This window comes from Leguminivora glycinivorella, chromosome Z, assembly GCF_023078275.1.
Source record: "Leguminivora glycinivorella isolate SPB_JAAS2020 chromosome Z, LegGlyc_1.1, whole genome shotgun sequence".
NCBI lineage: Eukaryota > Metazoa > Arthropoda > Insecta > Lepidoptera > Tortricidae > Leguminivora > Leguminivora glycinivorella.
In genome coordinates, this window is record NC_062998.1 from 7465082 (window position 1) to 7537170 (window position 72089).

The following is a 72089-nucleotide window of genomic DNA, read 5'->3' on the forward strand; positions in this document are numbered from 1 at the left end:
CTTATAATATTGTGAAGCAATAAGGTCTCAGTCTCAGCATGTGCTGGGCAGAGAGCTCAGCGCTGGTTTTCAGACAGGGCCTTTAAATGTGTGTCGGTCCCAAACAAACAAGTTTACAACATTTTTGATGGTGCTTATCTATACATATAGGTGCTATATACATATGCTAGGTATCACAAATATAACGATAGGTAGTAAAGATAAGGTAAAGTAAAAAACAAAAATAAACTAACTAATAGTCTTTTGTACTATAAGTTTTTCTTTCTTTGTGTACAATAAAGATTAAATAAATAAATAAACTATTGCGGGAAAAAACTCCATGTCTGAAGAAACAGTTCTAGTTCCATTTTACCCCGTAAATAAAATCAATTGAAGGGAATACTCACATCATGATTTTCCGATATGACCATTCAAGTGTTAGACAAACATTTGCTTTCAAATTTGCCGTCTCGTCGCACACAAGAGAGGACTTGTGCCTGTTTCATGATTAAATAATGAAGCTTATACAGTAATAGTACATTACATCAGAGGCCGGGAAAATGAGGATTTCGGCCAAGTGAGTATATACGGCCGAGCGAGCGTGCGAGCGAGGCCGGATAGGGATACGAGGTTGGGAATCCGTTTTCACGCCGAGGCATGTATAGTGCTTTTCTCAAACATACAATGAAATAAAAAAAAATGCTCTAAAGGACAATATTTTATAAAAAAAAGTTACTTTGCAGGCCTAGGCCTAAAAAATAATATGATATCCCTAAAAAATAATATGATTGCATGTTTGAGAAATACCTAGTAGTTTTCTCAAACATGGTATGAAATGTTGTCATTACGTGTCAGAACCTTTTCTATGTGAGAGATAGGTATATAATTTTTGGTGCTAGTGAGGTACCGTTTGGGGATGTTGTTTGACATTTTCCATAAAATGAATGACATTTTCCGTGATGTTTACGATATCGAGTAACGTACTCTGAATGACATGACAATAATGGTAGCGGTTCAGGTGCCGTAGCCGAATGGCATTTCTGCGACGCGAAACGAAAACGAAACGCTGCGAAAGGTAGTCTGGCTCTGTCGCGCCAATACGCAAGACCGATAGAGATAGATGTCTACGAGCGTTTCGTTTCGTGAGCGTTTGTGGCATTCGGCTATGTTGAAATGAAATTATTATAGGCATAACGTGATATAGAAAATCATTTCATGGGTTACGTGGGCCTTACATTTTTGAGCTGTTTCCTTTTCTGGCTTCTAAAGAAATGTAAAGAGCCTACCCTGACGTAAAACGATATCAGAAGGGTCCTTAACTGAATGACGCTACTTATTTCTCGTACTTATCCTTCACATTAATACATATGAGTATACGGACAAGTGGGGGCTGACTCACATATGAGAGAACAGACGGTAGATGGCAAAGAATACGTATAAGTAATGAGGAGGCACACTCAAGGGTTATGACAGATGGCGCCACCCTATTAGTACAGATAAAGAATTTCATACGTGAGAGCGAGAAGATGATATGTTTTCTCTCTCTCACATATGAATGACAGTGACATACGCACTTGCACAGGCGCCGCCTGGAGGGATAAAATGTCAGTGTGCCTCCTCATTACACTAACGCCGTGGGTTACGTGGGCGACGGTCGCGCGATGGTCGCGCGACGGCGATGCGACGCATACGAAATCAAACCTTATCGATATGGAAGTATGAGACGCGACGGCGACGGTCGCGCGACCGTCGCCCACGCAAGACACGGCGTAAAATGAAATAGGTTCCTAGTGTTCCTACACCCAAAAAGTATGAATGATGAAAGAGAGCCTGATATATGGGCATTTTCAAAATTTGAGACCCCCAAATTAGCGTAAGTTGTTATCACAAATTAAGTCGATGTCAGTTTTGTGTCATTCCTTTCAAATCAATATGTGTGAGAGAACGGGACGACACTACGATGTTGCTGCTTAATTTCTACTCTTTTTAACCCCCGACTAGACATGTGTAGTACTCGTAATGGCAGAAATATCACAAATGATATCACTTGAACACGTAATATGGCATTACGCATCACAGTAATCAACCATCACCTCATCACGCGAGCGCAAAGGTCGCGACACTCGCGAAAGACTAAAACGGTGCTCGTAATTTTCACTGCCAGTTAGGATAGATGTAATGGTAAAATAACTAAGATTTTTTTTGTTGACATTTTGTTTTAATTTCTTGTGTTTTGAATATGTTTATGATTAGTATTTATTATAATAATGTCTTCCGTTCCTTTCCTTATTAGATTAGATTAGATATATTTATTTCACAACATGATTACAGTACAAATTACATTTATGTCAATTTATAAGAATCTATATTGTGATCGTCAAAAAAGTAAAAGAAAATGGTATCAATATAATTAAAATAAGTTAAATTTGCAGAATATGAAATGATCACCAAAAAAGGATCGTCAAGTAATATGAATAAAAATAAACACAACAATGTCAGAATAACAATAGGATAGTGAGAATAATAAATTATACAGTTATGTCAAAAAAATCACTTATTGAATACAGTGGGTTATCCAGTAAAAAGTTTCTTAATCGACGTTTGAATGTTTCATCCGATGTCTCTAACCTTATTTCTGCCGGTAATCGCTCATAATAAGTCGGGCCGATGACACGCGGATTCTTTGTTGCAAGTGCCATGCGACGTGGAACTGTTCTTAGTCGACCTGTAGTTCTAATGTTTATACCGGATACCTCAACGCGTTTAAACGAGGATAAGTTATTCCTAACATACATTATAACTTCATATAAATATCTTCTTCTTCTTCTTCGTCGAAACCTCATGACTGAGGGTCGTGACCACCATAAGTCGCTGTACGTTGCAGTGCTCTCCACTCAGGCCGATCTTTTGCCTTCCTAAAGGATCCCTGGAGCCCAACGCGCGTGACCTTCTTTATTGTGTATATAAATATATTGAATGAGTCATTATTTTGTGCGTCACAAACAGGCCCCTGCACGAGTGTCTAGGCTTCACACCCGCTAGTGTTCGTATGGCCTGTTTTTGCATAATGAATACTCGATTGGCATCCGTTGAGTTTCCCCAAATGAGTATTCCATACGTCATTAGCGAGTGGAAGTGAGCATAGTAAACCGATTTTAATGAAACATGCGATATAAGGGGTTTCAACTTCCTCAACGCAAAGACTGCACTATTATTGTATTATTATTTTTTGTATTTTTACACGTGTTGTTTTTGACATTAAAGTTTTTGAAATAATGGAATTGAATTGAACCGTAAGTGATATCTGTGATAAGTGTCATGGCGCGCTCCCGAGTGATGTGATATGATGATGTGATATAGCATTAATTTTTGAAGCACTGTTTCGCGCATGTTCACCCCCGACGCAAAAACGACGAGGTGTTATAAGTTTGACGTGTCTGTCTGTCTGTCTGTGTGTGTGTCTGTGGAATCGTAGCTCCTGAATGGATGAACCGATTTAGATTTAGTTTTTATTGTTTTAAAGCTGAGTTAGTCGGGAGTGTTCTTAGCCATGTTTCATGAAAATCGGTCTACCAAGTCGGGGATTTTTCAAAATTTTAATTTTGTGCTTAGGTTATTGGTCAGAATGTACAACGGCCCATCGTCACAACGACCAGCCGGCGTATCATGCTTCCAATTTTATCACTTATCCACGTGGATAATACATCTGTCACTCTCACACTGACATGCTTGTCAAAGCGTGACGGATGCTTTATCCACGTGGATAAGTGATAAAATTGGAAGCATAATACGCCAGCTGGCAGGCAATTATGGTCGCGCGATAAATGATAAAATATCTGGCCGTCCCTATCGCACTTACTAATAGTGCGATAGGGACGGCCTGATATTTTATCGTCTATCGCGCGACCATGCTACCCGTGCAGCCGGCGTATCATGCTTCTAATTTTATCACTTATCCACGTGGATAAGACTTCTGTCACGCTTTGGCAAGTATGTCAGTGTGAGAGTGACAGATGTCTTATCCACGTGGATAAGTGATAAAATTGGAAGCATGGTACGCCGGCAGGCCACGACTCGCACTTGACCGGGCGGGGTTTTTACCTTGCCCGCGAGTACCTTTTAATCTCAAGTGACCACGCTAGCAAATACAAAAGTTTGAAGTCCTCATTTTACAGAATTTCAACCGTAACGATATTACAGATGGTTCAAACTGTAGAAAATCTTTCCTTTGATTGTTGTAGTCTCAAGTGTCTTATCACTTGCACTTTTAATTATCGATCTAGTATATAATGGATTGTTTTGTACTAGCATCATAAAAACGGGTGAAATAAGCCACAATTATGTCTAAGTTGTTTTTTTTTGTTACCGTTCTTGGGCTTATTGCTGAGGGTGAGTACATTTTGATTTAAGTAATATTATTGACGCCATTTTTTTTATTTTATCACTTTTGTGCCAAGGAAACTGTTTTAAATATATTATTTCTCGTAAATCAAGTACCTTCAATGATACTTGATGACACCTATATGTTATGATTTATGAACTGCGAATGTTTGTATTTAATTTATCGCAAACCTGTGTAATAATTACGACATACTAGGTATCCATACTAATATTATAAATGGGAAAGTGTGTGTGTCTGTTTGTTTGTTCGTCTTTCACGACGAAACGCAGCGACGAATTGACGTGATTTTTTAAGCGGAGATAGTTGAACGGATGGAGAGTGACATATGCTACTTTTTGTCTCTTTCTAAGGCGAGCGAAGCCGCTGGCAAACGCTAGATTACTGAATAAACTGATAATTTAGTCATCTATGAAAAGCGACTGCTAAATGAAAATAGTTTATTTAATTTTATTTATTTGATTAAATACAATATAATATAAGACGCGAATAAACGCGTCTCGACCCATAATCCTACAGCTAAACTCATTGATACGAGCCGAGATTTGAACTTCATGAATCCGGTATCCGATTTAAAGTCACACAACGGGACAAAAAGTTTTTTTTTGGATGATCCAGAGTATTTAAAAGTTCCACGGCCGGGTATAACACGATAATAGGACTGTGCATATAGCGTCCAGTGCATTTTGCACTGCGTATTACTTTTTTCGTTGGTCGCTGTAAGCAAAACATGGCCAAATGGGGATTGCTCCGCAGCCCCTCGACCCAATGCACCTGCGACACAGCGCCGCAAACCATGGCGCACCAACTGGCGTGCCCCGCGTGCCCGCATCACTGCTCGGTTCTCGCTCTGAGAGATGCGACAGCCAGGGCTGTTAATGCTGCTGCCTATTGGGCATCTACTGTATAAGAAAGGAACCTCGACACGATAAGAAGAAGACTGCGTATTACTTTGTTTATTCTTGTAACCTCACATTAACCGCGTTGAGTGTACGTTGCAAAGTACAAGTGAGACTTTCGTATACAAACTGTAGTTTAATTGCAGTTTGTCTGGCAAAGGAAACCGCTGAAATTAGCGCAACAGCTTGTTGCGGCATGTTATTAACGACGCTATACTTTTTATAACATATCTAACATGTATTTATCATTTTATTTTCAACTCTAGAACTGTAAAAATGCGTAGATTTCAGTTAAAACTACGACGCAGTTGAGACCTTTAGTTATGCAAGCATTATAATTATGTGCTTGTTAGTCGAGAAGCATGCCGTGTAAAAAGAATACGTTTATAATATAAATCACTGCTCGGGATAAAGTAAGAAATATTTGCTTTTATGAAACATTAAATATTATTTTGTTCGTGCAATATCTTAATTTACATTTATAGCGCGAATATGAGGTAACTTTTCGCCCTGTGCTGGTAAATTGAAAAATGTTCACCGTACATTATTACCTGAACTACAAAAGTACTTATTAACAACTTGGGTAGATATGTAATTATGTATGTACCATACATAAGCACATCGATAAACTGTTTTATTATAAGTAGTAAGTAGTATAAATGTAAATAGGTACTTAATAGTAGATAAATAGGTAAATATTTAAATTGAAATAATTGTTGCAGCATTCAGTACAAAACAATAACATCAACTTGAAAACTTAGAAATCTCTTATTTTTTTTCACCACACCAACGGTAAAGATCAATTTTGCTATTCGAAAATGGATAGCAAAATTGCATTTTATCCACAAGAGTGCAAAGTAATTTCATACAAACTTTAACTTGATGACTTGAGCTGGCTGGTAGAATTTACCTATAAATAATTATTACGCATCATAAATATTGAATAGATTGCTGGATTTGATTTAGTTTGATGTTTTATAGTCAGTCTTTTGTTCGTGTTGGTGTGGTGAAAATATTTGTGTTTCGGCGGCAAAGTTTGTTTAACCTATACGTGCCTTGAAACCCTCGCAACGCTCAAGATTCCACTTTTTGAACCACTCTCTACGCTCGCGGTTCAATATTGGAATCTTTCGCTTGCTCGGGTGTCAATATTGGCACGTGCGGTTAAACAACAACTTTGCCCCCTTGTAAAACAAATACCTATTAACCGCCGTCTCAAATCTCAAGGAAGGTGGTTCTCAATTCGTCTGTATGTTTTTTTTTAATGTTTGTTACACGATATCTCCGTCGTTACTGGACCGATTTTGAATTTTTTTTATTGATCAAATATATATGCCCACAGATTGGTCCCATTTTTATCAGAACCTAGTTCTGATGATGGGTTCCTGGAAAAATCGAGGGAACTCTTCAAAACTGAAAGGCATAAATATGGTCATTTTTGTGTTTTTATAAGAATAGCATGCATTTAAGTTCAGAACAGTGACATTTACTTGTTAGATTTTTTCTCTTTGTTATGCTTACATATTGAATTTTCAAGTCAATATTTGTCAAGCTCGATTTCTTATAATCGGATATCGTATTCATGAGGAATTGAGGAAACTCCTCAAACCTTAACGGTATACGTATATTCATTAGTATTTCCATCAAATAATCAAAGATTTACATTAAACGTTTTAAAAAATACCTACACATTTATACATAATCCAACATTCGCAAGTACCTTTCACCAGAACCACAAAAGCTGCGGTTATTTTCTTAAAAAATATTTAAGTAACAGTAACGTGATAAAAATACAATTTAAATTATACTTTACTGAGTTCACCCTAACTTTAAAAACGCTGACGTTTTAGTCATTTCCCTAAGCCATCACTTCACTTCCCTTGAAATATGACGAGTCCTTAACCGGTCTCTCCTAATTTTAATTCGACGGATAAAAATAATCAAAACCAGAGAATATTTATTTGTTTGAAGATCTATTTAAATTTGAATACAAGGGTACTTGAAAATGCCTTTGATAAAGAAACAAAATGCCGCGTATTTTAGAGCTTTATTCAAGTATGAGTGCCTGATAAACTTCTTTTACCAAATGACCTGACTTTCAATCATGAATTTAACATTTCAATATTTTATTCTTAGTGCATTTGTCTTAGTTTACAGAGTACAAAACTGTCTCCCATACACTTAATATTTATTTTTCTCCTCACTAGCTCGGAAACACGTGTATTGGCTTTTAATGCCAGCGGGTAAAAAGTTAAAAACGTATTTTATCCACTAGTGGAAAAAGTAATTTGACCTTGAATATAGTAAAATTTTCTGCTTCAAAATTTATATAAGTGGGCGAATCTAATGATGAAGATGATTTACCACCTGTGGAACTACTGGAAGCAGTAATAATCGCATTATTTGCGTTGTATTTTCCTCGCTATAGTGAGGGGAAAAGTTTTGTGTTACACTCGGGTGCAAATGTAATTCACTTGTCGTGTGCTGAAAAACTCGTTAAGTTCAGGATTCTATTCTCGAACTAATCGCTTCGCTCGTGGTGCAACTATAATCATTTCACTTCCTCGTTTTTCAATTCTACTTTGCACCCTTGTATAACAAATAACTATTAGGTACTAGTTAACATTAGGCAATCAACCAATTTTTAGTTGGTAACAAGTTTTAACTATAAAACTCCCGTGAGACTCACACATATTTAAAAATATTTTAAGCGGGTTACTCACGTATTAAGTCGATATAGTGTTCGACATGTTTCGATCCAATTTTCGAGGATCTTTCTCAAGAGTAGCGACCCCGCCTTTACATGTCGAGAGCGCGACGCATACTGCGGGCGCTTGCTCGGTAACAAGTTAAAAATATGACATAAGAGGATAGAGTAGGCAGGTATTTGGCAGGTATACTGTGTCAAACAAGTTTGTCAGTAAATAAGAACAAAGAAAACTATTATGCATCCTTTTCTTTAGGGTGCTAGAGAAAAGGATACCTATAGTTTTCTTTGTTCTTATTTACTGACAAACTTGTTTGACAGAGTATACAGAGTGGGGCCTGTAACAAAGGCGAAGAATTGAACTCTAGGCTATTCTCCTTATACTTCAACATTTGTTCGGCGACTTTTAAAAATAACTTGTATTTTGATTTTGATCACCCTTGAAAGTTTTTTCTGAGAGGTAATGTATTGCGAATTCTGTTAAGTCTAAAGTGTGACAGACAACGTCAATGACAACAATAATGGCGTACATTGAAGCTAATATTTATTTTGTATGAAAAATTAAAAATTGAAAGACTTCATAATTTTTAAAAGTCACTGAACAAATGTTGATCAGTATAACATACTGATATAGGAGAATAGCCATACAGTTCAATTCTTCGCCTTTGTTACAGGTCCCACTCTGTATATACCTAGATAATTACTTTCACAGTATAATGCGTAGTCAGTCACAGTATAAAAAACATCTTTCGACACAGACCATATTTTTAACCTGACATGTGTTAAAATTATCAAACGTTAAATATTAGCTCTATCGTCTAGATGGCGCTGCTGATTTTGCTTGATGGTTCCCCGTTCTCAGCAAATTAAACATTATATTCTCTATTTAATATGTTTTATGTCCGCCAGGTTATTCGGTACCCAACCCTAACGCGCGCATAGTAGGGGGTCAAGATGCCCCCGAGGGCCGTGTGCCCTACCAAGTGTCCCTACGAGTATTCGGCTCGCATTTCTGCGGAGGCAGCATTCTCAACAAGCGATGGGTTCTTACTGCTGCGCATTGTACAGAAAGGTATGTTTAAATATTCATGAGCATCTATGTACCCCTAAACAGCAAGAAGGCGTTTCCTAATGCGTTGGACGGATCGGATCAAACCACGTAAAGCGATTGAGATAGATGTCTACTAGCGTTTCGTTTCGTGAGCGTTTCGTGAGCGTTTGTGCCCTTCGGCTACGCACCCTGGCGTAAAATTGTTCGTCATTCAACGTGTCTATGACTGCTCTGCCAAGAGTTATTCGACGGAGAAGAAGAATGTACCCCTAAAGGAAGCCGTTATTTTGTGCCATGGTAGGTGTATTAATATAGTAGGGGGTCTAGATGCCTCCGAGGAGCGTGTGGTACCAAGTGTCCTTACGGGTATTCGGCTCGCATTTCTGTGGAGGCAGCATTCTTAACAAGCGATGGGTGTTGACTGCTGCACTTTGTACAGAAAGGTAAGTTTATAGGCCTCTATGTGCCCTGGGCTTAGTAGGGTACAGATGGAGAGGTTTGTTTATAGGTTAACCCGAGGGTTAATCCTCCATTTTATATGGAATTTGACAGATGACATCCCACTAACTATGAGTTAAGTGGTTGGTGCAAGTGGGTCTAAGTATGTTAGTTAGGTTCCTAAGATAGATATAACCCTGATAGATGCAGACAAATGTAAAATTGCTAAAAAAATTAAAGGACAACAAATTGCAAGAGTAGAATCTTGATTAACTAAAAATGTGTCTGTTTTCAGCATGTCTCACAGACTGATCTCGGTTGTGGTGGGCACAACGAGTCTAACAAAGGGAGGGGTCCGCTATTCGGTGGACCTGGTAGCCGTGCACGAAAACTATGACAGCCAGGTTGGTGTTCTAATCTTATACCATTTATTTATATATATAAATAAATAATAAATATTGGGGACACCTTACACAAATCAACTTAGCCACAAACTAAGCAAAGCTTGTACTATGGGTTCTAAGCGACGATATACATAATAGTTTAGAATAGTTTATTTTCTAAAAGTTTTACAATCTTCTTTAGTTACGACGACTATTACACCTGTATCGATATATATATAATACATATTATATTATATATATAATACATACTTAAATATATAAATACATACTTATATACATAGAATCAGGAACAAATATCTGTGCTCATCACACAAATAAATGCCTTTACCGGGATTCGAACTCAGGACCGCGGCTTAGCTTGGCAGGGTCACTACCGACTGAGCCAGATCGGTCGTCATATATATATATCGACGATCTCGGTATCCAGTCTAACGTTTCGCTAGAATTTGTTATGTGGGGGTTTTTGGGGGGTGAGAAATTGATCTAGCTTAGCCTTGGGTCCTGGAAAACGCGAATTTTCGTTCATGCGTTCTTCTTTCGCGTTAGTAAACGCAAAATATGGTCGCTAATTTCGTCGTCCGCGCATCGGCGTCGCGTAGCTCAGTCGTAAGAGGGTCGGTCTAATATTCGTATGCACATCGCTGGTGTCAGGGTTTCGAAAGAAATAAAGTTTTTTTTGTCTTTATAAGACTTTTCTTTATCTAAAGACGTGTGATTTAATAAAATAGAACTGAGCGAAGCTCGGTCGCTCAGATATTAGTACATTATGATACAAGTGCGCTAGGTCGGCCATTCCACAGGCACAGTATAATCACATCTCGGACACTGGCGATCAAATATATGAAAGTACTATCGTACGCGTACCATGTATGAGTGAGATATGAGAGGTCGACCTGCTCCCTGCTGAAAGTGCTGTCGCCCCACCCGCTCTCGGTTACGTCACTGTTAAGCCCCGTATTCATGATAAACATTTGCTGAGCAACGTTGTTGAATCAACCTGTTGCTGAGTTTCTGGCAACATGTTTCAGGCGACGCAGAGTTGCTGACTGCGATTTGCTGTGTTTCCACTTAGTGATCAAAAACATCGCGGATAGTTCTGCAACTTTTGTACAAAAATGGGTGACGAATGTTTCTGTCGCTTATTTTGCTACTGACGAACCAATTGATGAGGGTTTTCTGAAATTGAAAATCGTTTTTATGCCAGGCGGCGATACTGAGACATCATTCTGACAGAAAACTTCAACCACCAATCCAAAAAATTAATATAATTGGTGGATTTAGAAGATTTGTTTGTTTGTTGTTTTTTTTTGGGCTTTACGTTACACGATAGATATTACAATCAATGGTATACAGTGTAAATATACAGAGCTCCACAAAACTACGGTATGTTTTACTGTGGAGTCAAGAAAGTATATATACATCAGGAGACATATTTGAAGGTTAATTTTGTCAAGTTCGCACAAGAGTTGGGTTTTGTGCAACTGATGTTTAATTAGTGTTGGAATCATGTTTCTAGCTAGTTAGACAAATAACTAGTCTTATGAATATGACGTTTTGTTTAATGAACGTACAGGAATAGTTATAGGAGTCCAAGTAAAGGTCGTGGCATATGAGCTGTGTGTGTTTAGACATAGATTAAATATAAGAAAATCATACCATCCCATACATTAAAATGCGATCGCCTAAGAACGCGCATACACTACACCACACATAGATGGCGCCACAACAAAATGTCTAGTAGCTTTCGATTATACTTGTAGATGGCGTTGAGTGTCACGTTTGTGACACTATACAGGGTGATTCATGAGTCGTGAGCAGGAGTGAACAGGGTACTGGGGAGGGTCACACTGAGCAACTTTCATAATGGGGCAACACTAAAGTGATATTTTTTTTTCTTAATTATGACTTAATTGACAGTTAATCATCAATTAAGTCATAATTAGAACGTAATTGATAATTAGCTCAATTAAGTACTTATCAATTAAGTCATAGTTAAGAAAAATAATCACAATTCAGTGTTGCCCCATTATGAAAGTTGCTCAGCGTGACCCTCCCCAGTACCCTGTTCACTCCTGCTCACGACTCATGAATCACCCTGTATAGTGTAAATAGTTATCTGCAGTCAAGTGTTCTATGGGTGTAAAAATGTTGCTCAAAATATGTATACATGTATATCTCGTATCTCTTTTCACTGCATATGTATGGCCTCAAAACCATGTACTATACTAATGTACTGGGGGAAGGTTGCTATCATTGGACCACTTAACTTCGCTGCTCCATAATTTATAGATTTTATGTCAAAAAATAAAACTAGTTTGAAAAGTTTTAATTCTTGACTTCTATTTATGAATTACCTTATTCACAATGAAAAAAGTATAATAAATTTAGAGAGCATAAGCTGTTGCCTTCTTTGGACCAGAGTCGCCTTCATTGGACCACAAAGTCACCATCAATGGACTTAGGAAATTCAGACCAATGGTCCAATCAAGGAAACTTATGGAAATCGACAAAAATATTTTTTTTATATAAATATATAGGTATATTCCTTTCATATGTAAACAGTTTTTTCTAGCATATTGTCTATTTGCGCACGGGTGAAATATTAATAATTCTAAAAAAAAAAAGTTGCCATGATTGGACCGGTCCGATGATAGAACGCACAGGTGGTCGCATCATATCAGTATCACAAATAAAAATAATAAAAAATCTAGAAAATAAATGTCTGGAAACTGTTGTTTTAAATTTGCTCATTAATAAATGTTTAAATGAATAAAATAGAATAGAATATTTGTTATTTAACATCAGTTTGGACAAATATAACAGAGATAAATACAACACAATCTAGATGTTAAATTGGAAGCATGATACGTCAACACACAAATTCAATTGCAAATGTATTTATACTTTCGTGATTTTATTCCTTCGCGTAATTTAAATTCAACAGTGCTCGAAACACACTTGGACGCGTAACTCTTTTTCGGGAAGCGAGGCGCGACTGAGGTTACGGGGTGGCCCAAGGTGAGGCCTAAGGTCACCTCGTACCTTATGGGATTCCGTCTAGCACGATTAGATTTTGAAATATTTAAGTGGCAATTTATCAAGGCGCTGGTTCAATGATCGCAACCTTCCCCTATACGTATAGTGATGTAAATTACCTAATTGGTGCCTATCTCTCTAAAGGTGATAACACAAGACATCAGCCTCATTCGTGTGTCGAGAAACATCGTGTTCAACTCCCTAGTACAACCAATTGCGTTGCCGGACTCTAACACTGAAGCCGGGGCGCCCCTGTTCTTGAGCGGCTGGGGCCGGATCTCTGTAAGTCACGTTGTTATTGTTGTGTTGTTGTTGTTGTTGTTGTTGTTGTTTATACTCTGATACTGAAGCTGGAGCGCCCCTGTTTTTGAGCGGCTGGGGCCGGATCTCTGTAAGTCGCGTTGTTGTTGTTGTGTTGTTGTTGTGTTGTTGTTGTTGTTGTTGTTAATACTCTGATATTGAAGCCGGAGCGCCCCTGTTCTTGAGCGGCTGGTGCCGGATCTCTGTAAGTCACGTTGTTGTTGTTGTTGTTTAGACTCTGATACTGAAGCCGGAGCGCCCCTGTTCTTGAGTGGCTGGGGCCGGATCTCTGTAAGTCACGTTGTTGTTGTTTATACTCTAATACTGAAGCCGGAGCGCTCCTGTTCTTGAGCGGCTGGGGCCGGATCTCTGTAAGTCACGTTGTTGTGGTTGTTGTTGTTGTTATTTATACTCTAATACTGAAGCCGGAGCGCCTCTATTCTTGAGCGGCTGGTGCCGGATCTCTGTAAGTCACGTTGTTGTTATGTTGTTGTTGTTGTTGTGTTGTTGTTGTTAAGACTGCCGGAGCGCACTGAGCGGCTGGGCCCGGATCGGTATAAGATGTATTGTTGGTTGTTGTTCGAAATACAGCGTTATAGTGGTGTCATGGTGGCGTTATGGTAGACTCAGTTCATAATCTTTTGTAAAACTACGAGTGGGTACCTACTTTGATCGTTTTAGATCAGTTAATAAAGTTATACCTACACTACACAATCTACACATAGTATTATTTTCATTCAAAACAATGACTAAAATCTTTTATATTCAGAACATAAGATAAGAAAGTAAAATAACTAAAGACTAAAAAGGTTTTAAGAGCGCTTTCAAAAAATCTGCTTGCTCGCATTTCGACGCCGGCGGCGCTGGCGTGCGCCTGTGTGCAGACGCACACTATAACCAGAAGCATAACGATTGTAGCCTGCGGTACAGACATAGCGTGCGATCCTCTTCGAACCAACCTTACGTGCGGCTAGAGCGAAAGGGATAGCATTCATGGTCGGTACCGCCACGCCGTCAGTGGCGTTGCGGACTAACCATTATTGATACTTGCGTAAAAACACCACCATATATATTACATATTTGCATACATGATTTCGTGCATAAATACTTGACCTTTTAGTTTAATTATTAAACTTATCACAGTTTTTTTTATAAAAACGTGTGTAGCCTTGGAAGAAATAAATTAAAAAACTTTTATAATATAATAAATTGTGTATATAATATTGTCTTCTGTCACCGCGATAGTTACTCATGAAATAAATTTATGGAATCAGATTATATCGCGTACAATGAATATAATCCGTTTTCTTAGTTTTATTTTATTTTGTATATGATATGTTTTCTAGGTTCTTTTCGGTGAAGGAAAACATCGTGAGGAAACCGGACTTATTCCAATAAGGTCTAGTTTACCCTTTGGGTTGAAAGGTCAGATGGCAGTCGCTTTCGTAAAAACTAGTGCCTACGCCAAATCTTGGGATTAGTTGTCAAAGTGGACCGCAGGCTCCCATGAGCCGTGGCAAATGCCGGGATAACGCAAGGAAGATGATGATGTTTTCTAGGTACATATAGAGAGTGGGGCCTGTAACAAAGGCGAAGAATTGAACTCTAGGCTATTCTCCTTAAGCCGTTTTCACACTATCCGATCCGATATCGGATGTCGGAAGCATTTCAATAGAAAAAATCCAAGATGGCGCCTTTAATGTATGGGATATCGGTCCGACATCCGATATCGGATCGGATAATGTGAAAACGCACTTATACTGATCAACATTTGTTCGGCGACTTTTAAAAATAACTTGTATTTTGATTTTTATCACCCTTGAAAGTTTTTGCCTGTGTGGTGACGGTACCTGTGTGGTGACGGGTTAAGAATTTCACCACCCCCTTTCTTCCCGTGGGTGTCGTAGAAGGCGACTATGGTTAAATTGATAAATTGTGGCGTAGGCGAGAGGCTGGCAACCTGTCACTGCAATGTCACAGTTTCGTTTTCTTTCAACCCCTTATTTGCCAAGAGTGGCACTGAAGCTTTAGTAGTTTCATGTGTTCTGCCTACCCCTTTATGGGATACAGGCGTGATTGTATGTATGTATGTGTTGAAAGTTTTTTCTAAGAGGTAATGTATTGCGAATTCTGTTAAGTCTAAAGTGTGACAGACAACGTCAATGACAACAATAATGGCGTACATTGAAGCTAATATTTATTTTGTATGAAAAATTAAAAATTTAAAGACTTCATAATTTTTAAAAGTCACTGAATAAATGTTGATCAGTATAAGGAGAATAGCCTACAGTTCAATTCTTCGCCTTTGTTACAGGCCCCACTCTGTATATAATGGAACTAAGATCGGTTTTCTTTAATTTTAAGTAGTTTTTTTTTTATATTTAAAATGTAAGAGTTTTGAATGATTCACGGTTATTTTCATTAGACTTATATTCACGGTCTATATCCCGGTCAATATAAGTTTAATATTTAAAATGTGTTTTTAGGGTTTCGTAGTCAACTAGGAACCCTTATAGTTTCGCCATGTCTGTCTGTCTGTCCCTCCGTCCGTCCGTCCGTCCGCGGATAATCTCAGTGACCGTTAGAACTAGAGAGCTGAAATTTGGTACCAATATGTATATCAGTCACGCCGACAAAGTGCAAAAATAAAAAGCGGAAAAAATGTTTTACTAGGGTACCCCCCTACACGTAAAGTAGGGAGTGATTTTTTTTTTTCATTTCAACCCTAACGTATGATTTATTGTTGGATAGGTATTTAAAAATTAATTACTGAAATCGTTTTTTGATAATATTAATATTTTCGCGAATAATCGCTCCTAAAGAAAAAAAAAGTGTCCCCCCCCTCTAACTTTTTAACCATATATTTAAAAATCACAAAAGTAGAACTTTATAAACTTTCTAGGAAAACTGTTTTGAACTTGATAGGTTCTGTAGTTTTTGAAAAATATGGAAAACTACGGAAGAGCCGAGCGGCTATTTACCAATGCGGCTTTAAAAACCGGTCGAGAGCGTGTCGGGCCACGCTCAGTGTAGGCACTGAGCGTGACCCGACACGCTCTCGGCCGGTTTTTAAATATTATGTTGTTTTAATTGCATGGAGCACAGGAAGGTCCACATCTATGTATTGGTTTTTTGTAAGGAAATACAACTCTACGCTACGCCTACCTGCTTTAGTTGACTGTTGACACACTGAGACAGTGGATGCGCCAGAGTATAAAAGAGTGATTACCATCTCTTGTCAAAGATCTTGTTGAGACGAATCAAACGAACCCAAACACGAAGTGGTTTCAAGACCTGGTCGTGGAATACTCTTGAATACCTTCCAGCTTCATCATCAGATCCTGGGTACCATCTCTTGTCAAAGATCTTGTTGAGACGAATCAAACGAGCCCAAACACAGAAGAGTTTCAAGACCTGGTTGTTGAATACTCTTGACTACCTTCCGGCTTCACCATCAGATCCTGGGTACCATCTCTTGTCAAAGATCTTGTTGAGACGAACCAAACGAGCCCAAACACGGAGTGGTTTCAAGACCTGGTTGATGAATTTTCTTGACTACCTTCCAGCTTCATCATCAGATCCTGGGTACCATCTCTTGTCAAAGATCTTGTTGAGACGAACCAAACGAGCCCAAACACGAAATGGTTTCAAGACCTGGTTGATGAGAACTCATGACTACCTTCCGGCTTCATCATCAGATCCTGGGTACCATCACCTCTTGTCAAAGATCTTGTTGAGGCAAATCAAACGAGCCCAAACACGAAATGGTTTCAAGACCTGGTTGATGAGAACTCATGACTACCTTCCGGCTTCATCATCAGATCCTGGGTACCATCACCTCTTGTCAAAGATCTTGTTGAGGCGAATCAAACGAGTCCAAACACGAAATGGTTTCAAGACCTGGTTGATGAGAACTCATGACTACCATCTGACTTCATCATCAGATCCTGAGTACCATCTATTGTCAAAGATTTTGTTGAGACGAGTCAGTAACCTCAAATGATATTCAATAATAAATAATACTTACTAAAAATTTTAGTCAAGTTAATTAGTTAGTTACCAAAGTCGTCAACCCAAGGATCAAAGTTTTCGGTCGCAGTATACATGCAACAGTACAGCCAAACACGCACACAAGTGCGGTTTTGGACACGGCGGGTGCCGCACACAATGACAAAATAACTTCGCGATCGTCGAGCCGCGTGCGGAGGGGACTAACATACGTCCTGCCTCTACAAGCTCTGCCGCGGTACTGACATCGCAAGCGCGCGTAACCGGTAATAAGGAGGCATTTTTAAAAAATCGTCAAAAATATTAAATTGCAATTAATAGAAAACTTTTGCATAAAATCTGTTTAAGTAAGCGTTGCAGATTATTTTTATATTAAAATTACTTCAAAAACACGTAAGTTTTCGAAGAAATTGACACTTATTCTGAGGTGATTTCTGAAACAAATTGGATTCATCATATCCTCATTTACTCTATTCTAAAGCCTTATAACAAAGAAGTAGTCTCAGATGATTGTAGTACAGGATATACATAATACAAATTTACCACTTGAAGCATTCAAAACTATCCAAATTTTACAAATTAGACGGACTAAGTCAGCACTTTTCGCGGGTTTTCCTAAACATGCACCAGAAAAAAAATCATAATTTATTAAGTGAGTTAGTTTTTAAAAATCCAGTCTCACAACATGTAAGTTAAGAAGATGTCCTAATCGAATCCTGAACTTAATAAGTCTTTTAGATGACGGAAAGTGTTTAAAAATGCATGCAATCTAATTTTAACGGTTAACGTTTCAAGCAGAGAGTAGCAAATATGTTCTGTACTTATCACATTTTTTATATTTTATTTTATCTCAGTTTATAATGAAATGCAGCTGTGTGCAACTGCAGCAAGATTAAAATCAAGTAAAATTTTAGAATAGAATATTTTTTATTCGTAAACACAGACAGCGAAGAAGAGAATTCGAAGACAAAATACAACATTATTGTAACAGAAAGATAGAAGTAATGAAGTGACAAGAAATCATGTCATCACAGCATGTAGGGTAAACTGTTATAGTGGCAGCTCTGAATCAGCTATGTGACGTCACTTCCCCTTTAAACTATTTTTATGATTTTTTACTAAAAATACGGAAAAAAAAAAAAAAAAAAAATATTTATGTGATCTACAGGCGTATAGTATTTCGAAATGGTTTTAGATTTAGGGACATTGAAAATTTTGAAACGTGGTCAATTCGGTGACACTAAGCTTTGAAGCACTATTCCGAAAGACGCTTTTTGGTTGTTTCACCGAATTAGGCGTGTCACCGAATGAGGCGAGTTTACCCTAGATACGTATTTTTGTTCTTTAACTTTACACGTCTGATATAAACGAATCTTTGGTAATTATTTAAGTGTTGCCTGTAGGCATAGATTAAATATAAGAAGATCATACCATCCAATACATTAAAATGCGACCGCCTAAGAACGCGAATACACTACACCACACATAGATGGCGCCACAAAAAATGCCTTGTTGCCATCGATTATAAATTTGTAGATTGGCGTTAAGTGTCACTTTCGAGCCATAAATCTATGTCAAAAGTGACACTTAACGTCATCTACAACTACAAAAGTATAATCGGAAGCTAGAAAACATTTTTTTGTGGCGCCATCTATGTGTGGTGTAGTGTATGCGCGTTCTTAGGCGGTCGCATTTTAATGTATGGGATGGAATGATCTTCTTATATTTAATCTATTACGCTGTAGGCTATAATGGAGTGCCTGGCAGGGGGCCTAATATGTAGGACAGTCGGCTGTCTCTGCTCGAAAATATCTTTAAAATACAATTTATTGTGCTCTAATTCTTCTATGTTCTTACATCGTCATTTTGTTTCCGTTAATTGGACAGTACTTAATCATATAAGACAGACTTTAAAAAAGGGTCAAGTAGCCTATAGCTACCATATAAGGCAAAAACATATCGTAAGCGAAATTTTCGTAGAATGCCCCGACATCCTAATTTTTTGGCTTGTTCCTCAATTTGCTGTTTTGTGATAAAAATACTTATAATCCGTTATTTATGCGTTTTTTTCCAGTACCCAGGCAACCTTCCTGACCGCCTGCAGATGATCAACCTGACCGCCCTGAGTTTGCAAGACTGTCAAGAGCGCTTGTCCAATATCAACCCAGTGTTCGAGTCCCAGATATGTTCATTAACTCAAGCTGGCGAAGGAGCTTGTCATGTAAGTAATATTAGAATCCATCTGCTTATTTTTTTTGGAACTTTCGTAAGCGTGTCTTTTCGTTACATATCAATTGATCAAATGTCTGATTCCCTTTGTACTCATAAGTGCAGTCACCTGCATAAATAAGTGACGATTCTTGTACTTTGTTGTTTTTCCATATGATAGAGTCTCGCTCTAAATTCCAGTTCAAAAAAAAAACTGTCGTTTTTAATCGTTTGACAATTTCGTATGACTTTTCAAACACGACGATATAGTGACAAGGTACAAAAATCATCACTTATTTATGCCGATGACTGCACTACCTGAATATATCTGACCACGTAAAGTGTCAAAACTGCCAAGACTGTCCTTCACCGATCCTATGTTTGACAAATAAGTATCAAATTTGAAATCACGGAGTATGTTAACAAAGCTTCGTCAGTATCGGTTGAGAAGTGCGACCCTTTAAGGGAGCATCCGGACATACGTAAGCTTTTTGTCCAAGTTAAAATGGAGAACTTCGCTAACATTCAGCTCAACTAGCTAACAGCCAGTTTATACTCGGTAGCACTACAAAGTCCAAACCATCTTCATTCTAATTTAATCCCTTACCGCTATAAGTCTCCTGATGAATTCATATGGCGCTTCATAGGGGATGTTAAAGCGACAAAGTTCCAGACAGTATTTACCCGCGGGCTTCAGCAAGACCTGAATGCATCGCACTAAGCGGATTTGAACTGACTTAGTCTAACTTTGCTAATAGTTACGTTAGGGTGGCATTCGGAAGTTAAAAAGCAATCTCATAAGGATGTTTTCCTTTAAGTTAACGGGCTATAAGTAATAGCTAGGATTTTTTTATATTTTCTTTATTGGAGAAACAAACAGGAATAAATGTACATAAAACATAACATTCGAGTGGGTATAGGTAAACATACATCTACCCCCTTAAAATTTTCTAAAAAAAATAGTTTTTATGTGTTTGTTGTAATTCTTTGTTCCGCTGATCCCTCATTGGGTAAAAGCCTACTCGAGTCCCTTCCATTGTTCTCTATCCAGAGATATTTTCATTCAATTTTTCCTGAAGTTTTCACTATATCATCTGGTCACCGAGGGGAGTTCGAACACCGCCCTCATCCCTCATCAAAAGCCCAGGTACCTATAGTAAAATAAATAAATCCTGTCAATTCTCGTCTCAACTACTCAGAAAATTCAACGTGAGATCAAATTGTTCAAGTTAAAATGAAGCTAAAGTCATAACATGGCACTCGTAAAATGTAGTTCGTAGACTCGAATAAAGAGGATAAAAGTTTTATAGACCGTCAACCAAATCTTGTCACTAGAAAAATGCGGCAAATTTGAAAAATCGCGGGCTAGCAACACTAGTTTTGAAAATCGGTGGAAATTCGCGTGTCATTTGTATCTTATCTGTGGAAATCTCCACCCTACCAAAAAGAGAAATAACTAGCACATATCCGTCCCTTTTTAATACATTATCTAATTCGTAAGGAAGGAGCGAGCCCCTTGAAAAAAATATATCTGTGGCTGTTCGACGTACATTGCTGGTTTTTGTTCCTTTCATAGGGATACCATACTTTAGTTTGATGTACATTGCTACTGCCAAAATTTGGTTGACAGGCTATAGCTAGTAGTTGATGATTTAGCTTCTAGTGCGTTTAGAAGTTTCTCTGTTTAGGAAAGGTTGATTTGGGTGCTCGAGTATTAGGACTATTTCGGAAATATATTTGTTTTTATTTTAATTTCAGAGATTTGTATGTTTCTTCATTTTATTATTCTATTAAAACTTAATCATAATGGCTGAAGGTGGCCCTAGGAACTCCGTAATTAAACGAACGCAACCCCATCGAGTTTGGGTTCACTTGATTTGTCTTGATGAGTATCTTGGTTGGCGTGAATATCCAACATAGGAAAATAATACTGGATTGTACGATTTAAAATATAAATAAATAAATATTGGGGACACCTTACACAGACCAACTTAGCCCCAAACCAAGCAACGCTTGTACTATGGGTGCTAAGCGACGATATACATACTTAAATAGATAAATACATACTTATATACATAGAAAATATCCATAAGTACCAACAAATATCTGTGCTCATCACAAAATTAAATGCCCTTCCGGGATTCGAACCCACACTGAGAGAAATTTGCATTGTGAATTTAACAAGTTCGACTTGTTGCGGTTTATCCGTTTGAATCAGCCAAACGTATGTTTAAAACAATATGTGTCAGGTTGTTTTTATAAAATCGACTTGTTGATTCAAATATATTGCCGATTCAAATGACAAGTAGCTTGTTGTTTGAACCAAAGAGCACGTAGGCGCTATTTTAACCAAAAAAACTTGTTGAACGAACATGAAAACTGGTTGTATTTTCTCTCAGTGCAGGACCACGGCTCAGCAGGCAGGGTCACTACCGACTGAGCCAGACCGGTCGTCACATTTCGACCAAGTTGAGGAATTTTAATTTCTGGTCGTGTTTTAATCTATCGCCACTTATACCTTCAAACCCTTCCTCTTTTCCGAGCTACTAGTGGTATCGTAATGTACTATTCTTCTTCCAGGGTGACAGTGGCGGTCCTCTCGTCGAGGGGGGGAGGGTGGTGGGGGTGGTATCTTGGGGCATGCCGTGCGCGCGCGGCTACCCCGACGTGTATACACGTGTGTTCTCCTACACGGCGTGGATACTCGAGCGGATCTCTGCTGATGAAGTTTAGGTTGGTTTGACGCGCGCGCAATGAACGTGGTTATAGAAATTATTACTGGCTAGCACTGTTTGAAAGAGGACACTTTTCTTTAGCCCCCTTTGTTAAGAAAGTTAAAAGAGTGTTTTGTCCATGTCATATAGATCAAGCAAACGTATTTACTTAGTGTTTCAAATGAACTCAGTAATATCCACTGAGTTGTCCGTCTTTAATCGCAGCTTGCGGCTTTCGGGCGTAATTTTTTGTAAGTTGAAGTTAACAAAAATATTAAAAATGCCTCGTTACGTGATATTTGATTGCAACAACACAAGAATTACGAACACTCAAGGGCCTGAGACATATTTAAAATCACAGGCAAGTAACAACTTAAAAAATCTGACACGCTCGGTCCCTAAGATACAAATAGATCAACTTGTTTCTTCTATCTAAAGCTAGTTCTGTGGTTTTGTCTCTTTCTGTTGACTTATGTGAAAAAGGGGACAAAACACATTTTTAACTAATCTGATTAGTAACTTATAATTTACGAATGAGAGGGTTAGTCTATAACAATTTAACCACGTTCTCTGTAATACCTTCCTATTACTTTTATTTGTTTACATATAGCAAGAGGGACCCGTTTCTCGAATATTAGAGTAGATGTAGATGGTTTGGTTTTAATAAATAAAAGTGTTTTAAATGTTTACATAATGTTTCATTTAGTAGTACAACTATATGGCGAGCGGTCATCCGGATTGCCTGTTTAGGCACTGGTCCCACCGCGAGCTAGTTAGCTATGAGATATCGGCTATAAAAACGAACAAAAGATAATCACTCCCGTGTAAATAAATACATTTATAGTTTAAAAAAACTAGAAAAACACGCTTTTATAAATGCACGTAAAAGCCAAAAATAAATTATGGATCGTTCAAGTTGTCTATTTCTGGGATGAAGAGTAAACTATGTGCTTTTAATCATAATATTTGATTGTAAAAGCGTGGGGCGCTGTAACAGGAAAAACTTTTTGTATAACTTGCTGAGAAATCAAGTTAAGCTATGTTACGAGAAGCAGTTTACACAGATTGGCGCGTTAACTGGACTTGCAGCACGACTGAAGCGCCCCACGCTTTTACAATCAAATATTATAATTAAAAGCACATAGTTTACTCTTCATCCCAGAAATAGAGACAACTTGAACGATCCATAATTTATTTTTGGCTTTTACGTGCATTTATAAAAGCGTGTTTTTCTAGTTTTTTAAACTATAAATTTATTTTATAGGTTTTAGTCGTTAATAATGAAATATCTTTAAAATTTAAACATAAATTTATTTCAAGTAGGCGAATTTCGCAAGCCATTTGTGGCTTAACACGTATTGCTACTTAATAATAATTAATACCACCTGATGTCTATAGGTACCAAGTTTATCGCAATAAAGTCAGTCATTGATTCATTAAATTTTTATTTATATTTCAATTTATATTTTATTGAGCCCACATTCTCTCCATCTCCGCCAGTGTGTCTGTATTGCATGGTGTTTTACCTGTCAGCTTAGAACAATCTAGCTCTTCTATCTGGAGAGCACTAAGTGATTTTACTCTACTCGGGCCACATGCGCTTGTCCAACCGCAAAAGTACGGGACCCTAAGTACACCACTGCGTAGTGCCTTGAATCTTGAGCACGGTAGATGCCCAACTTGAAATCACTAGGAGCCAGTGCCGGCCTGTGCAATCGATAAGGATTGTGTGGGTTGGTTGAGAGAATTTGAGTATTGACAGGTTTGGGAAGAAATTTTAGCATGTAGGGAAAAAATGGCGAGCGTAGCGAGCGCAAAATTTTTTTCATAGTGGTGCGCTAATTTGAAGATTAATGAAATACATAACTTAAGGATTTCATCTTACAGAGTAAGAAAAAGACAAAGGGTTGAATTATCTCAGTCACACTTTAGTATATTTACGTGGGTTGAACCTGGATATGGAATGTGGACGAGACATTTTGCTAAGCAACTAAAATACTGATAGTGGCTCTGGGATCTGTAGACATTCGCGACATACTTAGCAGTGGCCCACACCCACCTTTTTATATACTACGTTGATCTTTCTTTTTTGGAGGGGGGGGTTCGCCCCCGAGCCCCCTTTATTTGCTCTTATGGGTCACAAGAAAACCCTAGCCCAACTTATTTTAAATACTACGTTGATCTTTCTTTTATGCGGGGGGCTTCGCCCCCCGAGCCCCCCTTATTCTTGCTCTTCAGGGTCACAAGAAAACCCTAACCCAACTTATTTTAAATACTACTTGATCCTTTTTTTTGCGGGGGACTTCGTCCCCCGAGCCCCCCTTTATTTGTTCTAAAGGGTCACAAGAAAACCCTAATCCAACTTAATTTAAATACTACGTTGATCTATCTTTTTTGCGGGGGGCTTCGCCCCCCGAGCCCCCCTTTATTTCCTCTTAAGGGTCTCAAGAAAACCCTACCCCAACTTATTTTAAATACTACGTTGATCTTTTTTTTTTAACCCTAACCCAACTTATTTTATACCTATACTACGTTGATTTTTCTTTTTTGCGGGGGGCTCTGCCCCCCGAGCCCCCCTTTATTTCCTTTTAAGGGTCTCAAGAAAACCCTATCCCAACTTATTTTAAATACTACGTTGATCTTTCTTTTTTGCGGGGGGCTTCGCCCCCCGAGCCCTCCCTTTATTTCCTCTGGAGGGTCACAAGAAAACCCTAACCCAACTTATTTTAAATACTACGTTGATGTTTATTTTATGCGGGGGCTTCGCCCCCCGAGCCCCCCTTTATTTCCTCTTAAGGGTCACAAGAAAACCCTAACCCAACTTATTTTAAATACTACAGTGATCTTTCTTTTTTGCGGGGGGCTAAGCCCCCCGAGCCCCCTTTATTTCCTCTTAAGGGTCTCAAGAAAACCCTATCCCAACTTATTTTAAATACTACGTTGATCTTTTTTTTTTGCGGGGGGCTTTGCCCCCCGAGCCCCCCTTTATTTGATCTGAAGGGTCACAAGAAAACCCTAACCCAACTTAATTTAAGTGCTACGTTGATCTTTCTTTTTTGAGGGGGCTTCGCCCCCGAGCCCCCCCCCCCCTTTATTTCCTCTGGAGGATCACAAGAAAACCCTAACCCAACTTATTTTAAATACTACGTTGATGTTTATTTTATGCGGGGGGCTTCGCCCCCCGAGCCCCCCTTTATTTCCTCTTAAGGGTCTCAAAAAAACCCTATCCTAACTTATTTTAAATACCACGTTGATCTTTTTTTTTGCGGGGGACTTAGCCCCCCGAGCCCCCCTTTACTTGCTCTTAAGGGTCACAAGAAAACCCTATCCCAACTTATTTTAAATACTACGTTGATCTTTTTAGTAGTTCCAGTTCATATCTTCCGGCTCCATCATCAGACCTTGACAAGACTTTTCTAAGAAACGCAAAAACAGCTATGATACGATGTTCCACCATGGTTCCAGTTCATATATTCCGGCTTCATCATCAGACCTTGAAACCTAATCGTAGTCAAAGTTCATTACAAGACTTTTCTAAGAAACCCAAAAACTGCTATGATACGATGTTCCATCATGTAGTTCCAGTTCATATCTTCCGGCTCCATCATCAGACCTTGAAACCTAATCGTAGTCAAAGTTCATTACAAGACTTTTCTAAGAAACCCAAAAACAGCTATGATACGATGTTCCATCATGTAGTTCCAGTTCATATCTTCCGGCTCCATCATTAGATCAGTTTAACAATACCATATTATTGTATTGTCATCAGAACTACATACAGCTGCCAATTTTCATTACGCTACGATCCTTGGAAGATGGTTAAATTAGCCTCCTTAGATTCCATTACATAGTTATAGTTACATACACGACGACCTAATAAAAGCGTGTTAAAAAGACACGGCGATGTTTATTGTTACTCGCCCAGCGGTAAGCTATCAAAATCGCCGTGTCTCTTTTATTTGCACGGGGTGCTTATCTTTTGTTCGTTTTTATAGCCGATAGCTCATAGCTTACTAGCTCTCGGTGGGACCAGTGCCTTAATAAATAAAAGAGACGCGATGATAGCGCGGGCGAGTTATAGTTCATAGCCGAACTATGAGCTACAAATCGTTCGCTCTTTCTTTTATTTACACGGGAGCGACTATTTTTTACATACATACATACATACAACATACATACAATCACGCCTGTATCCCATATAGGGGTAGGCAGAACACATGAAACTACTAAAGTTTCAGTGCCACTCTTGGCAAATAAGGGGTTGAAAGAAAACGAAACTGTGACATTGCAGTGACAGGTTGCCAGCCTCTCGCCTACGCCACAATTTAACCCATATCCCATAGTCGCCTTCTACGACACCCACGGGAAAAAAGGGGGTGGTGAAATTCTTAAACCGTCACCACACAGGGACTATTTTTTGTTCGTTTTAATAGCCGATACTTAGCTCATTTTGCTCGCTTTTGATGGGACGAGTGCCTTATGAGAACGTTATTAAGCCAGGTTTAGACGAGCAAGTTTTGAGACAAGTATATGCAAGAAAGAGATGCAGATATTTGCTACTCACTCTTACTTATAGTTGCGTCTCAAAACTTGCAGCAATAACTTGCACGTCTAAACTCAGCTTTATAGACGAAGGAATATGGCAGGTACCTAGTTGATCTATATTTACAATGTGTTTCTTGCTCATAACTCTGACTGCTCATAACTGATTACTCTAAGTAGGTATTAAAATGATCAGCATAAAAGTTCCTTCTGTCTGTTCCTGTTAACCAATTGGAGCCCTAGGCCACTAGAACTATGTCATAGTAACATATAAACCAGATTGTAAGAAATCTCCTACAGCTTGTCATTTTGACATGGTTATAGGGTGGCCTAGGGTTCCAATTAGTTGACTGTACCTACCTAAGGTATTACATAAATCTGTGTCTGATTGACACGTTCACTGTCGCCCCATCAACTGTGAACCTTACAGCTTTGTAATAAGACGTTAGTGTGACTTTTCTGAGGCACTGGACAGTAGACAGTGAACGTGGTACTGCAATAAAACATCCACATTTGTAGGTAAATCAATTTTATAGACAAAGTAATACAATAAACGACACGAAACTACACAAACAAATATAAAACACCAAAACAAACAACTCTAGACGTCAGCGGCGCCTCGGGCAGCGGCATGAGCGGCGGCGGCGTCGGCGGCGCCGGCAGCGGCGGCGGCGGCGGCGGCGGCGGCAGCGGTCTGAAGGCTGCGACTGTGCCTCGTCCTTCTGTTCGTTCCGCCCGCTCATGTCGTCCGCGGCCGCCCGAGAGTTCCGACTCACGCAGTACCGCGAACCTTTCCGCTCCAAAAACCCGTAGTTAGTCCCGGCCTCCAAGCACGTTGTCATGTTCTGCATCAGCGGGTCCGTACCAGAGTTACGGAACTCCCTCTTCAGATGCGTCAGTATGTCCGTCAGCTTTGCTCCATTTCTTTTCCGCTGCAGGAACTGCGTCAACGCTTTACCGGTCGGCGTGAAGGTGTTCTCCAGGTCTTTCACTGCCTCCTCGACTGCGGGCGCCTCTTCCGTCTGAGTGTTCATTTTGCTGATTCACATTAGGATTTTAATTTAATTCCAAAATATAATGTACGAAATTTTGCAATGTCATTGTACCTTTCGACTTGGCATGACAGACTGAAATGATAACGCTGTTCTTTTTATGAAATGTCAATTTTGAAGATGAAAATAATACTTGTATTTTTAGCCAGTATTTCCTAGACTATTTCATGTTAAAATAGTCTAGGAAAAATAACAAAATTGAAACTTTACACAAAAATCTACTATTTTTTATTGGTTTCTTATTAAAATTGTTATTTGAGTGAATTATAAATAAATTTACATTTAAAGCCTGACAAGTTGAATCTCGCCACGTTGCGCATTTTCAAGTGAACAAATTTTCCTTTACTGGCAAGGTAATTACTATTTGACACCCGTCGTCGAAAGTCATCGAATGTCAGTGATGTAAACAAGAAGTAACTATCTAAATATTCCATTTTCTAACGGTTACATCGCAAATATGCCGAAAATAATATTCAAAAAGTGAAAATACAGAATGTGATTAAGAGTGGGTTACTTACAACAAAAAAGGATGAAGTATTTCACAGCATTTTGATAACAATGTTCCAAAATTGGTTGTTGACATGTCCGGTCCTGACAGTTTGTAGTGCTGTTCTCGTTCTCTGTATCGATTAGTTGGTTTCGATTTAGCTTTATATTTTTTTTGTCTTATTTAAAGTGTCTGTAGCTCACCACAAACGATTGGTAATTGACTGTATTATTGTTGGTTTTAATAAATGCCCGGGTGGTGGTAACACACTGTATAGCGCTGATGGTTTTCCATGTAAGTAATAAAATATAGTCTGACAAACGATTTCCGTCACTAGAAAAAAAAACTTAAAGTAGGCGCGAATGTGAGCAGTTCTCAAAAAGCTTGTACTGTACATAGCCACGTCAGCAAAAATTGATCCTATTTTGTTACCAACATTTAGTATTATAAGTCGACTTTCGTGAGATATATACAGGATAATTGTTGTAATTAAGAAAATATAGATACTACTTAGAGAGCCTTAATGACGAAATATCTAATTTAAATATGAATAAAACTTAAACCATATTTCAAAATATGGAAAGGCCGTAAACCCTAAACCCTGAACATAGGCGACCTTGCTCCGACCTTGGCCCGTTTAAATCGCTCACACCTCGAGCCCCGAGGGGGATCCGCGGAATTTGGCCTCTTCAACGACCCACAGTACCCACACCTTCACCCTTAAGCGTCGTAAAATTTTATAACGCTGCACGTTACCCTATAACTTTGCCTATCGCTGTACATTTTATTAAGACGATACAGGATGGGTCAATTCTCCATACAAACGCTATCGGCTATTTTCTCCCTGGTTTTTGAAGATAGAGCACTGATTTTTTCAACTCAGATTATTATTATTTTTATCTGTGTCAGACCGTTTTGATTCTTTTCCCAAATCCAGCCCATCAAAAATTTCCAAAAACGGCCTTATTGATTATGGCGCAAAAAAGGTGTGGTATTCAAAATTGGTAACAATTAACAAAAAAAAAAACTAAACGGTCCGACACAGATAATTTCATTGTTATTCAGATTCTCACGTTTCGTTACGATTCATTAAGTTTTGAAGGAGGAAACAGCGAGAGCGAGAGCGTAACCTCGATTTTAAAGATTTTTTCGCAATATCTTTTAACTGAGTAGTTCTGAATGGACAATTTTTTTTCGATAAATCTAGTTAATAACACTAGTATAATTATTTAAATAAAATTCCAAAATTGAAAGGGCTCCTTTCTATTTTAGCATTTTCACTCCTGTAGAAATAACTAGAAAATACGAGTATGTACATGTTCACACGATTAAAGTGAAAATGTACATACTTATTTGTATCTTTTTAGGTATTTCGATTTTAAACCCCCGACGCAAAAACGACGAGGTGTTATAAGTTTGACCTGTCTGTCTGTTTGTCTGCCTGTGTCAGACACACGTCTGTCTGTGGCATCGTAGATCCTGAACGGATGAACTGATTTAGATTTAGATTTTTTGTTTGAAAGCTTAGTCGGGAGTGTTCTTAGCCATGTTTCATGAAAATCGGTCCACAATGTCGGGGGATTTTCAAAATTGAAATTTTGTGGTTAGGCTATACTCCACTGTGACGCGATAGGACGAGCCATGTTACAGTCTGACCAAAAAGAGCAGAAATTACAAAGTGGCAACATCGTCCCGTTTCCTCACACATAGATTTGAAAGGGATGACGCTACAATGTTGCCACTTTTTAATTTCTAACTCTTTTTGGTCAGACTGTAAAGTTGTAAATGGGTGAATCACTTTTTCTTGCCTGTTATTGCCATCGTTACGGTCTCCTGAGTCACACTGGTTTTATGCAAAATTATGCTACTGAAATTATGCAAGCATGCATGTAGTCCATGTTTGTAGGTGGAAAATTAAGGAAAGGGCTTGTTAACACCAGAAAAATGCATGTTTGCATACTTAGTTTAAGTAGCATAATTTTGGACAAAACCAGCGTGGTTCAGGGGACCATAACCATGGAAATAACAGGCAAGAAAAAGTTGATTCACCCAAATCTTTTGCGTAACCAATTAATAGCACAATCTGGTAACAAAAATTTTAAATTAAAACGTGGCAAAACTTTGGTGTCGTACCTGTCTAAACATTTTATGTAAGGAAACGGGACGACACTACCACAGTACAATAAAGAATACTATCGTACGGTATGGCCACGCCCGCTCCCCGCTTAAAAGTGCGGCCCACCCGTTCTCGGTTACCTCACAGTTGCCGCCCGTCAAAAACACGAACAGTCGACCTGTCATATCTCACTCATGCAAGCATAGTACGCGTTCACCTGCGCGAGCTTAGACTATCACTGTGTGCTAGGAACGCGCCTCTTTCATATATTTGATTGCCTTTGTCCGAGGTGTGACACTACAGTGTTGTCACTATTTAATTTCTACTCATAGTGGTCATTCTTAAACAAATTGATTAAGCTTCACTGTAACAAGCTCTATTGATAACATGTGTTGTGGCACAGCAGGCTCCCCGCTGAAAGCGCCGCCCACCCCCTCTCGGTTACCTCACAGTTACCGCCTGTCAAAAACGCTCTCACTCATACAAGCATGGTACGCGTTCACCAACACGAACTTAGAATGTGTGCTAGGAACGCGCCTCTTTAATATATTTGATCGCCAGTGTCCGAGATGTGATTATGGTTACTTAGACAACTATTGACTTTAGATATAGTTTCTACTGAGTTTTATTTAGTTTAAAGCGGCCCTATTTCGGCCTCCAGTAACCTTTTAAACAATAATTAAACCCCATTTCGCACCAAACGGGCTAATATTAACTTTCTCTAACCACTTCAAAACAATCTTAAGCATTTCTAACATTAAACGACGATTACGATTCACATTATATAAGCCCTTGCTTTGAGGCTTATGTTATGAAACATGAGCTGTTCGATTTATGTTTTATCTCTGAGAGCCCTTGGAATCGAACGGGCGATCCGGCTTAATCGTCGGGAACATAACGCCGGATATACACTGGCCCGAAAATACCAAACAAACGGTATATATGACGTTTAAAGTCCGTCCGAATAGGCTAGTTTCCTATACTTAAAATAAAATATTTTTCTCAAACATGGTATGAAATATTGATGTTATGTGCCTTATAATTGGCAGCGAAGTATGACGTTGCAGGTGCGGCTAGGACGATTGAAGCTAGGAACATACTACGCGGACGTCCGTCGTAAAACGACCGCGACCGCGACCGATCAGTGTGCACAGAACAAAACATCCGGCGAGCCAGATTTCGATCGGACGTCCACGCGCTCAAGGCCACGTCCACGTCCGTCGACCGATAGTTTGCACGGCTACGTGTATTTCCATTGTCCAGATTCCCGTCCGCGGTCGATTTACGACGGACGTCCGCGTAGTGTGTTCCTAGCTTGATAGATAATGGAATTTCATACAAACCTTGCAGGCCAAGGCAGGCAAAGTCTTCTTTTTTAATTTCCAAACACAGATAATTGTGACATAACATCCAGGTATTTAGCCAATTAAAAAAAAAAACTATAAGGGGCTTTATAGACGTGCCAACTGCAACTGGTACGGGCCCTAGACAATATTTGATTTTGGGTGCGTTTTCATACAAAAAAAAATTTTTTCGTTTTTTTTGAATTTTTTTTTAACTTTTTGTTTTTTTATAAGCGTATACGGGGTATCAAAGGGGAACGAAAATTCGATTATTTTTGCGCTACGACGCACCGTTTAGGAGATACAGCCATCCAAAGTTACTATTTTCAGTAGACTTTATTTATTTCATACCATGTTTGAGAAAAGCACTATACATACCTCGGCGGGAAATGGGGTTGCCCCTTTGTCCCGGCCTCTGTAGTAATGTACTATTATTCAGTGCACGAAATAAAGCACCACATAATTAGAAGAAAAATATGGACAGTAGTTACGTTTAAACATAATTTATATTTAATGTCAAAGAGAAAGATATATAAAGTAAATGAATTGACCGTGACGTCACTCCTCAGTATTTCATAGTAATTCCATATTAGCAAATCGCTTTGACAGTTCTTAAAAAGAAGCTGACGCCATGTTTCGGAATTTCATTAGAACTACTTACTTACTTCATACTAAACTGAACTGTCACCCGATACATCAGAATATCAGCGCCCTCCTGACAATAATCATATATTTCTGGTCGTGCATATATCTTTATAACCCTACATAAAAGTCTATTTCCCAAAGCCAGCCCCCGTCGGCTTCCCGCGCACGCGCGCAGTAACGAAAAAAATGAAAACTTATTGTTTGGCTCTGTAACCATGGCAACGCATTGTTATAAAGTTACTTCGCGCGTGTGCGGGAAGCCGGCGGGGGATGGCTTTGGGCAGCTACAACGTCGCATAGGGATCGAGGTTATAAAGTTTTCTGATGAAGGAGATACGAGAATATCAGATAATTTTGACTTAAATTGTTTGTGTGTTGAAAAAGGAGCCGGTACTTTTCAGGGATATAAGAAAAGACAATTTTTTTTAAATAAAATTATCTCCTTCATTAAGCGTAATAAGCGACTTTCAAAACTTTTACCAGACGCGACAAAGTTGGCAAAAAACGACTCTAACTTACCTCATTTTCTCAAGCCTGATTTTGATATATGATACGCAGGGACCTGTAACCAGACCGTTTGTAAGCAGCCATACCAATCGGATGGACCCAACCATCCGCCAGACCGACTTAAAGTTTCGATATGAGCATTAGTAGAATTGAAATATTCTGGGTCTATAAAAGCTAAAAACTTGAATTTTCTACATTAAGCTACGTGTATATTGTATACTTGACGTAATAAGCGACTTTCAAAAATTTTACTTCTAAGGAAATAAAAAAATGAAAGTTTATATGTGGTGCAAGATTAATTTAAAGCTATGAATTTTATTTACACTGCGTAAGTACATGTGTATTTTATTATAAATTTAAAGAAGAAAAGTAAATTAAACTTTTTTTTCGGTCGTCGAACAAGGTGGTTAAAAATTAGTTTTAAGATCGATCCTTTTTAATTTGTGGGCGAGGGACCTCACACTATGTATAAAGGCACTATGTGTATGTTGCATATAATGTCAAATCCCTCGCATACTACAAAAGTTATTTAAGCATTTATATAAGTTCAGTTAAAATGAGGTGGAAAGTATAAGTGTATATGTTGTGTACACACGTAAAGTATTTTAAACTTTTTATAACGGTATACAACTATACATGTATTTGAAGAATGCCAAAAATGTATTCGTGTCTGAAAATTCAGCATCTCCGACATGGGTTATAACGGGGTTGATGATGTTCGTATTGAGTACAAATGTTTAAACTTCCTAAACTTGTAATTCTAAAGTTCGTCACTTAGGTATGTTACCATGTTTTGTAGGAGAAAGGAAATTCGTTTAGTTAACTTAATGTAGAAAATTCAAGTTTTTAGCTTTTATAGACCCGGAATACTTCAATTCTACTAATGCTCGTATCGAAACTTTAAGTCGGTCTGGCGGATGGTTGGGTTCATCCGATTGGTCTGGCTGCTTACAAACGGTCTAGTTATAGGTCCCTGCGTATCATATATCAAAATCAGGCTTGAGAAAATGAGGTAAGTTAGAGTCGTTTTTTGCCAACTTTGTCGCGTCTGGTAAAAGTTATGGCCGGCGGAAACGGTCTGGCATTGATGATAACCAATTTCAAACAACGTGCTCTAACACATATATAAAAATCAGCCTTGAGAATTTAAGGAAAGTAAGCACTTTTTTTTTTTCACCTTCATCACTTGATAGCAAAAAATTGGCCGATGGGCCGAACTAGAAAATATGCACACATTAAACGCCGATGTGAACTCTACATTGTCCCAAAGTTTCATCCTTGAGAATTTGAGGAAGGTCTGGCGGGCCTGGGCTCTTGATCTATACTGTGTTGTCACTATTTAATTTCTACTCATAGTGGTCATTCTTAAACAAATTGATTAAGCTTCACTGTAACAAGCTCTATTGATAACATGTGTTGTGGCACAGCAGGCTCCCCGCTGAAAGCGCCGCCCACCCCCTCTCGGTTACCTCACAGTTACCGCCTGTCAAAAACGCTCTCACTCATACAAGCATGGTACGCGTTCACCAACACGAACTTAGAATGTGTGCTAGGAACGCGCCTCTTTAATATATTTGATCGCCAGTGTCCAAGATGTGATTATGGTTACTTAGACAACTATTGACTTTAGATATAGTTTCTACTGAGTTTTATTTAGTTTAAAGCGGCCCTATTTCGGCCTCCAGTAACCTTTTAAACAATAATTAAACCCCATTTCGCACCAAACGGGCTAATATTAACTTTCTCTAACCACTTCAAAACAATCTTAAGCATTTCTAACATTAAACGACGATAACGATTCACATTATATAAGCCCTTGCTTTGAGGCTTATGTTATGAAACATGAGCTGTTCGATTTATGTTTTATCTCTGAGAGCCCTTGGAATCGAACGGGCGATCCGGCTTAATCGTCGGGAACATAACGCCGGATATACACTGGCCCGAAAATACCAAACAAATGGTAGATACGGTATATATGACGTTTAAAGTCCGTCCGAATAGGCTAGTTTCCTATACTTAAAATAAAATATTATACTCGCTTCGCTCGTGGTTCAACTATAGAATCCTTTCACTTGCTCGTTTTTCAATTCCACACTCGGCGTTAAAATACAACTTTGCCCCCTTGTATAACAAATAACAATTTCTCAAACATGGTATGAAATATTGATGTTATGTGCCTTATAATTGGCAGCGAAGTATGACGTTGCAGGTGCGGCTAGGACGATTGATAGATAATGGAATTTCATACAAACCTTGCAGGCCAAGGCAGGCAAAGTCTTCTTTTTTAATTTCCAAACACAGATAATTGTGACATAACATCCAGGTATTTAGCCAATTAAAAAAAAAACTATAAGGGGCTTTATAGACGTGCCAACTGCAACTGGTACGGGCCCTAGACAATATTTGATTTTGGGTGCGTTTTCATACAAAAAAAATTTTTTTCGTTTTTCTTGAATTTTTTTTTAACTTTTTGTTTTTTTATAAGCGTATACGGAGTATCAAAGGGGAACGAAAATTCGATTATTTTTGCGCTACGACGCACCGTTTAGGAGATACAGCCATCCAAAGTTACTATTTTCAGTAGACTTTATTTATTTCATACCATGTTTGAGAAAAGCACTATACATACCTCGGCGGGAAATGGGGTTGCCCCTTTGTCCCGGCCTCTGTAGTAATGTACTATTATTCAGTGCACGAAATAAAGCACCACATAATTAGAAGAAAAATATGGACAGTAGTTACGTTTAAACATAATTTATATAAGATATATAAAGTAAATGAATTGACCGTGACGTCACTCCTCAGTATTTCATAGTAATTCCATATTAGCAAATCGCTTTGACAGTTCTTAAAAAGAAGCTGACGCCATGTTGCGGAATTTCATTAGAACTACTTACTTACTTCATACTAAACTGAACTGTCACCCGATACATCAGAATATCAGCGCCCTCCTGACAATAATCATATATTTCTGGTCGTGCATATATCTTTATAACCCTACATAAAAGTCTATTTCCCAAAGCCAGCCCCCGTCGGCTTCCCGCGCACGCGCGCAGTAACGAAAAAAATGAAAACTTATTGTTTGGCTCTGTAACCATGGCAACGCATTGTTATAAAGTTACTTCGCGCGTGTGCGGGAAGCCGGCGGGGGATGGCTTTGGGCAGCTACAACGTCGCATAGGGATCGAGGTTATAAAGTTTTCTGATGAAGGAGATACGAGAATATCAGATAATTTTGACTTAAATTGTTTGTGTGTTGAAAAAGGAGCCGGTACTTTTCAGGGATATAAGAAAAGACAATTTTTTTAAATAAAATTATCTCCTTCATTGGCATTAGCTAATTGAACATTTTACGTATAAGGTTGGAAGGTTATGTTTCCGCCAATATTTTCGAAGTTTATATGATCCACGCTAATCCTAAATAAAGTAGAAGTTTCAAACTAAAATTGAAATATAAAGTTTATTAGAGAGTGCAGCGTTTCCTCGGATTATGGAAATCCTGCTTTACGCGGTTCATTCTCATTTACATGTTTACGATCTTAGGTTCCATTCTATACACAAGGATAGGATTCACCTGAGTGTGGAGGTGCCATTATGAACGTCGGGTTTCGATAATAGGGGAATAGTATATTTGCGGTGGTGCCACATTTTTTCGCTGATAAGTCGGTGTACATATTTAGAGTTGTTTGTATTTGTAGCACGTAAGTGTCTTTCTTTTAAAACTGAAAAACTATCATACAAATTTTAACCCGATGTGTCACTGATGGTAGAATTGATCTTTAAACGATGATTATTTATCACCACTCATTTCGATCTTCTTCTTTTCCGCAGTTGTATCGTAATGTACTAATTTATTCGCGAAATTTCAGTGGCCATGAATCCATGATTAATACGTATCCCAGGCTAGGGCCTATTTTACGATACGAAAACTCGTATAATATTAATAATCCATTTATTATTTTGTAGCAGGTGCAGATGTTGGAAAAATCAGCATGCTTTACAAACCAAAGAAAAAGTTAGGTAGCCACATAAACATAATTTAAATGTTTGAATAAAAAGTCAGAAGAATGTTCTGGTGCGTTATGGATTCATTCTTGTTTCGATCCTACTACTATAAACATTCTAAATTTGTATCAGTACCTTCCGTTCTTCGTTCTAGAAATAAACCATCTTCATAACCAAGTCATCGTTTCCTTCTATCAGCAGAAGCGGATGTTGAAGCTCGTATCAACAAAACCCGCGCCGCATATGCGCAGTTGAAGTTGAAACCAGTATGGACTTCCACAGTCATCACTCGCCGCACCAAGCTAAGGGTTTTCAACTCTAACGTATGGAGACATGCGAGACATGGCCCGTCAAGTAGGAGATAACCAGTAGACTCCAGGTGTTTGTGAACAATAGTTTGCGGCGAATAGTAGGAGTCTACTGGCCACGGACCATCTCCAATATTAAATGGGAACTGACTGATCAAAAACCTTTCAGACAAAGAAATTCTGTCGCGGAAATGGCGCTGGATAGGTCATGTTTTACGAAAGCCAAACAACCACCTATCCAAGCAAGGGCTGACCTGGAAAATTCCTGGAAAAAGAGGGTAAGGTCGCCACGTACCACCTGGAGAAGTGGAAAAAGAGGCGGCATCAGTTGGCTTCGGCTGTGAGGAGCTAGAAGAGGCCGCGCTTGACCGCGAAGAATGGAAATCCCTTCTGAGAGCCCTATATCCCTGATGAGGGATAACAGGATATCATCATCATCACTATTTTGTAGTGGTCAAACACTTTGCGTGGACTTAAACCTAGTGGGTTGTAAGTTGCAAAATCATAATAATATACTTATAAAGATTTCAGCGATGAGGATATAAACTTTAACATAGGTTTTGAAGTTTATACTCACATGGAAACTGACCCACGTGTTAACTTGAGCTAAGTAATTTAATTGCTCGCCCTTAGAGTTGGTCAGAGGCGCCTAGCCTTCAGAGATAACATACACTAGAGAAATTTCGACGGGTACCTCGGCGGTCGAGGTGGTGTAGCGGTTTATCACGTCAGCCGCGTTAGCTGGAGACCCGGGTTCGATTCCCGGCTTCGCCACCAGTGGGCTTGATCGCTTTTTCTTTAGTGTATGGTCTATTTCAGTCTAAGTAATTTATTTTTATTGTATCTTTCTCGTGGTTGTTACACAAATCATTGCTCACTATTATGAATGGTTCTATGTTTGTACCTACTAATATGTTTGTATAATAAATGCTAAATGATAAACATGACTTTTCTTTTTTTAACGTATCTATAAAGTAGCCTACTGCTATGCCAAGGCCTCCCCTATTCCGATCTTTTTTATTTTATACAAAATAAACTTTTTTATAGGTATTTGTTATACAAGGGTGCAAAAAAACGAGCAAGTGAAAGGTTTCTATAGTTGAACCACGAGCGAAGCGAGTGGTTCGAGAATAGAATCCTGAACTTGCGAGTTTTGTAACACACTAGAAGTAAAATACATTTGCAGCTCACTATAGCGAGGAAACTACAACGCAAAAAATATGTTTATCACTGCTTCCAGTACTTCCACAGGTGGTAAATCATCTTTATTACTAGATTCACCTACTTTTATCAATTTTAAAGCAGTTAATTTGACTTTATTCAAGGTCAAATTACTTTACTCACTAGTGGATAAAATGCGTTTTTACCCACTGGTATTAAAGGACAAAACACGTGTTTCCGAGCTAGTGAGGGGAAAAAAAACTAAATCTAAATCGGTTCATCCGTTCGGTTACGATGTCACAGACAGACACACACACAGACAGACAGACAAACACGCACACACAGACAAACACGTCAAACTTATAACACCCCGTCGTTTTTGCGTCGGGGGTTAAAAATAGTTTTGCATAAACATTCAGAGAGGAAAATCAGGTCTACATTTGTATGGAAAAGCGGCCGATTCTGTAACGTGCAAAATGTTTTGCGCTCTTTTAACTGCAACCTAGATTAAAACAATATCTGCCCTACTTTTCAGATTGCTCTGGACATTTGACTCTATCGCTTTGGAAATAGAGTGTTGATTAGATGTAGTTTAGCACTTTGTTTGCCTCGATATCCTATAGATGTCTCTGCAGTCAACAGCATGTGACCAAGGATGATTTATATGAGACTTATAATCTTCATTAAAAATCGTACCTCTATTTTTAAGCGCCAACTATTAATTAATACTATCATAACTACACTGATGATGCCAACAACTTTCTTTTTTTCAACATGTGTAATTGTGTACTGAAGTGATGTCATGATATTAATAGTTATTTGTTATACAAGGGTGCAAAGTTGTATTTTAACGCCGAGTGTGGAATTGAAAAACGAGCAAGTGAAAGGATTCTATAGTTGAACCACGAGCGAAGCGAGTGGTTCGAGAATAGAATCCTGAACTTGCGAGTTTTTTAACAGACGAGAAGTAAAATACATTTGCACCCGAGTGTAACACAAAACTTTTCCCCTCACTATAGCGAGGAAACTACAACGCAAAAAATGCGTTTATCACTGCTTCCAGTAGTTCCACAGGTGGTAAAACATCTTCATCACTAGATTAACCCACTTTTATCAATTTTAAAGCATAAAATTTGGCTATATTCAAGGTCAAATTACTTTATCCACTAGTGGATAAAATGCGTTTTTACCCGCTGGTATTGAAGGACAAAACACGTGTTTCCGAGCTAGTGAGGGGAAAAATAAAAAAATATGTCATTTGTTCTTATAATAACCTAACCACAATTTTAAAATTTTGAAAAAACCCCCGACCGCGACTCCCGACTAACTCAGCATTCAGACAAAAAAAAATCAAAATCGGTTCATCCGTTCGAGAGCTACGATGCCACAGACAGACACACACACAAACAGACAGACAGACAAACAGACAGACAGACAGACAGACAGACATACACACAGACAGACACGTCAAACTTATAAACCCCTTCGTTTTTGCGTCGGGGGTTAAAAATAAGAACAACCAAAAAAAAAAATGTATGAAAATATTTGTATGAAATATGATTTTTGCTACTTCCAGTCTTATCCCTAAAAGGCCCATACATTTCAGTTTCTTTCTATTCTGTGTGGGCTTTGTCAGTTCCGGTATAATTATGTCCTTGATGAGAAGTCGTAGCCAAATGCCAAATCGCTCACGATAATATTAAATGTTAATGGAAAAACTAACTAAACTGTAAGGTACAGCGGGGCAAATCTAGACTGAGGGCAATTGTAACTGATCCATTTTTTGCATTATTACACTATGATGTTGAGTTCCACTGAACACGCCTACCGCATATAACCGGTGGACACTCTATTTAATAATGCAAACATTGTAAAACATGGAAAAAATGGACCAGGTACATTTTGCCCCCCAGTCGAGATTAGTCCCGCTGTACAATCAACCAATTGGAACCCTAGGCCATTGTAGAACTATGTCATAGTGACGTTATAAGTCAGATTGTAAGAAATCTCTTACTGCTTGTCATTTTGACATGGTTGTAGTGTGGCCTAGGGTTCCAATTGGTTGACTGTACCTTACATGACATTTTGTTTATTAATAGTACATTACATCAGAGGCCGGGAAAATGAGGATTTCCGGCCAAGTGGGTATATATATTCCGGATAGGGATACGAGGCCGGGAATCCGTTTTCACGCCGAGGCATGTATAGTGCTTTTCTCAATCATACAATGAAATTAAAAAAATGCTCCAAAGGACAATATTTTATTTATTAAGTGACAAAATACAAATACACTCAAACGTCAAGTGTGACAAGTATCCAGGTCACACAAAAATTAAAAAAAAAGTGACATGACAGTACTGACAGCTTTCTTAAAAAAGTTACTTTGCAGGCCTGGGCCTAAAAAATAATATGAAATCCCTTTACAGTCCTCTCGAGTTGTTGCGCCCAAAAAGCGATACTTCCCAGCTCATTTTAAGGAACGTAAAGACAATATTTCATTGCATGTTTGAGAAAATGGTATATTTCACACTTAACTCATAACATAATTAATTATACATGATTATTGGTTTACAAGGTGGCTATCGTCGTGTATCGCAGATTCAATTTTAAAAACATGCGTGCGGTGATGGATTTTATTATGATAATACCTATATTTTCTTCAGTGTTTAACAATTTTCAGTGGCTTTATTAAATCATGAAGTGTTGGTTAATCCTTTTATACTTATGTGGGTAAGTACAAGCAAAGACATATACAACCTGTTTTTATTGAATTCTGTTAACTTTAAGGTGCGCACACGTAAAACACGGTGTGTAACTCCATCTAGACAGATAAATAAATAAAATAAAAATAAAAAAGCCTTTTATTTCGAGTCCAAGTTAAGCTATTACATATCATCGAATGTTGTCACAATTTATAGTTATATTCTAATTACCTAATTATGTCAATGTTAATTTAATTTAATTTATAATTTAATCTTAATTTAATATTTAATAAAATTGTGGTTATTTATTTATGGCGGACAAAAACCCCTCATCGGGTGAAGGCCTCCTCCAAGGACTTCCATCGATCCCTGTCTGTAGCTACATAGTTCCAGTTTTCTCTAGCTATTTTATTTATGTCATCAGTCCAACGGCTATTTGGCTTGCCGATGCCGGCGCGTCTTTTTCCTGCAGGTCCCCTCCACGTGGTAGCTCTCACAGTCCAGCGCGACTCAGACAGCCTGGCGACATGCCCCGCCCATCTCCATTTTTGTGTTTGGGCGTGCTTGAGTGCGTCTATTAATTTTGATTTATAAAAATTTTGAAATTAAAAAAAAATTAAATTAAAAAAAAAATTTAATAGACAGATAAAGACTAAGAAAAAAACGTACCTCAGTACCATACAGAAAAATGTACGGTGGCCTGGATGGCATTACACCTTTGGGGTACGCTCAGCTAAATGGCGCTAATATTAATTTTTTAACACATATCAAGCTAGGAATATGGGCCAATTTGTCAAAACTGAGGTTCAAAAGTTTTAAGCCTGTGTCGAGAGATGGCAGTCTATGCACTGTGATTCAGCAATTCCCGTTAAGTTTGTACATTTGTATCACGTCTCCGATTTGGATAAAAATTGGTAGACTGATAGAGTCCATGATGCTGAGCAAGATCCACTAGGTTTTCCAAAATGTCCTATGTAGTTTGTATGAAACCTTCATTTTTTGTTACCAGATTTCTATAAATTTTCGGTAACAAAAAAAGAAAGTTTCATACAATCAACCTAGGGCATTTTGGGAAACCTAGTGGATATTGCTCAGCATCAAAAACTCTATCAGCCTACCATTTTTTGATCAAAATCGGAGACGTGGTCCAAATGTACAAACTAAACGGGAATTGCTCGATTACACATTTTACGTCGACAGGAACTCTCTATACTTAATACTCGGTCCTCTTTGGTACAAGTGACGGGTCTTCCATTTTTAGTAAGTTCTCGTATGTTTTACGAACAGTTTTAAAATACTGGGTGAAAGCAAGGACCATATAATACCAGACTAAGCCCATACAAAAAAGCGTACCCCCGAAATGTATGCCTTTTAGGCTTAAAACTAGATGGCGCTGTTTGGCGGCCTAGAAGTGGAAGAAATCAGATTTTCTCTTAATATTTTAGAGTGTTTTTATTTTTTTTAAGAACTAATGACATGCTTCTTTATTTTAATATCATGATATCACGCCAATAATACACATTGAAAAAAATAATTGTAGGCATTATCGGTGCAGTTATGATAGTATTTAATAGGTGGCGCTAAAAAATGGAGTTACGATTCCTAGTAGTATGCAGATTGTAAATCCATATCCATACTAATATTATAAATGGGAAAGTGTGTGTCTGTTTGTTTGTCCTTCTTTCGCGGCCAAACGGAGCGACGAATTGACGTGATTTTTTAAGTGGAGATTGTTGAAGGGATGGAGAGTGACATAGGCTACTTTTTGTACCTTTCAAACGCGGGCAAAAGCTAGTCCCATATAAATTATCCTTGGTATGAGTCACACAATAATTGTCAGACATATACTTAAATAAAAACAATGAATTTTCAGACTTAAAACAAAAGAAGCATATCAATCCAAACCTCATTCTACATCAAACCATTCAAACCACAGAGAAACATTCAAAGTAGAATCCTCAACATGGCTAGGAGTGGACAGCTACGCTGGTTTCATTCCTGTTAAAGAAGAATACGATTCCAAACTCTTCTTCTGGTATTTCCCGAAGAAGAATGCTAGTGACACCCCCTGGATAATTTGGCTACATGGAGGGCCGGGTGTGTCATCCTTGGTTGCGGTTTTTGAAATAAACGGCCCCTTTGTTATAAAAGGAGATGAAAGTATGCGTATTTTAGTGACTGGACACTTTTTAGTGGTCCTAAACCACTTTCGAGCTATAAATCTATGTCAAAAGCAAAGACATAATTATGTAACTCCGTATAGACATACTAAGACTGGATACAGTCTAAGAAAAAAATGTACTTCAGAGCCATAGAGAAAAAGGTACGGTGGTTAAACCTTTGGGGGAACGCTCGGCTAGATGGCGCTAATATTAATATTTGACATTTTAATACATATCCAGCTAATAATATGGGCCAAATTGTCAAAGCTGAGGTTCAAAAGTTTGAAGCTTGTGTCGAGAGATGACAGTCTATGCAATGTGATTACACATTTTACTTCGAAAGTAACTCTCTATAATACTCGATCCTCTTTGGTCAAAAGTGACACTTAACGCCATCTATGTGTGGTGTAGTGTATGCGCGTTGTTAGGCGGTTGCATTTTAATGTATGGGATGGTATGCTCTTCTTATATTTAATCTATGCTCATACTGAATCTTTTAAGCAAATCCTTTTGCCTAATGGTTAGAACTGTACACAATATTACAGTAACTCTTAAATTTTCAGTGCATTTAAGGAATTCTTCATGGACGAACGATTACTCAGTGCTGTACATAGACAACCCTGTCGGTGCTGGCTTCAGCTATACACGCGAGGACAAGGGATACACGAGTAGTGAAGACGAAGTACGTACAAGTGTAAGTGCGTTATCACATTATCCAATCCGATATCAGATGTCGGAAGGATTTCAAAGGCAAAAATCAAAGATGGCGTCTTCAATGTGTAGGATATTGGTCCTACATCCGATACCGGATCTGATAATGTGAAAACGCAGTAAGGCCTAAATGCACGCTCATAATATTGGCGTGCAACGGGGCGGGTCGTGCGGCGTGCATGTCAAACAATTGACGCTCATACTAACGGCCCAGCCACGACATAGGTCTAAGCGCGACAGCGGCATGGACTTTCAATAGGGACTGAGCTCACACTTTTTTTGCCATACTAAATTGAACTTTATCACCGGTTCAGAAAGGCGTTCTTATCAGACTAGTAAAAGTGTGTCCACATGAGAGGGTCAAAGTTGGGGCTGGTGTCCCTCTCGCACGTGTGACCAGTGTTAAAGAGATTACTATAGTAGTAGTATTTTTACCAGTATGATAACTAAGTTCATAAACTTCTTAAATTATTTTTGTATTATATCGAGGCAAGGATATTAATACCTTGTAACGAATTGGTAAGTCATTATTATGAAGCCATAAAACCAAAGATTTGCGCAAATAAAAAAAACCTTTAATTCGGTATTAGTAGATTTGGTAGTAACTTTGAATACTTATTGACTGATAACCCCAAATAATGACAGTGATGCGTCATTCAAATAATTTTGACACTGGCAATAAGTGCGAGAGGGACACCAGCCCCAACTTTACCCTCTCATGTGGACACACTTTTTGGCCTAACAACTCAATCTAGCTTAATAATATATAAATCTATGGACAGCGGTGAGCGGCAGCCATACGAGCGAATGAAAAGTCCCATAGCTGTGTCTCGTTCCAATGTACGGCCGCCGCTCACCGCTGTCGCGCTTAAACCAATGTCGTGGCTGAATCGTAAGTGTCCTGAGTAGACGCTGCGCACCCCACCGAACGCTCTGCATCGAGCTTCCACTCAGACCTTACACGGCGTATGTATATTCTTTGGTGACAATAGGCTACTTTCCTTCGAAAATTATAGGGAAGTGGGGGGGGAGGGTTAGAAGGAGATAAAAAGTAGCCTTTGTCACTCTCCATCCCTTCAACTATCTCCACTTAAAAAATTACGTCAATTTGTCGCTCCGTTTTGCCGTGAAAGACGGACAAACAAACAGACACACACACTTTACCATTCATAATATTATTTATTTATTTATTTATTTAATTTTAAACTTTATTGCACAGTAAAAAAATGTACAAAAGTAAGTATAGTAAGTATAAGTATGTATAAGTAGGTAAGTATGGATTCGAGTTGAGTGACGTCATGGTCAACTCATGTACTTTTTATACTCGTATTTCTATCCGAGTTACTTTCAGGATTTATCTCTGAAATGTTACATGTCCAATATATTAAAAAAATCCAAGTCATCAATTAGAAACTGGATTTAAATGTTTTAGACAAATGACACTTGTCACCGTGGTGAAATAGAGCACTGGTAAGTTTAGTTAATCCAGTAAAAAAAAAAATTTGTTTATAATTTTAAAAGTGTGACCTAAATCAGAATGATTTCAAGCGTGATTCCCCACTGAATACCTACAAGCATCTCATATTTTCCAGGTCGCTAATTCTGCGTTTTGATATTCTGAAAGTTTTGAAATTCACGTTGGCACTCGCTGCTTAATTAAATAGTAAAGTAGTCACTTCTCATTTAATAGTCTACTTTCCCACTCATGAATCTCATGAAGTGTTCATATGACGACCGGTCTGGCGCAGTCAGTAGTGACCCTGCCTGCTGCGCCGCGGTCCCGGGTTCAAATCCCGGTAAGGGCATTTATTTGTGTGATGAGCACAGATCCTGAGTCATGGATGTTTTCTATGTATATAAGTATTTATATATTATATATATCATTGTCTGAGTACCCACATCACAAGCCTTCTTGAGCTTACCGTGGGCCTCAGTCAATCTGTGTAAGAATGTCCTGTAATATTTATTTTTTATTTTTATTTTATATAAACTTTACTATAGAGGAATAAGTAAGGGAAGAGTTGTAATTCCATACATCAGTAAATGCGAGTTATTTGTATAGGCATAGTTAAGTGACATCTAGCGACAATCACGAGTCAATCACGCGTCAAATAGCGTAAATTATCAGTACTGCTACTTGTCAATAGATATCGCGATGGACGAAGAGTCTAATACTCACCTATTTTATTAATTAATACACAATAGTATTAATCAGTATTCTGTTTTCAATTCATTCTGCTTGTAATATTAGTTGTAAACTGTTCTAATATTAAATTGTTGGCAGACGAGACACAGTTGTCACCTAGTATCGAGTAGCGGTACTGATAATTCACGCTATTTGGCGCGTGATTGACGCGTGATTGTCGCTAGATAATATTACAAATAATAAATATTACAGGACATTCTTACACAGATTGACTGAGGCCCACGGTAAGCTCAAGAAGGCTTGTGTTGTGGGTACTCAGACAACGATATATATAATATATAAATACTTATATACATAGAAAACATCCATGACTCAGGAACAAATATCTGTGCTCATCACACAAATAAATGCCCTTACCGGGATTTGAACCCGGGACCGCGGCGCAGCAGGCAGGGTCACTACCGACTGAGCCAGACCGGTCATCAAGATGTCACTTAACTATGCATATACAAATAACCCGCATTTACTGATGTATGGAGTTAGAACTCTTATCCTCTATGGTGTTATCACGGAATCTCACGAACGTGACGTGTAGTTCGGCCACAGAATATAAAATAGAGATGCAACGAATAGTTGTTTGGCCGGATACCGGATACCGAATATTCGGCCCAACCATCGGCCGAATATTCGGTATGCGGCCGCCGAATATTCGAACAGCAGAATTTTACCTACAATTTAAGCAATGAGCGGGCGCGGCGTGCAGGTTTTGACTTCATGACTTGTTTAGTGAACTTCGCGCGGAGTCCGTTTTTGTTTAAATGTTTTATTTTTTTAATAATAAAGGGCTATGATTATAAGTATGATATTAGATAACCGTAACTGTTTTTTTTACATTTAATTTGTTTACCCCAAAATCGTTCCATCAAAAATAGCACATCCGGTATCCGGCCGGATAGTACGTCACTATTCGGTATCCAGCCGAATATTAAAATAAGGGCCGAATAGGCCGGATACCGAATAGTAACCGAATATTCGGTGCATCTCTAATATAAAAGTACCAAAGTACAGAAGGCTCACTGTCAACGGACAGTTGAGTAAAGGCCGTCAAACTTTATGGGCCGCCGGAATGTATGAAGGAAACGCAGCGCGGAGTGACCACCCCATGTTCGACCAACATTAGTGCTTCATGATCTCCGACTGACTTAATGTTCGTGAGTTTCCGTGACAACTGACAATACGAATGAAAAATGTTTTGCACTTCATTAACCCCCGACGCAAAAACGACGGGGTGTTATAAGTTTGACGTGTCTGTCTGTGTGTATGCCTGTCTGTCTGTCTGTCTCCCGATTTTGATTTAGTTTTTTTTTGTCTGAAAGCTGAGCTAGTCGGGAGTGTTCTTAGCCATGTTTCATGAAAATCGGTCCACTATGTCGCGATCGGGGGTTTTTTCAAAATTTTAATTTATAGCTTCTACAATTATCTTCAAAGATAAACGTTATTGCAGATTTCTGAGTTACCTATACTATATCCTGAAAAATATTTCGCTCTACGTTTGTAGCTCCTTTCTTGCACATTACGATTATCTTCACACACACAGACACAAACGTCATTGTAGATTCGATTCTTGAGTTGTCCCACAAAAATTTCCATTCTATTTTTTAGGTAGGGGATCAACTGCTGGAATTCTTGCGGCAATTCCTGGCAATATTTCCCGAGCTTCGTCAGCGGCCATTGTTTATCGCGGGAGAGTCGTACGCGGGCAAATATGTTCCTACTCTGGCGGCAGTTCTACATAGGAACAGAAATAAGCCAGCATATCAAGTCAATTTGAGGGTATGTAGGTATATTTGATAGCTTAATTGTAGCTTAAGCTCAAATTGTGTGTGTGAAGGCTAGGGTTGCAAAAAAACGGTTTTTTCTTGCTTGAAAAAAAAAAAAAAAAACCGTGAAAAAAACTGTTTTTTTTCTGGAGTATGTTTTTTTCTAAAGTACGAAATCTCAAAATTTGCAAAGCAGTTAATACTTTTATACGGTTTTTTAGACTTAATGTTAACTATTAAACAAATTTAATCAAACAACTTTAATGTCTGGTCTTATATATGTAACATTTACGAAATCTGTAGTTGGTTGTTATCACTATTTACTCTTGGCAACACCACTGTCTCTCCACGCTGCACGCCGCATCGGGGATTCCCCAATAAACGTTTGTATACTGAATGTTAACCGAATTGAAATGTACGTTATTGTTATTGAAACACGTTACAATTCACGAAAAACCGTTAATGTCGAATTATTTGTTCATATGAAATAAATCATATTTAGAATAAAAAACAATGGTGCTCGGTTTTTTTTTTCATTTCTTTTTTTTATAATTCTAAAAAAAAAAGTTTTTCTATTTGCAACCCTAGTGAAGGCAGCTAAATAAAACGAGATCGACCATGTTCCGTAGTGCGTAAGGCACTGCTCCAGCCTAAAGCAAGTAAGCGATGAGCGTTCGGCAAAAGAAATTAACAAATGAAATGATACTCTCACCCGTGTAAATAAATGACAGAGCGAGCGATTTACAGTTCATCGCTCGGCGACATACAATATTGTCGCACGCTCTATCGCCGTGACTTGCGTGGGCGACGGTCGCGCGATGATCGCGCGACGGAGATGCGACGCATACGAAATCAAACCTTATCGATACGGAAGTATGAGACGCGACGGCGACGGTCGCGCGACCGTCGCCCACGCTAGACACGGTGTATCATCACACCTCGGACACTGGCGATCAAATATATGAAGCGCGTTCCTAGCACACAGTCTAAGCTCGTGTAGGTGAACTCGTATCATGCTTGTATGAGTGACATATGACAGGTCGACTGTTCGCGTTTTTGACAAACGGTAACTGTGAGGTAACCGAGAGGGGGTGGGAGGCACTTTCAGCGGGGAGCGGGAGTGGCCATACTGTACGATAGTACTCTTTATTATACTGTGCTATCATCGCGCTTCTTTTGTTTACTATGGGAGCGGCTACCTTTTGATCGTTTCTTTACCACCAGTGCCTAAGATGATAAATGCGATCCCTTTCAGGCTGACTTTCATAGTCCCATGAGTATACGATACAATGGCGATAAACTGATTATCAAGCTAATTTAAAAGACAAGACTGCACCAGCAATATACATTTGCACGAGGCTCACCAGAAATGTTAAGGAATTTCTTTAGAACGATTTTCATCATGCTGTACTGGGTGCGTAGCCGAATGGCACAAACGCTCACGAAACGCTCACGAAACGAAACGCTAGTAGATGTCTATCCCTGTCGCTCTTGCGAATTGGCGCGACAGAGCCGGACTAGGTTTCGTTTTCGTTTGGCGTCGGAGAAATGCCATTCGGCTACGGGGCCTGAACTGTCACATACATCAGAACAGCGTCCTCTTGACAATAGTCATTTCTGGTCAAGTTTTAGAAGGAGAGGATAGAGCTGGAATGCTATATATTCTTAAAGTCAATGATTTTTCTTATATTCCAGGGTGTGATGATAGGCAATGGGTTGATTGATCCGCGAAGCATGATGCACTACACAGACTTGTGTCTCGTTCTTGGCCTGTTGGATGATGAGCAGGGTACAGTTCTAAGGAACTTGGAGACGGATACCGTAAAACTCCTGGATGCCGGGAAGATGGTGGATGCTGCTAATGTACGTATTTGCTGCTAATGTAGGTAATAGGTTGATAAATTAGCGAAGGGTGATGTAAGGTACAGCGGGACAAATCTCGTCCATTTTTCCATGTTTTACAATGTTTGCATTCTTAAATAGAGTGTCCACCGGTTATGTATGGTAGGCGTGTTCAGTGGATACATGTAGAACTGAACATCATAGTGTAATAATGGAAAAAATGGATCAGTTGCAATTGTCCCACAGTCGAGATTTGCCCCGCTGTAGCTTACTAGTTTCATAGATTTGTGTCTTGTTCATTGTCCATGTTTTATTGAACGACGAACAAAGTACAATCCCAGTGTAAGGCCTTACGGCTCAGCCACGACATTGGTCTAAGCGCGACAGCGGTGAGCGGCGGCCATACATTGGAGCGAGACACGGCGATGGGACTTTTCATTCGCATTCTACGGCTGCCGCTCACCGCTGTCGCGCTTAGACCAATGTCGTGGCTGGGCCGTTAGTACACGCTCATATTGCGCGTATAGCGGGGCGGGGCGTGTAGCGTGCAGGCACATCTCGGACACTGGCGATCAAATATATGAAAGACGCGCGTTCCTAGCACATATTCTAAGTTCGTAGGTGAACGCGTACTTTGTATGAGTGAAATATGACAGGTCGACTGTCCGCGTTTTTGACAGGCGGTAACTGTGAGGCAAGAATTTTATATATATCTCTGGATAGTGCGTGCCGACCAATGAGTTGAAGCCAGGTTCATTCACCTTTACTCCTATGTTCTATCTCATTCCAACACTGTGATGTATTGCCAGATAAGTTAATAAAAAAAACGTATAAAACATTCTTCAATCAAATTGACTTACTTTTCTTTGTATTATACAAAAAAAAACTCAATCAAAAACCTTATTTCTCCGGTATTTACCTCCTGCGTACTATGGGAACACTAATAATAAAAAAATATGCCCGATATGTCAGAATTGTCAAAATTCATTCACCGATTCAGAGATTTATTTTGCAAAATAAACGTTTTTCGACGATTTACTTAAGTTCTGAGCTATGTATTGCATAGTGAACCATTGTGGAAGTAAATGGAAACCGAAATCCGACGTAAAATTTCACAAGTAAGTACTTATTTTACCAAAATGTTCATAAACCTCACTGGCAATAAATTTTCTTCTATTTTGCTTGTAATCTTGGTTAGTTCTTATCATTATATTGTTTTCATTGTCTCAAATTATATCAAAATTCCCACGAATAGGTTTAGAACGATAAATATGACCTTTAAAGAAAAATAATGCTATGTGTGGTTTTACGACTAGGGTGACCAATCTTTTTTCTTGCATGGTATTTACTCTTATTGAATGGAGCTAAATCTATCAACTTGGTACGGTTTCTATGTTCATAGTTCATATCACAGTATAATAATACCAACCTTATATAATTTATGTCTTTACAATTAACATGAATAATATTAAACTTTTCAGTGTTCCAAAAGATGAAGGAAGGAGGCAGCATTGGCTGTTGGCTGTCGATTGTACCGATAAAAGGAAATGTTTCAGAGCGTTCGACAATTTGCAGATTTGCACTTTAAGCCTGAAGATTATGACACAGAAAGAAATTTTAAAAATCAGTCCAGTAACGACGGATATATCGTGGCATAAACATTAAATTGAGATACATATATACATGCGAAGAGAATTGAAATACGTACGAATTGAGAACCACCTTCCTTGAGATTTGGGGCGGCGCTTAAAAATAAAGATACTGTTTTAAAACGTCCTAGTATTTCATTATTTCCCCATTGACAAATACTTCCCTTATATTTTTGTGGCTATTCCCACTAGTTACCACCAAGTTTTTACCTGTCCTAACTACTGGGATTTCCCCCACATTGTTAATTACCACACCGGGGTTAATAGCTACTGGGATTAGTTTTCCCAGTAGTTACTACCAAAATATTATTGTGATGGTTTAAAGTGACCAAAACACTAAAATATATATTCCATTGCATGCTTTAATAAACACACTGTCAGTTAGTAAAAGACAAATACTTATGTAACTCCGTATAGACAGATAAAGTCTAAGAAAAAAAGGTACCTCAAAACCATACAGAAAAAGGTACGGTGAGCTAGATGGCGATACACCTTTGGGGTAGGTACGCTCAGATAGATGGCGCTAATATTAATATTTGACATTTTAACACATATCAATATCATATCAAGCTGAGAATATTGTCAAAACGGAGGTTCAAAGGTTTTAAGCCTGTGTCGAGAGATGTAATACGTCAAATTCCGCGGGATATCCCTAATGTATGCTTAATCATGGACACCCTAAAGAAAGAGATGCAAGACCGGCGTGACGTAATTCAAGGTCAAATTTTCTGGCTTCAACTCATTGGTCGGCACGCACTATCCAGAGATATATATAAAATTCTTGCTGTGAGGCAACCGAGAGGGGGTGGGCGGTACTTTCATAGGGGAGCGGGAGTGGCCAAGTACGATAGTACTCTTTATTATACTGTGGTGCAGGTCAAAATATTGAAGCTGATACAAGTGTCTTGAGTCGACGCTGCACAGGAATACGCGCTCGGAACAAATTCTCCACAGTACTGGTATCGGTACCATTGTCTATAATAGACATGTCCCATCCCTACGGCTACGAAGGCGCGCCATTATTTGAAACGACCAATGGCAGCACCTTGCGCTCCCGCCTCGCCCCGCAAGGTTTGGTGATTTGCGTCTCGAACAATATCGCTTGCATTTAGGCTTCTAGTGGGTGTTCTGTGCCGCCAAGATCGGTTTCGTCGGCCACTTGCGAGCACATGATGTGCTGCACATCAGTGACAGCACCGGAGCTGGCAGCAGTCGCCGTGGCCGAATTCGGCCGTGGAGAGTATCCAATATCCATACTAATATTATAAATGGGAAAGTGTGTGTGTCTGTTTGTTTGTCCGTCTTTCACGGTAAAACGGAGCGACGAATTGACGTGATTTTTTAAGGGGAGATAGTTGAAGGGATGGAGAGTGACATAGGCTACTTTTGATCTGTTTCTAACGCGAGCGGAGCCTCGGGCAAAAGCTAGTTATTATTATATATAAAAACTCAGTTAAGCCATGTTAAGCTAACTTTATACCTAGATGACAAAGCGTGGCAGTTGTAAATGGGATTAAATATTTAGATGTTAGGAACCTTCTCTCTGTTTGTATTGAATTTCACTTAATCCAACTTCTGTACTTCTGTATATCTACAGAAGTACATAAGGTATTTAAAAGTACTCAAGGTTTACAGTGGCATCTACAGGTACTTTAAAGTTTAGTTTGAATTTTACAAAGAGGATGTTCAACTTCATTATAAATTCTTCGAAGTAAACTAAGATCAGGATATTCCAAGAACATATACAGGCGCTTGTTATACGAAACCAGATCTCTGACCTACTAACCCACGGAGAACTTCGACCTTATTATAAATATTATAATGAATAGTCAAAGATCGGCTTCCGCAATGGTATTTTTCTTTCAAAAGACCACTCACACATTTAGGTATTTATTTATCAGAGCCACTGCTGAAACAAGGCCCCCGTCTTTTTTTCCATGTATTCTAAGAGGGGTCTTGACCCCAACCCCATCACTTACTATCAAGGCATCAAGGTCATCCTGCCAACGCCGTTGAAGCACACGTTGGTCAATGGCGATCAAAAATTATGAAAGAGCGCGTTCCTACGCACACAGCCTAAGTTCGTGTAGGCTTACGCGCACCATGCTTGTATGAGTGAGATAAGACAGGGTCGACTGGTCGCGTTCTTGACAGGCGGTAACTGTGAGGTAACTGCCAGCGGGTGTGCGGTAAAGACTGACCAGAAATATAAGACCGCGCCATGTTGCGGAATTTAATTATAATGATTTTCTTCATACTAATGTATATCAACTGTCACCGCGTACATCATAATAACAGCGCCCTCCTGACAATAATCATACTTAAATATTTCTGGACAGGGTGCGTAGCCGAATTATATAGGCTTTGTTCATACTACGCTACACAGAAAACGCTCACGAAACGAAACGCTCGTAGATATCTATCTCTACCTATTATAGTCTACCTTTCGCGGCGTTCCGTTTTCGTTTCGCGTCGTAGAAACGCCATTCGGCTACGGAGCCAGGCTTTACTTTCAGCGGGAAGCTGGAAGTGGCCATACTGTACTGTACTCTTTATTATACTGTGGTTGAAGTTTGCCACAATAACGGTCTGCGGACGTTATTTATTTAAGTTAAAAATAAATTTCAGAAATTCAACGAAACAATAGAATACATCAAAAAGCATAGCGGCGTCAGCTTCTTAAACTTCAACGAAGACGGCCCAGCCGTATACACGTTCCTAGACTTTCTAAATAAACAAGATGTCAGGAACAGCCTCCATGTTAGCAACGCGACTTTCAACGTAAACAACCAACTGGTTTATGAGAAGATGTTGCCGGATTTTATGAATACAACTAGACCTTTTTGGAAGAGCTGCTTGAGCATTATGGAGTGCTGTGTTATAGGTAGGTATGTCTCTGAATCAAGAAATATTCTGGGATGACCCACGGTAGAATTCGGGTATAGACCAGACGACACGTCTTGACCACTCGTATTTTAGTGTGAGCCCAGTCATCTTGTATTTAGTATTGTGAATGTTAGAGTGACAGTCTCCAAGTTTTTTTTTATGTGATAGGAGGCAAACGAGCAGACAGGTCGCCTGATGGTAAGCGATCACCGCCGCCCATGGACACCCGAAATACCAGAGGTGTCGGAGGTGTGTTGCCGGCATTTAAGATGGGTGTACGCTCTTTTCTTGAAGATTTAAAGGTCGTATCGGTCCGGAAATACCGCAGGCGACAATTCATTCCACAGTTTAGCTGTGCGGGGCAGGAAGTTTCTGGAGAAACGCACAGTAGCGTTGTCAAAAAGACTCTCCTCTTTCTTCAATTTCATTTCTGTCACTCTAACAGTAGAATATCTACTATGTTTAATTTCAGTGGGCAGTTCGACGTGATATTACCATACTGGGGCTCGAAACACACATACGCTTCCCTAAAATGGTCTGGTCGCAATGAATATGACGAAGCTCTAAGGATACAGATGAAAGACCCTAGCGGTCACGTGGTTGGGTAAGGTTACTTTAAAGACCTTTGTTTGATCGAAGACACTAAGCACCTAGATTATATTCTGGGATCAGCCTAGGCTCCTAATAAAGGGACGGCGAAGTTATGGCACTCGTGACCGGATGACCACAGGGTGAAATATCAGTGGTCACGTAATGCACGAATAGTGCAAGATTTAGTACCTGTAGTTACAATTATAATATTTAATACCTTTAATATACCTTTAGGGCGTTTTCACATTATCCGATCCGATATCGGATGTCGGAAGGATTTCAAAGGCAAAAATCAAAGATGGCGGATTAAATGTATGGGATATCGGTCCGACATCCGATATCGGATCGGATAATGTGAAAACGCACTTAGTCGTTGAATATAGGACTATAGGCACACCTCGGACACTGGCGATATGTTCCTATCGAGCTATTCGGCCGAATACGAATATTAAAAATCTTGTCGAATATGCCGAATACCGAATATTTACCGATTTGGCCATATTGTTGCAGTTACAAGAAAAGCGGCGGGCGGTTCACAGAAGCACTAATACGAGGGGCAGGCCACATGGCTCCAAAAGATAAACCTCTTGTAGTCAAAGCCATGATCGACGAATTTATAGGCGAATATAGCAAGAGAATCTCAATTTCCTGACATGTAAATACTTATCATACATTACATTAATAGTGGATTACTCCATTATCTTGCATAATTTTTTTTGTCATATTTTACCTTCGCATAACAACGCTTGATAGAATCCTCTTTTCGCAGAATGACTTTTTGCATAAATTTCTTGGCATACTGTCTTTTTGCAGAATTATTTAAGGCAGAGTAATACAATGGCATAATGGTAAATTGTATAATAGTCGTATAATCGATTAAATGTTTTGTCGAAAATTGTGTCGCATTCTATTGACTTGGCATACCGTCATTTCGCACAATTCTCTTAGGCAGAATAATACATTGGCATAATGTTGATGCGCAGAATAATGTCACTTATTTTTTATTTATTTTTTACACTTAAAAGGGTTTTCTGGTTTACTCACTGTCAACCTAACACGCTCCTCCTCGCTTCGCTCGTCGTCGCACCTAAACCGACTCTGTGACATATAAGATTTCCGTGTCGTGTGAGTATTTTGTCTAGATGGGGGTTCTAACCTAATATACATTTCTGGCAACATGACAAAATACATTCGGCGGAACGTCTATTCGGTGCAAAATTACAGTCAGAAACATGAGTATTATGCGACATAAAATGCTGCAAAATTAAAGTCGACGATATTAGCAGTATGCTATTACTAATTCGGTGAAATGTAATGTATACTTTACAATTCTGCTATATTAAAATCGACAATATTAGTATTCTGCTATCCAGAATTCTGCCAAATGAATGATATGCGATTTGACAGTTATGCTATTTGTACAATTATGCAAAAGTATCATTCGGGTAAAAATGTTTCTGCGGAAGCTGCTATGCCAAATGTATTTCGGACAATCGATATTCTGCAAGATAAAGGGAACCCATTAATAGTTATTGGTTATACAAGGGTGCAAAGTTGTATTTTAACGCCGAGTGTGGAATTGAAAAACGAGCAAGTAAAAGGATGCTATAATTGAATCACGAGCGTAATTGGTTCGAGAATGTATGGAATCCTGAACTTGGTGAGTTTTTCAACACGTGAGAAGTATACATACATACATTTGCGCCCCTGTGTAATACAAAACTGTTCCCCTCACTATATATAGCGAGGAAACTACAACGCAAAAAATGCGTTAATCACTGCTTCCAGTACTTATAGTTTCACAGGTGGTAAATCATATTTATTACTAGATTCACCTACTTTTATCAATTTTAAAGCAGTTAATTTGACTTTATTCAAGGTCAAATTACTTTACCCACTAGTGGATAAAATGCGTTTTTACCCGCTGGTATTAAAGGACAAAACACGTGTTTCCGAGCTAGTGAGGGGAAAATTTTTGTGTTTCACTCGTCGGTAGCTCGGTAGCACAGTTTGTTTAACATTGGAATCTTTCGCTTGTTCGGGTATCAATATTGGCACGTGCAGTTAAACAACAACTTTGCCCCCTTGTAAAACAAATAACTATTATCCACTAATGGATAAAATGCGATTTTACCATTTTTACGCTCTGGCATTGAAGGACAAAACACGTATTTCCGAGCTAGTGAGGGGAAAAATACTTATTTCTTAGTCCGCTATAGTTATTTATATGGTGCAAGAACTTGCAAGCGAGTTTCATTAGCTGCATTTGTTTTTTTTTTTTTTAAGTATGAATAGGTAGACGTTTGACCACGATCACACCTGATGGTAAGTGAGATGATGCGGTGGATCACGCACTATGAGAGTTAGTCAGCGCTAGATTGAATGTAACTTCACAATGTTACTAAAATAGCTTGCGATATCGCGCACCGTCTTTATGAGCCTTTAGTGTCCTACAGGACCGCATTTTTTTATTATTGTAAATGGGCTTACTCTTGGCCACAGACTAGCTAAAGGCAAAGTCGTGGCCTACGACGGAGTGAACTCGCCCAGAAGATGCCTGTTCACTCTTGATTTGAAGATTGCCGGGTTATATGAGCTCTGAAATTCCTCCTCCGGAGCATTCTTTTCCTAGCCGAAACGACAAACTTCGCAAAGCTAAAGTTCAGATGTTCAATATTGATTGCTAGGTAGGCCTCTATTAGATACCAATGAAGCATTATAGTGCGTGTTCAGATATCTTTGACTCCGATATATCAGATGGCGACTGCACTATACCTATTTGTCTGCCTATTGAAATATTGTATAAGTAAATTAAAAATAAACGATATAAAAAACTTAGGTACCATCGTAATGGATGTCTATTATTGATGCCATCTACATGTAACATTATTAATTTGTTTCTCATGTTTTCAGCCATATATCCATTAATGAATTACCTACGTAAACAAGACCCATGAAAGCCGAAAACGTAATTGAAATGACGTACGCTTCGAAAACGCAATATGATAATTTAATCTACATAACATTAAATATTAAAGCGGGTTCCATAAATGTGCTAAATTTATGCAGGCTGAAATGGGTGGCCATTTTTATGACTGGACTTTTTGTGAAGATAAATAATGGACAAAGTAATAAGGAAATGGAAAAGGAAATATTGGTTAATTAAAAAGTAATGTCAGTATTATCAAGCTTTTACTTGATGACCGGTTTAGCGTAGTAGATTCTGAGCCTGTGGTCCTGGGTTCGAATCTTGATTCTCTCCTCCGCGTCCGAATCCTACCAAGGAGTTTTTCGGAACGCACGTGCGAAAAGTAATTTGAAATTTTCCAATCGCTTTTCAGTGAAGGAAAACAGCGTGAGGAAACCGGACTAATCCCAATAAGACCTAGTTACCCTTCGGGTTGGAAGGTCAGATGGCAGTCGCTTACGTATAACTTGGTATAGGTATACTTGTTTACGCCAAATCTTGGGATTAGTTGTCAAAGCGGACCCCAGGTTCTCACGAGTCGTTGGTAATAAGTAAGGGAAGTTGTAACTCCATACATCAGTAAATGCGGGTTATTTATATAGGCATGCGACAATCACGCGTCAATCACGCGTCAAATAGCGTGAATTATCAGTAACACTACTCGATACCAGGTCTCGTCTGCCAAAAAATAATATTATTTAGAACAGTTTACAACTTATATTACAAGCAGAAGGAATTGAAAATAGAATACCGATTAATATAGTATGAATTTTCTGAGATGAACTTTTCGGTTTTGCCCTAATCTGTTAAACAAAGGCCTTTGTTTCTATTATTCGCGGTGGTTAGCTCCCGTTTCCACAGCAAGTGCTAAAGTCTCAGTGTAGTTAAAAAGCAACTATCATGATAGCAATAAGGTTCAAATTTATTAAACAGTTTGCAGTGTGCAGGTAACTTTTTTTGAAGATGACAAAACGTGTTATCTCCGAAAGGGGTTTTTATGGATTTGAACCTTATTGCTATCATGATATTTGCTTTTAAACTACACTGAGACTAGCACGTGCCGTTTAAACGGGAGCTAACCGCAGCGAATAATAGAAACAAAGGCCTTTGTTTAACAGATTAGGGCAAAAGCGAAAAGTGCATCTCAGAAAATTCATACTATTGTAGTATTAGCTAAAAATTGGTGAACATTAGACTTTTCGTTCGTCGCGACATCTATTGACAAGTAGCAGTACTGATAATTTACGCTAGTTGACGCGTGATTGTCGCTAGATGTCACTTGACTATGCCTATACAAATAACCCACATTTACTGATGTATGGAGTAACAACTCTTGGTTCCCTTACTCATTCCTCTATGCTTCTGGAGATCTTTCTCGAAGCAATCCTTTTCTCCTTTGCTTCTAGTTCTTAAAAACGCTAATCATCAGTAATTCGATGAGCTTTTAACAAACATTTTTCTAATTAGCAACGCAGCATGTTTATTCAACGGATTCTGCAATTTATCAATTTACGACGAGTATTAATTACATTAACGGCGAAAACGCTGATTCACCTAAAAGCCGTAGATAATCAAGTGACGTGGTAGATGCAGGGTGCTTTTATTTTTGGGGCTTAAATAAATACAAATTTTTCGTAGTTTGGTTATTTGAAAATTTATTATCAGCAACATCAACAGATAAAGGCTCTTTCGATATTTTAAAAACGAATGATAAAATTGCATTTTATCCACAAACATACAAAGTAATTGCATACAAATTTTACCTTGGTATCCGAAGCTAGCTGGTAGAATTTACGTTTAAATTATGATATTGAATTATAAATCACCATCACGAGTTATCGCGAGTGCAGTCTTCTAGCCGAAGGGTGTATTTCGACAGTTCCGGGACAACCTGCCGAATTTTGCACCCGGACAGACGACGCAAGGCAACGGAGCCTCGACGTTGACGTTGTCACCTAAATCTAGATAATTTGTGATGTGTTCTTAATTTTATTTGTTTATTTTGTACGCTTCTATGTATTTTTAGTTACTCAGTGCTTTGGTTTTTACTGTCATATTGTGTAACGTATTTGAAATAAAATAAATAAATGACAGTCGATAATGTCGATAAGTTCCTCGTTTTCTAGTTAGTGTGGTGAAAGCACAAACTGCGGCCAGAAAGCTGGGCATCCTAAATAAGGTGAAGCGATACTTCACACCTGGACAGCTTCTAACACTCTATAAAGCTCAAGTCCGATCCTGTATGGAGTATTGCAGCCACCTGTGGGACGGCTCAGCCAAATACCAACTCGCTGCTTTGGACTCAGTGGAGCGCAGAGCCAGGAGGATGATTGGCGACAAGAAGCTTACGGCCAAGCTACAGTCTTTGGCCCATCGGCGGAAAGTCGCTAGTCTGTCGGTGTTTTACAGGTTGCACTTCGGGGAGTGTGCTCAAGAGCTACACGAGCTTATTCCACCGTCCCCATTCTACCATCGGACTCTTAGACGCACGGCAGGTCTCCATCCTTACTTGGTGGATATTCCACGAATCCGCACGAAGCGCTTTGCTTCTTCTTTTCTTATGCGCACTGCCAAGGAGTGGAATTCCTTGCCGGCGGCTATATTTCCGAGCTCATATAACCCGGCAACCTTCAAATCAAGAGTGAACAGGCATCTTCTGGGCGAGCTCACTCCATCGTAGGCCACGTCTTTGCCTTTGGCTAGTCTGTGGTCAAGAGTAAGCCCATTTATAATTAAAAAAAAAAAAAAAAAAAAAAAAAAATGTGCCCACTCTGTGTCACTACTGGAATCCTTCGCTTGGTCTGGTATATTGGCACTTGCGGGTAAACAACAACTTAGCCCCCTTGTAAAACAAATAAACAATACAATTACCCACATAACGAGTAGACAAAAAACGAAGTACAGACAAAAACATAATTATAGTATAGGTATTTTTCACCCTTCTCCGTCAAATTATTCTTGGCATTTGAAACACCACTTTACTACACCAAAACACCCAGAATAATACCCGATACAGGTCCATGGTATTATAGCCCCGTATTAATAACACCCAGTATAATGTAAACATCACACCCTCTCTCAAAGGGATTAAGATAACATTGTTCTGATAAAACATTTTGATAGAAACCATCGTTGTTTGTTTGCAGAGGTGATATAGGCTACTTTTAAAGAGTAGATCACAGCACGAAAATTTTAATTTAATCATCTACACGGTGTTTCCGGTATCACTCAAAAGCTCAGACACCCCAACAGATTTTTATTTTTTTAAACTCATCTAGAGTATTCATCTTTTGATCTGATGGATACTTTTTTTAAAATTCAATTTTTAGATTTCTGTACAGCTCTACTTGACTTTTAGCTCTACACTCAATAAAATAATTGCTAACTACCATCATAAACCATAAAACTATTTATTTGTTACGTTACGTTTTATCACTTGGTATGAAGTATGTACCTAAAGCCTATAGGGTAAACGCAGCTATTAACGCCCCATCGAAAATCGGAAGGTATTACCGATCTATTTTATTAATTCGATATATTGCGGTTGCCAGAAATATTGCAGTAGTGGGTAGATGATCTTCTGCAAGTAAAGTTTCTTGAGTATCGAATACATTTACATTACTTTGAGGGGTACTTCGATAAAAAGATAATTTACTCGTATAAAGGCCCAAGGGACGAGAACGTAGATCATCTCATAGTAACGCTTATGCTTTTAAGTAAGCCTGTGACATATCTTGTTAAGACATTTATTTGAAAAATTGAGGACTGTCATTTACTTTTTAATACAAAATGTAATTACTTATTTATAAACTTTTAATTTTATATGAGAATGTATAAGAAAAAAGGCATTTACTGCCTTAAAACATGAAATTAAAACAAGACGGTGATAGCTTCACCGTTTCTAGTTGTAGCAGCTATCAACGACCCGTGAGTCGGCAATAACATCAACGTTATGCATATTTAGTTTTTCTTTCTTTTATATTATTATATCATATGAAGAGAAGTGTTTTTATGGACTTTTACAAATCCAAACGGGCTAATCTAATGAAAAAATAATTAACGACCTACACTTTGTCATCTAATTTTCTTTTTCTGATGTCGTAAAGTTGACAAAACTTCTAATATTTTCGAAGCAACTATGTTAAAAACACCAAAGTTTATGATAAGTTTTTACTATTTAAAACCACGTAAATGTGCTTCCTATTTAAAATGTAAGAAAACAGCAAACGGTTTTATAAATGGAAGGCCAATAAAATAAATAAAACATTTTTTTTTATAAGTCGGTAATAGATTTTCCGTCCGCACTTAGACATTTTATTACCGACTCATAGGAATCGCTAACAACAGCCACATGAATGTATTGCAGATCATTTATATTCATACCATTAAAAATATACAATCAATCACTTTTTCCTGAAAATTCGGAAAATAGTTGATGCAAAGTATAATGTTACAATTAAAAAAAATTGCAGTGTAGGTATACAATGTATTATTAAGTATTGAATATAATAATTTATACGTCAGCAAATATTTTAATTTATATTAAATTGTTTTGATGATTTCATATACTATATTTTTTGTGCAGCTTACCTACTGAAATTATGACATGGGAGATATATTAAAGTGTTTTAGTTGCTGTTTCACTTACCCACCCTTGCAGTATTTTTTAAACGTGAAAAATAAGTTATTTTTCCATAGGTAGGTATAACAGGTATATAATTGGGTTACTATGCCACCTACAGTTACACAGGTAAGTATATACGACTTACACTGAGCACAAATACCTTCTCTCATATACGGTCGGAAATAGCTGCTTAAAAATCGTTAATAGCCTCACGTCCATTATTATGGGGCGGTAATAGTAACAATCGACTCTTTAACTTTAAAGTATGTTTTTTACATCTAAATTTACGATTTAAGCACAAGTCACTTAATATTTATCTTTCATAAGCATTCAGTTAGCATATCAAATTACAAAACAATATTTTAGGGCAATCTGTACACTTAAAAATAAGGGTTGATTGAAAAATTGCCTTAAGGGGGGCGTTAATAGCTGCGTTTACCCTACAACGTGTTTCCGGTATCACTCAAAACCTATTCAATTTTTAGATTTCTGTACAGCTCTACTTGACTTTTAGCTCTACACTCAATAAAATAATTGCTAACTACCATCATAAACCATAAAACTATTTATTTGTTACGTTACGTTTTATCACTTGGTATGAAGTATGTAAAGCCTATACAACGTGTTTCCGGTATCACTCAAAACCTCAGACACCCCAACAGATTTTTATTTTTTTAAACTCATCTAGAGTATTCATCTTTTGATCTGATGGATACTTTTTTTAAAATTCAATTTTTAGATTTCTGTACAGCTCTACTTGACTTTTAGCTCTACACTCAATAAAATAATTGCTAACTACCATCATAAACCATAAAACTATTTATTTGTTACGTTACGTTTTATCACTTGGTATGAAGTATGTAAAGCCTATACAACGTGTTTCCGGTATCACTCAAAACCTCAGACACCCCAACAGATTTTTATTTTTTTAAACTCATCTAGAGTATTCATCTTTTGATCTGATGGATATTTTTTTTAAAATTCAATTTTTAGATTTGTGTACAGCTCTACTTGACTTTTAGCTCTACACTCAATAAAATAATTGCTAACTACCATCATAAACCATAAAACTATTTATTTGTTACGTTACGTTTTATCACTTGGTATGAAGTATGTAAAGCCTATACAACGTGTTTCCGGTATCACTCAAAACCTCAGACACCCCAACAGATTTTTATTTTTTTAAACTTATCTAGAGTATTCATCTTTTGATCTGATGGATACTTTTTTTAAAATTCAATTTTTAGATTTCTGTACAGCTCTACTTGACTTTTAGCTCTACACTCAATAAAATAATTGCTAACTACCATCATAAACCATAAAACTATTTATTTGTTACGTTACGTTTTATCACTTGGTATGAAGTATGTAAAGCCTATACAACGTGTTTCCGGTATCACTCAAAACCTCAGACACCCCAACAGATTTTTATTTTTTTAAACTCATCTAGAGTATTCATCTTTTGATCTGATGGATATTTTTTTAAAATTCAATTTTTAGATTTCTGTACAGCTCTACTTGACTTTTAGCTCTACACTCAATAAAATAATTGCTAACTACCATCATAAACCATAAAACTATTTATTTGTGTACGTTACTGCAACGACATAAAGGTTTACCAATAGACAGCTAAGATGTCATTGTAAAACACTTTAAAGCTTTGTTACAGTAAACTTCAAATTGGACAGGTAATCGCAGTAAGCAAATTTAAACCCAATATTCAGAATGACAAGGTTGTAATTAGGTACGAGTTCAATTTGTTATGACTTATGATAAACATTAAGATTAAAATGACAAACAACGTCAAACTCGTAGCGGAAAAAATAATCGCCCAAGTAACCAGCCAGTATTAATACCCCTAAATACTGAAAAAGGTAAACAACCTCTAACAATGTGATATACACAATGTTGTATTACGAATACAATAGAATAGGCATGTAAAAAATAACTAATCATACTAATTTAAATAAAAATATTACCCCCATCAAGATATAGCTCAATCGATTCTACTCTCGATTCTGAACAAACAATTTTCAGGTTTTTAGTGTTAAGTGAAACACGGTGTATAAATAATCCTTGGTAGTAGATTACATATAGGCTATGAAATATCTAGGCTAGTAAAGTAAGAAATGTCAAATCCATACTAATATTATAAATGGGAAAATGTGTCTGTTTGTTTGTCCGTCTTTCACGGCAAAACGGAGCGACGAATTGACGTGATTTTTTATGTGGAGATATTGGAAGGGGTGAAGAGTGCTATAGGCTACTTTTTGTCTCTTTCTAACGCCAGCGAAGCCGCAGGCAAAGGCTATTAGTCACCTATCTTTGTCGCTCGAGGCGGAGCTGCTTTCAACAAAGATGTGATTTGAGGCTTTCTTACTTATTTACTATACTATTTCTCGTAGCGATAACATGGTTTAGCGTAGCGGCCTGAAACTTGACGCTTTCCGGCCGGAGTACAGAAAAGGAGGTTTGTATAAAATTATGAGGTAAAAATATCTGTTATGTCTAAATTAGTGATGTGCCGATCTGTGGAAAATTCCAGTTATTAAAGGAAATTTCTCTTTGTAGGAATTAATTCCCTTCTTGGGAATTTTTCAGAATGCGGCTTATCACTAGAATAAATAGAAACAAAGTATTTCTTTTTCAAAATACCCTTTTAATTTTCCATTGAAACTTGACTACTTCAATTGCCGTCCCAGTAAGTTTTGTTTATATCTGAAAAAATAAAATAAGTATTAGAAAGCGAATAAACTTTAATTTAATCGTAGATTAAATAAGATCATACCATCCCATACATTAAAATACGCCCGCCTAAGAACGCGCATACACTCCACCACAAATAGATGGCGCCACAAACAAATGTCTTGTAGCTTTCGATTATACTTGTAGATGGCGTTAAGTGTCACTTTTGACATAAATTTAAGGCTCGAAAGTGACATTTAACACTAAACTACAATTAATCAGCTTAATCTTTAGCCCTCGACGCAAAAACTACGGGGTGTTTGACGTGTCTGTCTGTCTGTCTGCTTATCTGTTCGTCTGTCCGACTGTTCGTCTGTCTGTCTGTTTGTCTATACGTGTGTGTCTGTCTGTGGCATTGTATTTGTAGCTCCCGAACGGATGAACCGGTTTAGATTTAGTTTGTTTGAAAGCTGAGTTAGTCGGGAGTGTTCTTAGCCACGTTTCATGGAAGTCAGTCCACTATGTCGATTTTTTTTTTTTCAAAATTTGTATGATGTGGTCAGGTTATACTCTTACTTCCTTATTCATAAACGTACCTACTCTAAAGTTATCAAGCTGAAAAAGTTCGTTTGTCCCTTTCCGACGTATTGGTGTTATAGAAAAGGACAAACGAACTTTATCGGCTCGATAACTTTAGAGTACGTTTATGAATACGGGGTTAGAATTAGAATAGAAATTGAAAATTTACTTGGCACATGGACGAACGGGAGCGCGGAATTCTACTTCCTTCCCCTGTGAACCAAAACATTTTGACAAATGATAAATTTATCAAAAAACTACATTTTTGGACGTTGGCAGTATATCGTAAAGCCTGACTAAAAATATATGACTATGCGCCATCTTGCAGAACCTCATTAGAACTGTTGTATTCATACCAGATTCATACTAAACTTAACTGTCACCCTTACCTACATCAGAATAACAGACATCAGGGTGGCTAGCCGAATGGCACAATCGCTCACGAAACGCTCACGAAACGAAGCGCTAGTAGATATCTATCTCTATCGCGCTTGCGTATTGGCGCGACAGAGCCAGCGGCGTATCGCTTTCGTTTGGCGTCGGAGAAATGCCATTCAGCTACGGGGCCAGATATCTACGCAACCAGTACCACAGTATAATAAAGAGTACTATCGCCAGTAAGTGCCTACTGTATTTATACGCCGTTCTCAGGAACAGCTCAGGAATAGCTAGAAGACGTTACTCGATAGCATAAACAGCGGAAAAATGATAAAAACTGATTCAGGTAAAATAAGCGTTTACTTTCTCTTATTCTGAAACGTCAAACTCATGGTCTCGGCTCATGGTACTTAGTAGCTTAGTGCGTTTTTGAAGTGAAACTTCTAATGCGACTTCCAGTTGACAGCTCGTAACACTCAGTCATTGTTACGTTGCGTGAATTGCCGCTCACTCAGCGCGTAACATTCTGTCGATGTCGTTCCGCTCAACACGACTCTCATTCCATTCATTCACTTATTTACTCAGTCAGTGACAGAACAGAATGCCCAAAATGGTTTTGAATGCTCGAATGGTTAGTTGACAAAATAAATAAATAAATTGAGCAATGTAAAATATTTAAAACACTAAAAAATATGGACGTCATTAAACGCAAAAACGTCATAGTCACTTGACAAAATGCTTTTGAGGTTATGTAATGAAGTTTCACTTCGCGCGGAGGGACTCCACGCACTGTTATTATTTATTACCACTTAGCAATCACTCAGCAAGTATCCTCACAGGTAAGCTAATACAATACAATAGTGCCTGTGCATATTCATATATATATTTAAGTATAGTAATTTACATAATTGGGAATTTTTTTCAAAGTGTTGTCCTCCCCACTTTTTTTGTAACATGGGTATTTTTTACCCGATTCATTACTCAGAATCGCGAGGTCTTCCGATCCTGATAGGAGCAAAAAAATGTTCCAAGATTTCCATACATTTTTCAAACCTCCCATTCCGTTACCGCCATACAAAATGTATGAAAAAATGGTAACGGAATGGAAAAAACCTTGAGACACTTTTTTCTTCTATTAGTATTGAAAGAGCTCGCGATCCTGAGTGGAAATCACATAAAAATTACCAAATCCAAAAAAAGTGGGGACAACTTTGAAACAAATGGCCTAATGATCAGTCCACCTTATAACATTTAGATACTCGGCGCGGTGTTATAACTTACTCGATGCTCCTCAGATCATGGTCAACGTCGTCGGCATACGCGTTTCTTGAATTCGTATACGTCCTGGTGAATAATATTATGTTATTGCTCAGTGATATAGGGTAATATTGATTTAAATATATGACTTTGACCGACCTGTCTGACCCTGAGGTCTGACCCCATTTGATCCCCTGCCAGTTATTTATATTTTTCGTTGTTACCATAGATTAAATATAAGAAGATCATACCACCCCATACATTAAAATGCGACCGCCTAAGAACGCGCATACACTACACCATACATAAATGGCGCCCCAAAAAATCTTGTAGCTTCCGATTATACTTAAATGTAGATGGCGTTAAGTGTCACTTTTGACATAGATTTATGGCTCGAAAGTAACACAACGACAATCTACAAGTAATTGATAGCAAGAAGGCATTTTTTGTGGGGACATCTATGTGTGGTGTAGTGTGTGCGCGTTCTTAGGCGGTCGCATTTTAATGTATTGGGTGGTATGATCGTCATATCTATGGTTGTTACAATTTTTTATACTTCTTTCAAGATCTGAGATGCTTCATGTGCTCTGCCTACTCTCTTTTAACTTACTTCAGTAACGTGGTATCCGAGTGACAGCGGTTGTGTCAGGGCAATTATAGACCCAGAGCCCAGGCCCGCCAGACCTTCCTCAAATTCTCAAGGATGAAACTTTGGGACAATGTAGAGTTCACATCGGCGTTTAATGTGTGCATATTTTCTAGTTCGGCCCATCGGCCAATTTTTTGCTATCAAGTGATGAAGGTGAAAAAAAAAAAGTGCTTACTTTCCTTAAATTCTCAAGGCTGATTTTTATATATGTGTTAGAGCACGTTGTTAGAAATTGGTTATCATCAATGCCAGACCGTTTCCGCCGGCCATAACTTTTACCAGACGCGACAAAGTTGGCAAAAAACGACTCTAACTTACCTCATTTTCTCAAGCCTGATTTTGATATATGATACGCACGGACCTGTAACTAGACCGTTTGTAAGCAGCCAGACCAATCGGATGGACCCAACCATCCGCCAGACCGACTTAAAGTTTCGATATGAGCATTAGTAGAATTGAAATATTCCGGGTCTATAAAAGCTAAAAACTTGAATTTTCTACATTAAGCTACGTGTATACTCGTATTGTATACTTGACGTAATAAGCGACTTTCAAAAATTTTACTTCTAAGGAAATAAAAAAATGAAAGTTTATATGTGGTGCAAGATTAATTTTAAGCTATGAATTTTATTTACACTGCGTAAGTACATGTGTATTTTATTATAAATATAACTTTTACCAGACGCGACAAAGTTGGCAAAAAACGACTCTAACTTACCTCATTTTCTCAAGCCTGATTTTGGTATATGATACGCAGGGACCTGTAACCAGACCGTTTGTAAGCATCCAGACCAATCGGATGGACCCAACCATCCGCCACACCGACTTAAAGTTTCGATATGAGCATTAGTAGAATTGAAATATTCCGGGTCTATAAAAGCTAAAAACTTGAATTTTCTACATTAAGCTACGTGTATATTGTATACTTGACGTAATAAGCGACTTTCAAAAATTTTACTTCTAAGGAAATAAAAAAAATGAAAGTTTATATGTGGTGCAAGATTAATTTTAAGCTATGAATTTTATTTACACTGCGTAAGTACATGTGTATTTTATTATAAATATAACTTTTACCAGACGCGACAAAGTTGGCAAAAAACGACTCTAACTTACCTCATTTTCTCAAGCCTGATTTTGATATATGATACGCAGGGACCTGTAACTAGACCGTTTGTAAGCAGCCAGACCAATCGGATGGACCCAACCATGCGCCAGACCGACTTAAAGTTTCGATATGAGCATTAGTAGAATTGAAATATTCCGGGTCTATAAAAGCTAAAAACTTGAATTTTCTACATTAAGCTACGTGTATATTGTATACTTGACGTAATAAGCGACTCTAAGGAAATAAAAATATGAAAGTTTATATGTGGTGCAAGATTAATTTTAAGCTATGAATTTTATTTACACTGCGTAAGTATATGTGTATTTTATTATAAATATAACTTTTACCAGACGCGACAAAGTTGGCAAAAAGGATCGATCTTAAAACTAATTTTAAACCACCTTGTTCGACGACCGAAAAAAAAGTTTAATTTACTTTTCTTCTTTAAATTTATAATAAAATACACATGTACTTACGCAGTGTAAATAAAATTCATAGCTTAAAATTAATCTTGCACCACATATAAACTTTCATTTTTTTATTTCCTTAGAAGTAAAATTTTTGAAAGTCGCTTATTACGTCAAGTATACAATATACACGTAGCTTAATGTAGAAAATTCAAGTTTTTAGCTTTTATAGACCCGGAATATTTCAATTCTACTAATGCTCATATCGAAACTTTAAGTCGGTGTGGCGGATGGTTGGGTCCATCCGATTGGTCTGGATGCTTACAAACGGTCTGGTTACAGGTCCCTGCGTATCATATACCAAAATCAGGCTTGAGAAAATGAGGTAAGTTAGAGTCGTTTTTTGCCAACTTTGTCGCGTCTGGTAAAAGTTATATTTATAATAAAATACACATGTACTTACGCAATGTAATTAAAATTCATAGCTTAAAATTAATCTTGCACCACATATAAACTTTCATTTTTTTATTTCCTTAGAAGTAAAATTTTTGAAAGTCGCTTATTACGTCAAGTATACAATACGAGTATACACGTAGCTTAATGTAGAAAATTCAAGTTTTTAGCTTTTATAGACCCGGAATATTTCAATTCTACTAATGCTCATATCGAAACTTTAAGTCGGTCTGGCGGATGGTTGGGTCCATCCGATTGGTCTGGCTGCTTACAAACGGTCTAGTTATAGGTCCCTGCGTATCATATATCAAAATCAGGCTTGAGAAAATGAGGTAAGTTAGAGTCGTTTTTTGCCAACTTTGTCGCGTCTGGTAAAAGTTATGGCCGGCGGAAACGGTCTGGCATTGATGATAACCAATTTCTAACAACGTGCTCTAACACATATATAAAAATCAGCCTTGAGAATTTAAGGAAAGTAAGCACTTTTTTTTTTCACCTTCATCACTTGATAGCAAAAAATTGGCCGATGGGCCGAACTAGAAAATATGCACACATTAAACGCCGATGTGAACTCTACATTGTCCCAAAGTTTCATCCTTGAGAATTTGAGGAAGGTCTGGCGGGCCTGGGCTCTTGATCTATTACTTGTTGTAGGACGGATACAGTAGCCATCCATCCAGTCAATACATCGGATAGATAGGTAGAGTCTGTTCGGAAAGTCAAGAGTCGTGGAATGTATTGGACCCCATACATTTCACGACTCTTGAGTTTCAGAACAGACTCTAACCACAGAATATATAATAGTACAAGTACAGAAGGCCCACTGCTTTGATGTTCACGAAATGCCGCTTTTTTAAATGCCTACAAAATTCTAACAAAGAAACGGGCCGCACGTGCGCAGCGTCGGACGATAGGGTTGCCTATAGATTAAAACGAATTTGGATAAAAAAAAATTTGGATAAAATGTTATACTATTATATTCATGGCTTGGGTACTTTCTAGATATTATATACAGTATTTATATATTTTTGTTTAAGTCCCAACATCACAAGCCTTATTGAACTTTTCCGTGGGGTGGGACTCAATCAATAGTAGATCTATGTAAGATTGTGCTATTTTATTCATGATGTCTATTTAACTAAGCTTTATTAGCCATTCCACACGCGGACATCGCATATGAAACTTAAACAAACTCGCGACGTAAAGTAACAATTAGAATGTGCGAACGTGCGTTCCATGAGAATGCGCGCCACCCCTGATTAGGCCGCGAACTCGCGGCCGCTAGCATGTACTTGTAGCGCGGCGATAGAATCGTGGAGTGAGCCGCCCCTGCTCTATCAAAGATACTCACCACTGACGTCTGAAGTTGTGAGATTTTGGTCCCCCACGTAGGTCCGATCTTTGCTGCATTAAGTCATAAGTCCGACGGTGATGATACGGGTGGTTTGGACTGTCAAAAGTTAATACAGAATCAGTAATCTTTACCTGTTGTAACGCTGACAAAATTGTTTTTAGGGTTTCCGTAGTCGACTAGGAACCCTAAGAACCTCATAGTTTCACCCTGACCCTCCGCGGATAATCTCAGTGACCGTTAGCACTAGAAAGCTGAAATTTGGTACCAATGTGTATATCAATCACGCCGACAAAGTGATAAAATAAAAAGTGGAAAAAAGTGTTTTATTAGGGTACCCCCCCTACACGTAAAGTGGGGAGTGTTTTTTTTTTCAATTTCAACCCTATCGTGTTATATATTGTTGGATAGGTATTTGAAAATGAATAGGGGTTTACGAAAATCATTTTTTGATATTGTTAATATTTTCGGAAATAATAGCTCCAAAAGAAAAAAAATGTCTCCCCCCTACCTAAACTTTTGAACCATAAGTTAAAAAAATATGGAAAAAATAACAAAAGTAGAACTTTATAAAGACTTTCTAGGAAAATTATTTTGAACTTGATAGGTTTAACAGTTATGAAAAAAATACGGGAAACTATGGAACCCTACACTGCGCCTGGCCGACACGCTCTTTTCCGGTTTTTATAAGTATTAGCTTCGAATGGAAGCGAAAAAGAAACAGAAGTACCTACTCAAAACACATGCACCTATCTATGCAATTCTTTTTGTTTTGCAAAATGTGTTGAAAATTACATACAGCCACAAATGTATAA

At 38.2% G+C, this 72089-nt stretch overlaps 3 protein-coding genes across 3 annotated transcripts; 2 read left to right on the forward strand and 1 right to left on the reverse strand.

Annotated features, from left to right (window-relative positions):
* Positions 1–4316: 4316 nt before the first annotated feature.
* On the forward strand, positions 4317–22162 carry LOC125241540 (chymotrypsin-2-like). The gene is made up of 6 exons (XM_048150070.1): positions 4317–4368; positions 8894–9056; positions 9769–9877; positions 13058–13195; positions 19296–19442; positions 22010–22162. The coding sequence occupies exons 1-6, from the start codon at positions 4320–4322 to the stop codon at positions 22160–22162; spliced, it is 759 nt and encodes a 252-aa protein (XP_048006027.1). The 5' UTR covers positions 4317–4319.
* Positions 22163–27226: 5064 nt separating this feature from the next.
* Positions 27227–28310, reverse strand: LOC125240536. Its single transcript, XM_048148428.1, has 2 exons — positions 28256–28310; positions 27227–27723 (listed from the first exon to the last, which is right to left on the reverse strand). The coding sequence occupies exon 2, from the start codon at positions 27717–27719 to the stop codon at positions 27294–27296; it is 426 nt and encodes a 141-aa protein (XP_048004385.1). The 5' UTR covers positions 27720–27723; positions 28256–28310; the 3' UTR covers positions 27227–27293.
* A 12655-nt stretch (positions 28311–40965) lies between these two features.
* On the forward strand, positions 40966–55467 carry LOC125241792 (vitellogenic carboxypeptidase-like). Its single transcript, XM_048150424.1, has 8 exons — positions 40966–41039; positions 42885–43171; positions 43737–43855; positions 47693–47863; positions 49546–49713; positions 53970–54225; positions 54700–54831; positions 55329–55467. Exons 1-7 carry the CDS (start codon positions 41005–41007, stop codon positions 54714–54716), a joined length of 1053 nt encoding a protein of 350 aa, XP_048006381.1. The 5' UTR covers positions 40966–41004; the 3' UTR covers positions 54717–54831; positions 55329–55467.
* Positions 55468–72089: the final 16622 nt, after the last annotated feature.

Excerpts from the sequence above, each read along its gene's own strand:
- LOC125241540 (XM_048150070.1), top strand. The coding sequence starts at position 4,320 with ATGTCTAAGTTGTTTTTTTTTGTTACCGTTCTTGGGCTTATTGCTGAG. Across the intron at positions 9,057-9,768 it reads GCTGCGCATTGTACAGAAAG|CATGTCTCACAGACTGATCT; the intron begins GTATGTTTAAAT and ends GTCTGTTTTCAG. Across the intron at positions 9,878-13,057 it reads ACGAAAACTATGACAGCCAG|GTGATAACACAAGACATCAG; the intron begins GTTGGTGTTCTA and ends ATCTCTCTAAAG.
- LOC125240536 (XM_048148428.1), bottom strand. The coding sequence starts at position 27,719 with ATGAACACTCAGACGGAAGAGGCGCCCGCAGTCGAGGAGGCAGTGAAA.
- LOC125241792 (XM_048150424.1), top strand. The coding sequence starts at position 41,005 with ATGAAGTGTTGGTTAATCCTTTTATACTTATGTGG. Across the intron at positions 43,856-47,692 it reads ACACGAGTAGTGAAGACGAA|GTAGGGGATCAACTGCTGGA; the intron begins GTACGTACAAGT and ends TCTATTTTTTAG. Across the intron at positions 47,864-49,545 it reads CATATCAAGTCAATTTGAGG|GGTGTGATGATAGGCAATGG; the intron begins GTATGTAGGTAT and ends CTTATATTCCAG.